This window comes from Passer domesticus, chromosome 6, assembly GCF_036417665.1.
Source record: "Passer domesticus isolate bPasDom1 chromosome 6, bPasDom1.hap1, whole genome shotgun sequence".
NCBI classification, from domain to species: domain Eukaryota; kingdom Metazoa; phylum Chordata; class Aves; order Passeriformes; family Passeridae; genus Passer; species Passer domesticus.
Genome location: NC_087479.1, coordinates 13,899,611 through 13,971,699, shown reverse-complemented (window position 1 = coordinate 13,971,699; position 72,089 = coordinate 13,899,611). Strand labels below are relative to the sequence as shown.

General features: G+C 38.0%; 1 long non-coding RNA gene across 1 annotated transcript; it reads left to right on the top strand.

Annotated features, from left to right (window-relative positions):
* The first annotated feature begins 43,290 nt into the window (after positions 1–43,290).
* Positions 43,291–71,307, top strand: LOC135302670 (uncharacterized). The gene is made up of 5 exons (XR_010364244.1): positions 43,291–43,582; positions 53,374–58,740; positions 61,391–61,441; positions 67,802–68,110; positions 71,216–71,307. It is a non-coding gene; the product is annotated as an uncharacterized LOC135302670 (long non-coding RNA).
* Positions 71,308–72,089: the final 782 nt, after the last annotated feature.

The window sequence follows — 72,089 nt, the reverse complement described above, 5'->3', positions numbered from 1 at the left end:
AATCAGAGAGTGGATATGCATGATAAAACGGATAAGGGACTTTAATCAAAAAATCCGCTGGTCTGGAAACGTGACGCACTCCGCCAAACACACTTCATCCCACTTTTCTTGTGCCACTGCCAAGATTTTTATTTCATGAATATGCATTGGACATGATATTACATTAAAATGTGACATTGTTGTGTAGTGGTAGGGATTTAGAATTAGAATAAATAAATAAATAAATAGACTTCTGTAAAGTTTTTGTAATTGAACATTAGTATCATGTTGTGATTTTACATATATTTATTCACCTACCCCCACCCTTTTCCTTCTCTCCAAATTTATTTTTGAATTGCATATTGCATTCATTCCTTTCTGCTTAATAAGAAAAACAACAGTAGCAGACGGATGCTTTATTTAACTTTTACCTATAAGCATAATGTATAGAGTTCTCACCAAGGAATTCTATTTTTGCATACAAAATACATGTCTGTGGCTCTGTAGCTGCGGGCATTTTTGCTTCTACAGCCAGAAATGACTTCTTTGCACAAAGCCTACTCCAAAGTCTATTATTCTCTATGCAAAGGCTCCCTCTGAATTTCACAGGGTTTGGATCATATACCTAATAAACTGAGAAATCCTTTGTTTCCCCCTAATTTTACTATGTTACTTTGTTTCCTGGAAATTGGTGAGGATTATAAAACTGATGTATGGAAATTTGCATCATTAAATCTGTGCTAGTCTCAGGTTTAGATTTGTACAGTTTCAAGTACTTGGGCCAATCAGCTTTGAGTCAGAACATGTAAGCTTTTCTACATCTGCCTCTTTGAAAACCCCCACACCACGATTTCTGAGAACAGATCTCTCAGACAATATACTTTGAAACACACACCCTAGCATGTGGTGAAGCATTCATCAGACTAAAGATGAATGTGTTTGCTGTTGTACAGTTTTTCTGCCACAAATACATACAGGATGGCTCTTGAGGAAAGCAAACTCATCTAAATCCAATGGTTTGCATCTGAAAAATACTAAGGACCTGGTCCAAGTGTATACAAAACTGTTAAATTCAGTGAAGCTGTGCAGAATTGCAAAAAGCATTTGCCCTTAAGTAGGTTAATACATGTTACTACCCCCATACTGTTGAATGTCTTTGTGGGATATCTAGGGTGGATAATGGCTCGGTATGAGTCACAGAATGGACTTCCTTTTCCTTCTTGTCCCCTGACCTAGATGGTTGTGGTTAAAGGAGTGATACTGCCCTCCATTCATTAGCAACTAGAAATCTCTAAGTTAAAAAAAGTTGTGCAGTTAGGAAGTTGTTTTTTTCTTAAGCTGGGCATAAGAACGGATGCTCTTTATTAGCTAATCGAGAATTGTTGTGTATCAGTTGTTCAGTGAGGACCTCTTCTTGTAATGGATGCATTCTGAGACTAATTTTAATTAAAACCAAACAAACAAAAATTGTAATTACCTGACTAATGATCTGGAGCACCAATATTTCATAACCTGTGTTATTCAAATGTACAGAGGCTGTATAAAGCTTGTGTGGAGTAGAAGGTTTCTAAGTGATAACCACACTCTGAATGTGGTCTCACTTAGCCATTAGCTGTACTTCAAACTTTTGAAAGAGAGAATAGTGATTGTTGGCTGAGCTGTTGCTGACAAGAGCAAAAAATATTGAAGACAAAATTCAGAGCTCTTTAAACTACTTCTACACTAAAGTTATGGTCATTTCAAATAGAATTTCCTTTATGAGACTTAATTTCACCAGGATTTATACCTGCTATATATATATATATATATATACGTCTTCCACTGGTGAGAGCAGAGAAAACTTGACATTCAGTCCCAGATCCTAATCAGAAAAGGAAATTTGCAATTTCAGAACTTTTCAAAAATTTTATAGGCAATTAGGCTTAGATTTTAGTCTCACCACAGAACTCTCTGAGCTGGCTGGTGGGTACCAGGGAGTTCAACAATGCCCCTTTCTGTAGAGTTCATTTGATAGTGTTGTGAGGACCAAGAAGGAGAGCAAAAGGGGGACCAGTTTGTCCACTTATTATCAGTTTAAGGTGTTTTGTGGAACCATCTGGCCTCAAAGCTCATCCTGATACTTTCCCCACGCTGACCTTGCAAAATGGCCATGGGCAGTAGAGTAGAAATTTTCCCCCAGGATATTACTGTTGTACTTGTGTTGTTCCCTGCCACTGGCAAAAGAATTCTTATGCATCAGCATGAGTTAGTGTTCCTCACACCTTCTTTAGAGTTGGACAGCCACACTCTTTCTGAAGAGCCTTATGCCTTCATGCTATGATTCTTGAGTGCAGGAGGATTTATTAAAATGAAAGGATTTCCATAGTGTTCTTAAAGCCTCAGAGAGCATATTGAGGCCTTACTGACCGTACTTTTCCACTCATACTCAATCCTATAGTTTTCAGTGTCTGTCCTTTTCTCTTTTAAATGATACTTTTCTGAAAACAACTTTTAATTCAATGCACAGCTTTGTATGGTTGTAGCCATTGACAGACAAACTCTGCTCATGGGCAGGTAGAAACTATGTTTAACACTAGCTCCTGTGATTTCTGAGCTCACACAACATTGTTCTTCATTAAAAGCCTAATTCAAACTCTTCTTACTACTTTTGTCCAGCTCCTAGAATCCACTACACTCTCGGATGGCTAATACAGCATGATTATAGCAAGTCAAACCCCCTGCATCCTTTAGACTGCACACCTCATGTATAGACCATGTAACAAGGCTGCTGGAGTTGTGGATGCAGTCCTATCCCAGCGGAGCAAGAGGAGTACACTTCTGTGTAGATTTCAAAAGGAAAATCACAGTTATGGCATAATCAAATAGTCAAACAGTTAATAGATTAGAAACATCTAGTATAAAGGACAATGACTTCAATGGAACAATATTCATGGTCTTGAATTCCTGTAGATTATGGATATGTACTCATAGAAGAGCTTTTAGTGGCTGATAGAGATATCTGCAAAGACAGACATCAGTCAGAACTGCCTAATGTAGAATGAAACATCCCCAAAGGAAATTACCATTACAAAAACTATTATTTAATATTAAAGGTAATTGTAACACAAGGGCATGACTCATATCTTTGTGTTACAATTAACTTAATATTAAATGATAGTTTTCTGAATGGTAATGAGGGGAAGTTAAACCTGACACTCTGTCCTTAACCCTTGCTACCGTGCCTGACTATTAATATGACTAAGAGCTATCTGTACAGTCTGTCATTTACTCATGTCACCTGTTAGTCATGATGAAGTGTGGAAGGTAGAATTATAATACCAGCTTTTACAATTAATTGGAGAATGCTCATTTTGTGGACTGTTATACAGGATAACTGACCTTTACAGCCATCAGACTGGAGAGCTGATGCATTATATTGATAATGAGCACTTTAGTATGTTAGACCATGACAGACATAAAGATTCGCAGCCTTAGCTTTCTGTACTTCATGCCATCTTCCTAATATTTTTCCTCCAGAGCTTTTTCTGGTTGCTGCACAGTTCCAGCTGGTATCAAAGATGTCTACATAGAAAAGTGAAAGCATGTTTCATGCCATGATCATGTGTAAAACCTCTGAACATCTGCTTTTCTGTTCTGTAGAGCATGTCTTTAGAGCTCCCAAGACAGAATTTGGGTGCTAGTTTAGAGGCAGCCTTAGTATCACTTCAGCATAATATTTATGTTTCTGCATATCTGTATATTGTATTGCTACTGATAGTGCATGGACAGCTCTGATTCCTACACTCCTGCCTCTGATTCCTGAATAGAATTAACAAGTTTAAGGGTAAGGTAGAATGTATGACTTAAGAAAAATAATAAGAAAACCATTATATGCTCAGTCAGAATGAATCATTTTGCATTTGGTTATGCCATGTTAATGGCTGCATCATGTCATTCTTTATCATGTCACAACACATGACATAGCAGAACCACTGCATGCAGTTTATATAAAAAAATAAAAAGTTTAAAATGAAAGATATAGATGCTCTTTTCTTATCTACCTGTAGCTGTTATTTCAGCCAGAGAACTCATGTTATGAATTCATGTTATTAATTAGCCAGCTGGGGTATCTGCAAAAAGCAGATAATTCTGAGATACCAGAACATAGTCCATGAAAACAGATATCTCAGGATGAACTCAGCTCTAATAACTGGGTCTATGTTTGAAAACAAGTTTAAATCAGGAAACAGACCTGGAGAGATATCGTTCTGCTCTGTGATGGACCCCATTTCTAGGGTATAATACTACTGCTCTAATGTTTCCCTTGGGGAAAAGCACATAGTTTTACCTGTAATCATGTTGTAAACTCTCTAACACAAAGCAAAGAGGATTCCACAGGATAGGAGAAAATCTCACCAAGAAGTTAAAATTCCACTTAATATGTAGAGGTGAGAAAATCCATGTGACTCCATTGTCTTTTACAATGAAAAACGTGGTAGGAAAGCTGCGAAGCAATAGGATATCTTTCCCTTTTGCTGTTAATGCTAGCAGATGTATGTGAAACCCCACAAGGGCATTTGTTTCCCCGTTGGGCTGTCAGCAAGATAATTTTAACCTGAAGCTGCACAGTGCAAGAGATCCAGGAGACAAATACTGGTGTGTCAAACCATGATGTGGTGCCAGATCCCCTGGTCTCCCTAAGTGCAATGGTACCAAAAAAGGGTTTATTTTCTCTGGCAGGCATACTCTGCCAATCCAAAGCTGGCATTTTCTAGGAGATGCAGTAGCACTTTCTCCTGAGCAAACACTTCCCTTTCAAGAAGTGGCCTTGTCCTGTTTACAATCCTGCATTGTTTGTAAGGACTGGATTTTCTACACATGGGCACATGGAACAGAAAAATGCAGGAATGCCATCCTCTACCTGCACAACCACTGGAGCAGTGATGAGATATATGGCAACATCTCAGGTCAAAACTTCATTTTTTTAAGTTCTTAAATATATATTCAGAGATAGGAAGCTGTGTGTGTGGCAGTTATCCAAACTCTAAAAACCCCATAAATACATATTTACATGAGTCACTCAGGAGCTCTTGCACAATTTTCAGGTAAGGTTTTTCATAACATGCAATGTACTGCAGAGAAAGGGAATTCCCACCTCAGGCTGGGTTCATTCTTCAAGAAGGTCTGCCTATTTGAGGTCAACAGAGACTCAAGTCTTGCTAGGATCTCTGGTATTTTAGTAACCAGAGCTAAAGAGACAAAGAAACTAACAGAAGACCTTTGAGAGCCAGGTTTTAGGAGACCATTATCTGCCCATATAAATGTTCCTGGAGATTTTGAAACTGATTGTTGTGACATTCATGACTTATTTTACTATCTCTAGGTATGCCAACACTTTCAAGCTGGAAGTAAGAAATTCACCAGCTTCACCAGTAATGCACCTAGATAGAGCTTCTTTTGAGCTAAATCTAAATATTCTTGTGCTGCGTACAGGAACGGTGTTAATGTAACATGAGTGACCCAACAATAGCTCTGCACAGAAATGAATTAACAATCACAAATGAAAATTTGTCCTGTTTTGCTGTTTAAAAACAGAGACTGAAGGAGAATGTTTAGTCGCCTGCTATACAATCAAGCTGTACAACTAACATCTCTATTATATATTGTACAGAATGAGAGAGGAACATCACTTATTTATTTCTTTTAAAATCTTTCCTCAAGACTTCAGTGGTTTAGAGTAGAATTGATGGTATACAGTAGACACCATGGAAAGATGTGTTTCTGAGCTGAGGGAGAAGCCAGGTTTCCTCAATGAATGGGTTAGCAGTTACGGTGTCTACACATCACTAGGGATAATCACACCAGGCCAGCAAAGTACTTCAGGATCTGCTTACCTTTGAGCATGCAGGCAGACTAATTGACTTAACTGAGATTACACACAGGCTTAAAGTTAGTCGTATGCTTTGCTGGATTTGTCATTAATCCCATGGCCTGAAAAATGCAGAAGCTTTATAGCAAACTTGAAGGCCAATGAACCAAGATTCCTTAAAAGGCCTCCTTTGCAAATAGGAAACAGGTTCTTGAGGGTTTGTTGGTTTGTTTGTTTGTTTATTTGTTTTAAATAAAGGTTCCTGCCTAACTGTGTCCTGCACCTTTCCCATCTTGTTCAGAGTATCCACCAGCTAGTCCCAGGCTGCTTCTTGAATTTTATTTGGCATCTAACTTAAAGCACATCTTAGTCAATGAAATTATTGGTTGTGGTTTACTGTGAATGCTATTGTTTCAGAAGCTGAAATATACAACATTGCATTTTGGTACCTGTTAACATTTTAAAAGAGGTATAACTTGCTGTCACTATAAGGTTTGCACTTTTATTGCTGATGCATTATTTCAAATGTCTGGCAATAAATAGAATAGAGAAACACTTCAAAAATAAATATTTTCCTTCTTAGACACCATTGTGCAACTAAAAATTATTATTATTATTATTTAAGATTAAAAGCAGCTTCAGGGATTCCACATGCTCAAGTATAATGCTAATTTTTGTGGCATAATCATCATATCCTATTTATAGGGAAGAAACAAACAACGAAATTATTCCTCCCATGTTACATATTTCTGAGGATTTTTTACATAGAGTTATTTCTTAATTTTTTACACTGCTATCTCATGTTACATTCATGACCTGGAAAATGTCTTGCACTTCACTTTAAAAGTAAGAAAGAAAAATGAATGAAGCAATATCATAGTATTTTTTTTGTAGTTGTGGAAGTTATGATGGCACTTCTCCAGGAAGAAATATATGTTTAGTTTTAACTCAACATTATTTCTGCATCCCTTCACATAGTAGCATTATTCTGATTTTATAGCAATATTCTGATTTTTTCCTGACATGCCAACAGTTTACTATCATTGTATGAAAGCAATGCAGCTTGTGGGATCTACACAAATGCAAGAGGCAGTGAGATATCCAAAGCTTTGGTCATCCAAGGGACCAAAGGACCTCATATGGGGTGGAGATCATAGCTAATTCACAATTAATTTTTGTTTTGCTTTTGCAATTTGAAGTGCATTGCTCCTATTTATGAATGCCATATTTTGTTCCAAAAAATAAGCCTAAAATTTGCCTTTTATTAGAATATGCAGTTGGCTCCAACACTCTGCCTTATCTCACTTTGCTGATTCAGCTGTTACAACTTACAGGGTCTCTCCTCACTCTGTTTTAGAACGAAAAATCTCAAGAATTGAGAAATAAATCTTAAGAAGTGTCCATGGCTTGAAAATCAAACAAACTTTGGTGCACGTGTGCTGTTTGCTTAGGGAAAGTTCTGTGGCAATATAAATGGAACAATGAACGTATCTTCTGTCCCATAGAAATTGTGCTATTTCTTAGGTCCACAGCATTAATGAAATTTCAAATTATCATTTGTTATCTTAGAGTAGGGAAAACTTACCTGGAATGTATTAATTTTGGGGATTGTTTTAAAACAACCATGTTCCTTCCTTTTCCCGTTCTTTATTTTTCTGTTTTCCCTTACTTCTTTTCATGCTAATACAACTTAGTGGTTCATCCAGCTCTGGAGAGCCCTGCAGATAATTTACTCCTAATTGTGAAGGTGTAATTAGACCTATTGCTTGAAGGATGCCTCAAGTGCTAGATGTACTTTGTTATTTTTTTTTTCAAGAGTAGAAAGTAGAGGCCAGTGTATTTTCTGTTTGTTTGGGAGATGTGATAGAAAATCCAGTATGCAAGAAAATGGGGAACTTCTTAATAGATACTACATTGAAAATTATACTGAATAAGCTCAATGTTTTGAGTTTTATATCATGTCTTGCAATATAAATAAAGGATTAAAAATATAGCCCAGCATGTTAAAAAGCCATAGTACTTGGGGGTCTTGTTTTCATTTCTAGTACCTTGACACAGACAAAATCTCAGTGATTTATCTGCAGTCTATCAATGTTCTTCTTGCTGGTATTCCCATTTATTCAAGTTGGTGTTTTTTTGCATTTCAGCTGTTGATGTCCAAGAAATCGAGGTGCCAAAGCAAGCCTTGGTATGTGTGTAGTCTGCTACTTCATTTGTGTTATTCACTGAGCTTTACTAAAAAGAAAATTAAAATACCATCTAACCGCAAACTATGAGTTTCTCTTTATTTTAGAACAATGTTTACCATAGCAATTTGAGAAACCATCAAATAAATTCAAGCCAGTGTGTAAGTCAGTAAGTCAGAGATTTCCCATACAAAATAACAACCCACCACCTCTTCCCCATGTAATCTGCACATCTTGTCAATGAGACAGACAGGTGCTCTTCTTGCCATCTCTTCTGTATGTCTCATGGCATGTTATCTGGGTACTGTTCAGTGAGCAGGATGAGTTGGTTACGCTTTCACCTCCCTGAAAGTTTCATACTGTAAATGCTGGTGTAATTGTAAAATAACTGTGGGTGACCTTTCTGATCCCCAGGAAATTTTGTTTGCAGTTTTTAGTAATTTGTAACAGCACCAGTGCAAATTCAGCATGGAGGGGGAAAAATATATTTAAGTAGATCTTGTCTCTTTGAAGCCCATAGTATCTGTTTGGTTTTGATTTTTCCCTTCTTGTAATTCATAGGAGTGCAACTATTTCACAGAGGAGAGATAGTGATTTTCTCCATCACTGATGGAAAGTCAAGAACATTTCATCAACACCAAGAAGGTCTGATTGAATGAATATTTAAGCATGGGTTTTTATCGGGTTTTATTTGAGAGAAGATAAGGGGAACTATAAATGGTAACCCTAGTGTCACTCTGCCACTAGGTGACATGCTCCTGAGTGTAAATTAATTAGGGCATATAGACATATATTCTGGAGCATGACCCTTAGCAGGATGCCATCCGGTGTGTTTCTAACCCTAACCCTAACCCTAACCCTAACCCTAACCCTAACCCTGACCCTGACCCTGACCCTGACCCTAACCCTAACCCTAACCCTAACCCTCGCACATGAAGCAGGACTCCAGGCTAATCCAGGGCTCCAACAAGGGCAGCCATATCAAGGGTGAAGCCATGGGATCCTCAGGGGTGTTTGCTGAGGGTCTTGATCTGCTCATTACGTTTGTCTGCTCATTCCTCTCACCCGTGTGACAAAGAAATGGGTTGCATTAACTCCTGCAGTGCTGGCAGGTAGAGCAATACATATCTGCTGTTGGGCTTGAGTGAGCAGAAAGATTCCCCATGAAGTCAAATGAGCTTGTGTGATCTTTGATGCCTGCTGGTGTGAACATTTCAAAGACCTTGAAGTTATAGCACCCGCCAGGCAGCAAACAGTATGGAAGAGTTAGTGACCATCACTCTCACAAGGGGCAGGTGGAAGGAATGGTTTGTCCTCCTGTGTTACCACAGAAGGCTTCTCCTCTTAGGCAGCTTGCTCATTTATAGCTGGGGTTGGAAAGTGCAAGCCAAAATGGAATCTGCATTAAAAGAATTTTGTGGGCTGTACAAATCATAAGGGTAACTACTTCACAAAATACTGTCCACTGAGGCATATATTTAAAAGGTTAGATAAAATATCTCCTAGCCATTTTTTCCAGTTCTTTTCTTTTTATAGTCCACTGCAAAACAACAATAGATAAAAAGACTGTATATAATGCGTGTATATTTTCTTGGGTTTTTTTACCTTTCCCAAAGGAGTCTCTGTGCTTCCCACACTAATTGTAGGTTTTTCTGAAAATGCAGCATGAATCATTTATAAATAAAGAGACTTTAAAATCCCTAAAAGACTCCCTGAGGTATTCAGTATTTCAGCATAAAATAACTGTTAAATGGAGTTACTCTGAATTAGCTTTTACTGGAAAGTGGTGAAAATAAAGTTTTCTTTTCACTGTGAATGTGCAATAATTCTTTTACACAGCTACCCAGGGTAATTGACAAGTGATTTTCATAATTCAGGTTTTAGCAAAGAAATCATCTGAAGTGGCTAACATTAAATGAACGGAGCTGCTATTAAAATATAGCTTTCAAGAGAAACTGCGTGAGATGTTGGAACCAGGGGCTCTGTGTTGAGACCTTAAAAAATAATTCAGGCTATAAAGTAAAAACACATACATTCAAGCTACACAATAAATTCATACATACACCCTCCTCACACATGCATACACACACTTAAAATAATAAAGAAGTATTTTTCATCTTTTTCTTAAAATTCTGTGATTATTTTAGTGCACAGATAACCCTAGAAAGTCAAGGCACCCAGGAATGGTAACTGATTTGCATGACTCCTTTGGACTTCATAACCTTGACTGTCCATACCCACTGTACAATCAGAGGTCACATTTGATCTCTACGTGTAAAATTATGCAGAGGGAGCTTCCTCAACACTTTGTAGTTGATTGACAAATTGGTCTGTCACTCAAATGCTCCTTCAACTTATCGTGAACAGTAAAGAAAATTATCTGTTCTGTGCATATGTGAGAAAAAGCCTGTTCATTAACCTCTAGTCTGCTGAAGCTGTGGAACATATAATGCTTAGAGGAATATGTACTATATAAGAAAAGTATGCAAAAATATACAGGTGTGTGCATATATATGTGTATATAACATATAAAAATGTGTCTCTATAATAGAGCAGTCTGTGATACATACATATTTCTTAATATATGTACATATTACACCAGTTTCCGCAGAGAATTTTAGCCACGCTTTTTAATGAATTTTGTACAGTGTGGTAGTTACAAACAGGCAGACAGCTCTGAGATGATTCCTACAAATATTTGATAGAGCAGGCTTCATAATCTAAGATGCCTGTGACTATACCTCAGATATTCTGCCTACACCATTGCTCTCAGATGCTGGGCTATTTACAAACATTGCTGTATCACAGTGCAAGGATTTAAAAGCAGCTGACGGTAAAGGTAGGGCCTAATTCACTTCAAGTGTTAAGCAGAGACAACTCAGACAGATTTAGTGGAGTTATACCTATTTATCTCAGCAGCAAATTTAGTTTTACATACCATGGAATACTCATCTGGCATCCAGTTGCTTCAGCTTAGGGAAATATTTGCAAGTTATATATATGTATGTGTCTTTTTTGCTAACTCCTAGTCAGTGTACTTTTACTTATCTGTCTCATCTAGGTGAGAAAAATTAATTTCTCTAGGAATTTGTCTCTAAATTCTCTGTGTGTAGCTGAACCTCAGCTAACGATATCTAGATAAAAATCTGAAGCTACAGCATGATGACATTTCTGTGCCATGCTGGACAGGATTTTCCCACCATAAGCCCTGTGTACAGGTACCACAGAGCAGTCCTGATGCAAACTCTCCTACTTCAAACTTTGTGAAAGTCCTGGTCACAGCACAGCTGTGACTTGCCAGCTTCTGACTCACCCCTGGCAGTGAGGAAACATGCCAGGTCAAATCTGAAGAGAGTGTCTCTACCTTCTTGACAAGATCAGAGAGGTTTTGAGTAAGGTATTTGCTTCAAATCTAGGTTGTTAAGTGACACAAACTTAAAAAAATTCCACAAACATAAATCTCCACAATTGGTGTTAACATAATTTTTTTTTTCAATAAAAAGTTTTCCTTGTACTATTTAGTAATTTTTCTTTGCCAGTGGCTGACTAGCTTGAAGTCTTTGAAACACTGAGCTTTCTATAAAATCCAAATAATTCTCTGTAAATCAAAGTACTTGGCATGCTTGCTGCAAAGCCTGAAGCTTTTTTTTTTTTTTAAGGTAATCTCTAGAAAGTAGTTTGTACTCATGTTTTCACAGTGATTAAATATGCAAAGTAATTTTCATGATTATCACCCCGTTCTGAACCAAATCAGATGCGGCTATGCTTCTCTTTGTACAAAGCCAGTTATTGGATCAGATTCCAAAACAAATCCCCTGAATTTGGCGGATCATCATTTTAAAAGGGGGCTTGTTAAGGTAATGATTAAATTAAACCACCCCTTTAAGAATATTTAGATCTGGTCCGCCAAGCGGAACGGTCTAATGGTTTTTAAATTAGAAGCTGCGAATGCTAGTGAATTTCTTTTGTGGGTCAAGTGGGTATTAACAAATGCTAAGACTGTTCTCTCTTTTGTCATCACCTTGAAATCTGCAAAGAAAAGTGAAGAGTGGGAAAGACACAAGGAGACAAACACTGTTGGTATTTTAACATCAGTGCTTTTAAACCAAGGGCAGCCTCAGATTTACAAGGTTGGATAGGAGAAGGTATAAGATGATGTTGCTAGTAATCTCTTTATACCTTGCTCTTGAGAAAGAGACTGGAACTCGAATCTTCCAGGAAGTGGAGAACCCAAGCACATTCAATTCTGGCAGTCTTAAGCTATTGCAGAGGTGTAATAGCCTGCTAACCACAGAAGCGTGGATAACAAACCCTACCTGTGGCTTCCAGATTTCTTAACCCTGTCAATTTTAAATGTGCTTTTTAGCCTCAGATGCTGCTGGGAATTTGTGGCTGGGAGAGACAGTTGTTTCCTTGTGTGGAGAGGATGGCTGGATCCTTTCCAAAGCCAGAGACTTCAGTTTCTCTTTTTGATACCCTAGGCAAACTGTTTGTCACTAGTATTTTACATCCCTCAGTACTACCTAATACTGGAGTTCTGTGAATATTGGATTTATGGGGCATAACAATCTCCCTGGTGGGAGGAAATCCACATTAAAATATAAATCTGTCAAGTCAGGTCAAGTCACAGCTAACAAAATACCAATGCTGATATTCTCTGCTTAGTCCCTGCTTCTTTTTAGTCATATGTAGGTTTTCTGAAAATGGCACCACTTGGGCCAAGTCTTTCCTATACTGAAATGGTTTAAAAGAAAAATGTTGGTTAGGGGCAGAGGTGAAATTTGAGTTTCTTTGAGAAAAGTGGGAAGAGAAATAGCTTTCTGTGTATTCACACAAAGTCCTTGTGACTCTTTTCATTATGAATAGCCTTCTAAGCAAGGGTAGTGGTGGAAAGCTGCAGAAAAAAAAGCTGTAACGGGTGAGGTGCACTTCTGCAGGTGAAAAAGTCAGTTTTCAGTTGACTGAATTATGACCCTTTAGAAATTGCATGCTTTGGACAGTTTGTGTAGGGCTTTTTGCTAAGCTTGTAAAACGTGCACTCAAGGAGAGACATGCCTTGTGCTTGTGTATGAGTTGAGGGAGGGAGAGAGGGCAGAATAAGTTTGCTGTGAAATGAATGGTTTTCTGACCTGACAAAGTGGTTATGTAACATGGCTTACTGAGCTGAGTCCTGGGCTTATTCTCTGCAAAGCAAGTAGGCAAAGTGATCAGGCCTAGGCTGATTGGCATGAAGTAGGATTTACAGAGAGAAACACCACTCCAATGAATCCAATACACTGTCTTCATTTTGTTATTTGCATTTTGTTATTTTGTTATTTCCATCTTACCCACCTGGAATACTGCATCCAGATCTGGGACTCTCCACACAAGGAAACCCTGGACCTGTTGGACTGAGTCTCAAGGAAAGCCACTGAGCTGGTCAGAGGGCTGGAGCACCTCTGCTGTGAAAATGGGCTGTGAGAGTTGGGGCTGTTCAGCCTGGAGAGGAGAAGGCTCTGATGAGCCCTTACAGCACCTTCCAGTAACTAAGGCTGCAAGAGGGTGGGAGAGACATTTTTTACAACGGCCTGTAGTGAAAATAGGATAAGGGGAAATGGCCTTAATGTAAAGGAGGGTAGGTTTAGATTCAATACTAGGAAGAAATTCTTTACAGTGAGGGTGAGGAGGCAATTGGGACAGGTTACCCAGAGAGGCTGTGAACTCCTCATCCCTGGAAATGTTCAATGCCAATGAGGCTCTGAGTAACCTGACCTTGTGGAAGGCTTCCTGGCCACAGCAGCAGGATAGGAACTAGGTGATTTTTCAGATGCCTTCCAAACCATTCTATGTTTCTATTCTGTACGAAATTATCTGTCAATGGGAGACCATCATCCTGTGACAACATTTTAATACACTGAAATCTTCTATTCTAAAAATTCCAATAAAATGCTGATAAAAAGTTTGTAACTATGACAAAAATAATTAGAGGAATATTACTGTTTAACACCTGAGAATACAAAAAAAAGCACCCCAAAAACTCACCCACCCTCTCATCCAACCAAAAAAATCAAACAAACATTATTCAGCATTTTTAAACAACTTTAAGTCTGCTCCTTGCATATAGACACAGCAATGCATGCGGTCAATTATAAATAACCTTCTATATCCTATGCAGTCATTTGCATTGAAGCAAATGGAATATTTTAATGCCTATCACACTCAAGGTGCCAGTAAGGCTGATCAGATTCTAATTTGCATGTAAGTTTGTATAATAGATATTAAGCCTTTGGTTCAGGTTGCCACATATAATTGTTTTGTTCAAGAAAACATTGCAGTGCAAAATATTACATGGAAAATAGTGTTAATAATGTTATTAAATTTCACATACATTTTTTTCTTTTTTGAAGCAGAGAACTTATTTCTCTCTCACTAAAAAGCCTTTTGACTTTTCATAAATGTCATTTTGACTCAGGAAGAATATTTCTAACAACAATAGAAAGGTTGTAATCATGCTGTATAGTCTAATCTGACACCACAGTGACCAGGTTGTAATGAACTTCCTTCACAAAAAGGCCTAATACATATTTAATGGAAATTCACCGCAGGATTTTTGCTCTTTCTTTAAAAGCACAGGGCACTGATTATTTCAATATCTGTTTGGACTGTTCCCTTATTCCCAACCGTATTTTCCCTAAAATAAAAGTGTTAACAAAGTTATCTCACAAAGTGTTTGGTGAATAAAACCCTGAAGCAGTTCTGCTTTGTACATCATCAGGGCCCGGTTAGTTTGAGAGAGAACCTGAAGTTCATTTTCAGATAACAGTTTTTCCCAGTCCGTGCCCACCTTGATCCTCTTCTTTGAAACTTTCAGTTTATTGTAGAGACTATCTGTGAGCAATCACCAAGCCTGGACTCTCATTCCTGCCTTCACCAAAGGAAAGGTGCGATTGCATCTTGGATTTTGGTTGGGGCTGACAGTTTAAAATTAACTCATCAGTTGGTCCTATTTTCTAAGGGCAGAGAAGACACTGTATTTCTGGGAAATGGGCTGCATGCTCTGTCAGGCAGAACACAGTATTTCAACAGCACAACTTTAGGCGTGCATGCGAGTATTATCTCTGTTTCCAGCAAAAGAAAATGAGACTGAACAAAGCACATTAGTCTAAAATAACTTCAGCTTCTCTTCAGTGTTCAGGCCTTAAACCTGAGAATCACTCTTTCTTGAAGAGGACACTAAAAAGTGAAGATATGCTTCAGAATGTCTTTTGAAGCCTGTGGTTTTGGATACACTGCTGTTGCTTCAGGACATGGACAAAGGTATCCCACTTGCTCCTAAAACTGCAGACATGGAATGTGCAGCCGCAATTATTTGCAGGCTGAAATTACTAGAGCAAAGACGGAAAACAGGTTGAGAGTCTGTTTTAAATTCCCAAGTGTTATCTCTTAAACATGCTTCCATAATAAAATATAAAATTTCATGCTAGCACAAAGAAGTAAAATTGATACAAACTCCAAGCAAGAATTTTTGGTTTATTCTATGTTTAAAACATTTGTTTGAGGTTTGAATGTGAATATTTTTAGACCACCAGTATCTTAACTGGCATCTAGCTTTCTCTGCTGAGCTATAAGGTCAAAGCTCTGCTTTTGGGTTATCTGCAGAGGGGATCTTGACTGCATATTGTGCCCTTGATCCCTGCATAAACGAGCCATTGACGTCAGTCTGAGTTTCATGTGCAGATTAGAGCTGTGTAAGCTCTTCACAAGAAAATCTGAAGTTATGCAAAAGCCTCTAGTAGTTTGCAGTTTGAATGTGGAAATAAATTCAGAAGAGGTTTATGTAGAATTTGTCTCAGTAGCAAACTTTTGAAGGAAAATTCAAAACTTTTTTCTCTAGACTAAAAGGATTATTATTATTTTTTAATGCTTAATGCCATGGTTATGCCCCCTGGTTTTATATGCTCTCTTGGAAGGCATGTGGATTAAACAAAACAATTGGTGAGAAGCAATATCTATAATTTTGAATGTCACCAGCACATCTGCATGTTTTGAATGCAAAGCTTGAACCCCAGATAACTGGAAGATTAGAAGATGGAGAATGACATGAACCAAATAACTGAGTCATAGATTGCAAACATTCTCCACTCGCAACACAACTGACTGGAATCAGACTTTTTTCCATCCTGGTCAGGCACTATTCAGAGACGAACCTGAGGAGTATAAAGTGCATATATTAGAAATTGCCTGCTCGCCTAAGAACTGAAGCCAGTAGGTGTTGCAGTACTGAGTGAAAGTCATAAACCTGAAGGCACAGATCTTTTGTGGCAGATGAGAAAAGGAGATTCTCCCCTAAATATCTGTGTACACATCCCTTTGTAAAACATTTTTTGTGACTCTTGAGCAGTGTATATTTTGCCTGAAGGGATCAATTCCCAATATCTGTGGGTGAATTCTTTGAACAGGGAAGTCAGAACTACACACTGAGGATTTCTATGAGAAGAGTTGCTCCTTCTCAAATAATGTCACTTAATTAAAAATTGTAAAGATATATTTACCTTCTCATACAGGAATGGATGCCTTTAGAACAGTTCCATTATTCATAAATAATGTACATTTAAAAGTATTTGTAAATATTATTTAATCAAAGCAGTCATTCTGGTGTCTTAGACAATTAATATGCATTGCAGAACTTTCTATTGAAGACTTCTTCCTTTCTTCTTTCTACTTTAAAAAGTGAAGAAGTTAAATGTAAAAAAAGAAAAAAAAATCAACCCACTGAATAAAGATAGGCTTGGGACATAACCCACAAACAACAGGACACTGAAACTTCATTAAAACTTAAGTGTGGAGAATTTGTTCTATGAAGCTGATTTTCTTTTTTCTTCTTCTCTTTGACAGCTAGAATTAAAGGACAAAGTGTCAGCTTAATTTTAAATTTCCTGGCTTTGGTCCATTTGTGTTACAGCCTCAATCAGGAAGACATAGTTCTGCTAAGGGTCATATTATTTTTGGCCCATGGAGGAATGTTCAAGGTGAACTAAAAGGCAAAGCCTTAGGCAGGATGTTACCAGAAATGAGATAGGGACCACATCTGTCCCTTCAGAAACATTACTGCCATAGGGGTGCTGCCACTGCATGGAGCCAGGGCTGTTATAGGAGCTTCTTGGACTCCTCCATCTTTCTATTTGCCACTGGCCAGCTCCCCTCATTTTGGCCCAAAAAACTCTGCCTTGCTTTGATTAGTTGTGAATCACCATTTTCTGAGGCTATGGGTATCTGAAGGTAAGACTTTTTGCTCATAGTGAACCAAAGGAGCTCTGATCCTAAATGGCACTTGCCAGTTACTGCACAAATGCATGTTTAGTGACCATGCTTGTTGATGGAGGTGGTGTTTGAAAGCTTGGAATGTTATTTGGAAGAGATATTTCTCAACTGTTTCACCCAAAGTAGAAATATCTTTGGTTATATTAAAGAAGTGGCAAAAGAGATAAAATAAAAGGAGATTTGGCTTGAGTTCTAAATGCTAGCATACATACTTTTCTGACCTGGATCACATCTGTCCAGTTTATTGAATAAATTATGGCAAGATTTGGAGCAACATAAATTCCATTGCAACCGAATAGAGGTTTATTCAATCTTTAAGGTTCTTAAATGATTTAGTGCTTGATAACAAACTCAGGTTAATAGCTAACAATTCACAAATGTCTTCCTACCACAGTGCATGTTTGAAAGTCCTCTGAAATCAATACACAGGATCCCATTGATTTCAGCAGATTTTGCATCATGCTCTAGCTAAATCATAAGATTCAATCAGAATTTACTCTAGATGGTAAAAAAGAGATGTCTTTTTTATTTCCCTGGGCACAGAACAATAACATAATTTTACTCTGTTATACTACTGAGAGAGTGATACACATGCTGAAAGATGAATTCTGATCTCTTAAAATAACATTAAGCCAGGGTGTCTTTCACATTTTCATACTGATATACGAGGAAGCACTTTCTGCTTCATGTGAAATGCTAGCATGATGGCACTGAAATGTAGAGTAAATATAATTCCTGCTGTACCAAGGCCCTTATGAAAACAAGACTATTTATCTTGTGAGACTGTCCTGGCAAACCAAGTCTTAAATATAAGAAATAAATGCTCTTCAATTTTAAAAGAGCGTTGTGCTTCGGAGCTTTGCATTTTTTCTAAACCCCAGGATGGTGTAAGAAGAACCAGTAATAGGGAGGCAAGCTTCCATAGCTTCCCTATCAGAGAAGAAATGCACACAACTTTGTAATAAAGGGCAAGAACGTTCATTTGACTTGTTGGCTTACTTTATTATAGGAATGCCATTCATGTTGCTATAATTAAACTTATTTCAGTGCCTCCATTATAAACTTTTATTTCCTTGCTGAAGCAAATGCTGTGCTGGTATGTTCCATCTAGAGTGCCTTGCTTTCTTCTTTTCCTCCCTTTCTCTTCCTTCATTTTGGAAAGGTTTAGCCTTAGTTCTGAGAATGAAAGTTGTACAAATTTCATGCCTCTTTCATATCTGTGTCCCTGGAGGTGTCATTGCACATCATTCTTCTCATTTTTGTAATGGAAAATGTGCATTTTAATAGGTCCTGGACTTAGAATTATAAAACTAATCTTATCTTTTTCATTCTGACAGATTGTCTTGCTGTACTTCTGCACTGATGAGCTCAGCAGGTGTTTCTTCAGCAATGTTTTTCTGTGTCTTGACCCTGTGACTGATGAACCCTGGTGGTGCTAGTTGAGGGGACAGAAGTCCCTGATGCCATAGTGGAAAAAGCTGAAGGGTCACTGTGCCTCCTCTGAAAGTACCATAGACCACAGTCCCAGTCTGTGCCCCATAAAACAGAGACAGTGGCTAAAGAATGGTAAAGATGGTAGGCAGGTAGGAACAATAACCTCTGATACTTGCCATAAATCACCAGAGCTTCTCAGGCAGTGCCCTCAGTACACCAGCCTGTAAAATATGGTTTCTTTTTGTCTGTCTTCCCTGCCCAGGTATTTTTTCAGTTCAAGGTAGGAACTACAAGTATGTGCATGTGTGTAAATGAGTAGAGAGGGGTTATCTTTAGTTTCCTTTTATTTCTTACCAAGGTAAAACACAACTGTCAAGTCTGGAGAGGCTCACTCGTCCTATAAGTGGTTTACCTGGTAAAGTTTAGCTTGGAAGTCTGGCCCTAAATCTTTTCAGGCATGTAAATCCAATACTTAACTGCATAAGCACTTTTGAGATGCAAGCATGATCCAAGCTTGAAAATTAGTCCTTGCATCCACCAATATATTTTCTTGGTGTCAGTCCCCTTTTAAGGCTTGGTTCTGTGATGTACAGGTGCAGACAGACACTCCATGTGCATTGGGAAGGATTGCTGCACCATCAGTGAGAATTCAGGCATGTACACATGAGGTCCACATCCAGGAGTCACTTTGTATTGTTACACTAGTGTTCAGTGTTTGCATTTAACATTCTTACAATGAGAGAAGCGCAAGGAACGAGAAATGCAGAGACTAATGCTTCAGCTGTGTGGTTCTCATAGTTTTACCTATTCAAACAGATTTAAAAAAAAGAAGTTTCCTACCTCAGATTCATCCTAATGTGCCTTTTGAGAATCCTTTCGAGATTTTTTTCTTGCATTCAGTGGTTTGGAACAATGACAATATAAAGTATTCCTCTGTAGATAATACTTTGTGGCAAACTAGAATATATATTTCAACCAGAAAAGTCACTGCAGCATTAAAAAAACTCAAACAATAAAATGAACCTTTCATATACCAGTTGTCATGTTTCAAATGTTTTTTGTGTTACTGTGTTTAGATATGATTAAGATTTCAGATTATCCTACTTGTACTGAGTAAACACACAGTTCCATTGTCAATCTAGGTTAGTTTTCTCTCTAAGTTGTTTTTCACTATTTCATTGGATGATTTTTTTATAGATTTCTCTCTTCAATAAAAGTCCTTGCTTTCACTAATATAACATTAATTTGTGATTGATCTGTTCTGAGGTGGAGAAATAAGGTCAAAATATATATTGGCATCCTGATGGCTTGAATTGGTCACTGCCAGCTCCTAATCATCAGCCAACTTTTCAATTAAGAGGTGAGAGTGAGTGATCTGTGCTGGTTTTTCTATTTATCTCATCTCTGAGGAGCGACACACTTTGCCTTTCTGAAAACACCTCTGGAGACTCTGCAGTTCAAGTTAATTTTGATCAGTGGCTGATCTCCACCCCATATCTGAAAAGTTCACAGGGGTTCTCAGCATCATCCAAGTGCTTGGAGGTAAAGGTATGAAACACAGAAAATTATCAGAGGAGTAATGATGATAATATCAGAAGAAGATAGACTGGTGAAGCAGCTAAGATATTATAATCCAAAAAATTGTTATGGATAATTTTCTTCTCATAACCTGAGGACAAAAACTTTATTACTCTTTAAACTCCAATATTGCACCAATTAAATTCCAGCTTAAGAACCAAGGTTTCCAGTCCACTTTTCATTTCAAAATGTGTCTCCTATTCTTGTTCTCAGAAGTCTAATAAGAACAACTTTTTATTCTTCCTTTTTTCATCTTCATATTTTCTATAATTAAGAAGCATGAAGGAATATTATGTTACAGAAACTTTGCCAATGAGCTTTTGGTTTTGCAAAAGCACATTCTTAAAATCATACTATTTTTTTCACACAAGAAATAATATATTTTGAAAAAGAAAGAAAAGAAACTTCAAGGCTTTTTATTTTTCTCTTGCGGCATTTAACTTTTCTACCTCACAGCTCAGATTGCTTTTTTTAATCAAAGCAGTAATGGAAGAACAGTCCTTACACTCAAATGCAATCACATTTAATCATATTTAATATCCTTATTTCTCAGCTGATCAGACTTTAAAAATTTGATTGCTTCAGTTTGATTTAAAACTTAAGGTAGGTCAAACCAAATAAAAAAGGAATATTTTTGCTGTTAGTGTGTTCTAGTTGTGTGGTTTCTTAATGTGCTTGAGCTTTTGGCTGTTGTATTGCTAGAAAAAAGATTTCTGAGCACCCTCTCAGTGGAAACAAGCAGAAAATAAAATGATAACATTTTAGCCAAACATGATACATTTTTTGATAAGAAAAAATAAACTGATTTGATGATACATTAGTCTTTGTCCTACAAGAGAAAGACTTTGATTTAGTCAGAATATATTTTGTTATCCTCTTCTGGTTTCCTCAAACTTGTTTCACAAATAGCTTCACTGGAATATGTTTTTGAGAGTTTTACTCCGTATTAAATCCAAAATAATTCCAATTGACATTGAAATTTCCCATCTCTGTCTGCAATCTTCATTTTCAGTCTGTAGTAGCTGAGGTCATTGCCTTTGTTTCAATTGCCCTATAAGTTCCAGAGCATAACCTAACACACAAAGTACTTGCTTCCTACTTCTATTGAAGTAAACTGTGTACTGAGCATGTCAGACTTTCTTTTAATGTACTGTACCTGGTTTCCTTTGATTTCAAACTGGATTCTTCACTTCATATGTGAGCACACTAGCTGAAAGTTCCAGTTGTGACCACCAACCATGATGCTGAATCATGCCCAATGACTTAATGCTTTAGGAGCAAAACTTGAGGGACCAATTTGACCTGTAAACAAATATTCCCTGGAAATATTCTGAGTGCTTATTGTATGTCAGTCTTTACTACATGAGAATGAATAGAACAATTATGCTTTCATATAGACTGAGATTGCGCAATGTGGTAAAATTTGATCCTCCCAGTCCAGCAACATATAAAAAATTTGTTAAGCCACAGACTAAGTGAATGAATGAAACTAATGAAATGTTCCATTTCTTGTTAATTTGATGCATGTGTTCTGGGTGGGTGAGAAGGAACAGAGCAGGAAGGGGCAGGCTTGTGCAAAGTTCAGGGTCAAGTCACTATGGAGTTTTAGCACAATCTCGGAGATTAATCTCTGGATTTCTGGAGCTGTTAGACCATGATGACTTGTTAGGCATATGTAAACTGTAGGAAAGTTACTTCTGAGATACATTTCAACAGCAATGAGAGGTAATCAGAAAGCATGTATGTTGTCTGTGTTGACATCAGAGATCAGTTTTATATGGAAAGATTATAATTTCATTAATTTATCATCATGGTGAATTTATAAAATGATGGACACAATGCTTGCAAGTCTGATATACCTCAGAATAAAGCTTTCTAGTTTCAAGGTCACATTAACATTGTTTTATTCTTACCTTCTTCAGTGATGACCTGTTATCTGGAAAGCAGATATTACCTGCTGTGAAAATCATTATGTGCTAAATAAATTTAAAAAAAGGCAAAACCAAAAAGAGACACTGCAGCTCCCACTTGGCAAGGAATACCAGTTATATAACCTATTCCTGGTTATTGCTGGTGTGTCTGTACCCAGCTCTGCCACAGCACCTGTGAGACAAAGTGGAAAGTGTAAAATGCAAGGCAGGGGAATGCATTTGTGAGCCTGCAACGTGGCTCTTCTGTGCTGATTTTCATTATGTCCCTTGTGTTCACAACTTGTCCAGTTGTAGAGCATTACAAATAATATAATTTAAAAAAAATACTGGTATGCAATGTTCTGTTTGGCTAGCAGTACTCTGCCTTACACTGTTCAGTGTGAGCTTTCACTCTGTGTCCGAGTTCATTTTAATACCCAAAAATATTGTGTGAGACTGCTGCATAGATACAATATACTTCTCAGGGTAGATGAGTTTTGAAGGTAATGTGAAATGATTCTATCATAATTTGCAATGTACTCTGGGAAGGGAGGCATTGCATTGATAAAAGATGATGATTTAAGTTTTGGCAGACACTGAGTAACAGTTACCATGCATTTTGCCTCCAAATTCTCCTAATTCAACTTAATAGGCAAATCATGTTTTCTCTCTGCTTTCCTGATCATCCTCCATTAACCTGCAGTCTTTGATAAATATGCATTGCCTCATAATGTTGCATAAACATTTTTTAGAAGGCAAATAGAGAGTAAACAAAACCCAAGTTAAAATGATATTAAAGACTTTGATGGCTTATTAATCATTTATACAAAGCTTATTAATCAAATGGATACTTTAAAACAAAATGCTTTCTCCCAAAATCAGAGAACAGAGGCAATGCTGGTCTTTTCTCTGTTATGAGGTGAAGGCTGGCAGGAGGCAGTTCTCCATCATCTGTGACTCACTTTTCAAAGTTCAGGCTCCAGGGACATCTCTATACTATTTCACTGTCCCTGTCTGCATGTGAATCTGATTAAAGGGCTTTGTGTGCTCTTGGTGAGAAAGTCACCATATACAAAAGCCTGCCTGTCTCCACCATCACAGTTTTCTTCCTCTTTTCTTGGTCTTCCATTTACTGCTAATTTTTTTCTATATCTCCATCAAATCTCTGGTGCAAAAATGAACAGTGTTACCTTTGCTTTGTGTGCCCAAGAACTAATTGATTTCAAAAATACAAAGAACCTCACTTCCCCCAATCAGCTTTCCTCTGCTAGAAGTTTCAGCACCCCAAGTGAGAGAGAGCATAGCTCTACAAGTCACTGTTTCAGTCCTCTGACAGTTGAGTTAACACTGGGACATGGAAATGGACACTGGAGGCTGGGGAGAAACCTCTGGCAGCAGAACTACCCATGATGAAGAAGAGGACTTGTGTCCCAGCTGAATGGAAATCTTTGGAGAAAAGTGGATATTGGCAGCCAGGAGTGTAAGGACAGTAAAACTGGTAGAGGTTCTGCAATGAATCTGAAAAGATAAACTGGCTGTTATTTGTAAAACTATACTTGATGGGCGGGTTACTCTTTTAATTTGAACTTCTACAGAAAGAAGCTGTGGTTCAGTATCACTGTGCAGCTGGGCCACAATGGCAAAGGAGTTGGGTCCCTAAAGATACGGAATCACAGTGTAACCCTTAGCTCCTGTGTCAGATCTGTAGTAAGTAGGTGCTCTTACTCAAGTAATTCTGATTAATGTATTCTTAAAATTACATGGGAAGTTCTGGGTAATTTGAAATCAATAGCAATCTTATGTTGACTTTGTAAGGGCCAAGATTTTACCTGTAATTTAAACAAGGGAGATGATATTTTGGCATGTGTCAACCTTGTCATGTTGATGCATAATTTCTTCCTAAGTGTTTAACTTGACTGGCTGTACACGAGTTAAGGATACACAGCCTGGTTCACACTTAAACATGTTAGCTGGACCACGTTAAAATTCATTCTTTAATTCCTAGTCTAGACAAAGTCACACTCTACAGGAGAAGGAAGAAACTGTCTACAATCTGGGTGATTAATGGGCTGAGAGCAGATGTGAGATATAAAAGAGTTTGTAAGCCTCCTTTACTACCTGGAGGTAAAGTTTGGCTGTCACAGGCAAGAGAAAACGGATAAATTTCAAAGAAGGCTGAAACTGCAGCCAAAATGCATTAAATGATTACACGGCCAAGACTTACTTTGATCACACCTCAAAAGTAAAACAAACACCAGCATGAAGAAGAAAGGTTCTTTTCCCCCCAAAATAGCTCAAAAGGATGAATTCATTAAAGAAAAACAAGCACTCTAGGGCAACGGTACCAAACATGTTGTGGTGTTCTAAATCCCTCAGCCCCACATGAAGGGTGAATGTGACTCCACTCAGGGCACTGGCCTAACCCTGCAGTTTCCCTTGATCCCAGGGAGAGATGGGGGTGGCTGTGAGCCTTTGGATACCTGTGAGCTCCTGGGAAGAGAGCACAGCCTTGCTAGCACACTCTGTGCAGGCTGGCACACATGTAACCTGACACAGAAGCCATCAAACAAGCTGGAAATCAGAGCCAAAGGAAAAAAAAGAACCAAGGCATCAAGAAAGAAAATGGAATAATACCAACTTACATGGACAAACATCTGTGAGTCGCAGAGTTGCATAACCTGGTGTCATCATTTCCATTTGAAATACAGCAAATGAGAAAAGGGAGATGTGAAATAGTTTATTCAGGTCATCCAGATGGTGAAAGGTAAAAGTCTCTGTTTCAATCTGTTGCTGTCTTATAAATATCTACTAAAGAAGAAAGAGGGAAATTATATTCATATATATTCTGGTTTGGAATATTGAGCTCTCAAAGGAGCAGGCAGCGTAATGAACAAAGTATATTCTTTCCTCGTGGCTGGAGTTTAGTCAAGATAATTTGGCAATTAGGAAGGCAAGGTAGCTTGCCTTCTTGTTTAGGTAGTTTAATCCCTTAGACTGGATAATGAACTGTCTGGAAAAAAAAAAAATCAGATTTTAACATCAGTTTTATAGTCTTGCTCTGTAGGATTTGTTATAGGAAGCACTCAAGCTCCTTGGGTATATATAGTTTATTGCAGATATTTTTGTTCAAGACCACATCTGATAGTGTTTGGCACTTTACACTTTTCAACCTCTCCAGATTTTAAGTAACTTTATAATTGTGAGATATGCAAAAGACTACAATCTCATTTCTCAGCCCCATTTTTCCTGATTATGTCAGAAAAATTCCATGTGAAGCTCAAAGAAAGGCAGCATCCCTGTGTTGTCTGATAGCTTGCATTCAAGAGACTGAGCAGATGAATTTGCAGAGTCTTGTGTCTTGTGTAGTTTTACCCATCTGTAGACTGAAGAAAATTCTACCAAGGGACAAAGTGAAATCTCTAGATTATCTCATTCTTTTCTGTGCAGTCTCTATATTATTTTATACACCACACACAATCTCAGACCCTCAGCTTACCTATACTCAGAAAGGTGGGGTGACATATTGACTCTTCCTAAAATTATTTCAGGGTTAAGGCTCCAAAGTTTGTTTTAAAATACCCAGTATTACTTAGGGCTGATTTGTAATTTATAGTAGATATCCTCATATGTTTTGGGGTGGGGGGGACAGAAATCCTCAAAAATCTTAGAGAGAAAACATATAAGCAAGTCCAGCTTATGCACATGATTTCTTACAAAGTGAGGCTGGCTGAGATTATTTATTTATTTTTAATATTGCTAGCAAAAACTCTAACAAAATAAAAATGTAGAAGCAAAAATTTCCTTCTATCTGGATATTCAACTGTGCACATATTAGGAGCTTTATTTCTGGCATGTTAGGACCACAAAAACTTTTCAGACACAGGCTGGGTCTACAAACACATTTTAGGTAATTCCAGCAGATGTAACTGTATCTAATTTGAAAAATATTTTTCTGATAATGTGTCAACAAATAAACATAAATCATACTGAACCTGGAAAAAAAAACCCCAAACACTTTCTTCTTTTTAATTTTGTTACATAAAAGAAAAATTCTGGTATCAGAAGTAACAATAAAGAATGGTTTCAATAAGCAATACAAGCATTGATATTTTTTAAAATTTATTTTTGTGTTTCAAGTCTTATTTTGCACATTTTGTTTTTAAAAAGGAAAAATACCGTATAATTATTGTCACACCTTTTCTAGCACCTCTTTCAACTTTTATGATAATAAGTAATGACAGCCCCAGTTCCTCTGTCAAGGGAAAGGGTGAATTCTTCATTTACTTCTAGTGCAATAGATTAAACTGGAGAATCCATTTTAGTCAGGGAAGAGTGGATGTTGGTGAAGTTATGAGCTTACTGCACCTTTTAAAATGAAATATTTAAACAAGTGGAACCTTACGTGGTTGATGCATTAAGCTGACATAGGATGTAAATCAAACAACACCTAAATGTCCTTTAACAAAGTCAATTATATTATATAAGCATAGCAGAGTTGGAACTCCTTTATCCTGTGCATCTGTCAGTTTCTCCTCCTAAGATAAAAAACATTTCCACAGATGCAGAATTTCATTTGTAACTGCTCAGGATTGTGCTATAAAATTAAAAGAAAATTAAACAAAAATGTGTTCTTTATTAATGTTATTGTGAAAATGTGTTCCATAATCAAAACATCTACTCAGTTCCTGAAATCATCTCTATTAGATTATGTAGATACCATCTAAGAAAATACTTCTAAACTTAATCTGTCAAGACTTCAAAGGGTCTATAAGCAAATACTTAGATTTGCATTAGATTTTTGACTTTGAAATCCATTATTGTAAGTTCCTTGCTGACTTTGATGTGCTGCCTTTACACCTCCTTTCTGAGAAGGGAAGTGTAAAGGCAGCACATTAGTTTATAGATGTTCACAGACTGTTTTTCGGATAAGGCCATTTAAATCTCTTTTGAAGGTCAATCCCAGCTCTTATCATTCAAGAAGTAATAATAACAGAGAGAGTCTGCCTAGACTAAGGACTGCTTTAAAACACAAAATAGCAGGGGTGGAATGAACTTACTTAACTCTTGACCTAGCACAATATCAGCATTCTAGTGTTTTGCTGTGACAATGCCCTGCTAAGGCATAGTGTGAAATTTCAATATAGGTGTATGGAATTAAATGATTAAGCAGAACAAGAGGTTGCAGGTGTTTACAGCTGGCATATTTTTTACTTTCCTTTCTTTGATTTCTTTGTGGTAGTTTGTTGCGATTAAGAATGTATTGTGGAACCATTAAAACACTGTTTGAAACACACAGGGATATACCCCATGTTCAAGCACAGGACAAGTTTCCCTTATGCACATGCCAATGCTTTCAAACTTGGCTGGCTAAATTTAGACCCAAAAATAATAAGCACCTTTCTTGTTTTTCCCAGGCCTGATTTTTCTCTTCACTAGACCACTTTATTTGCCATGGAACTAGGCCTTTTTTGGACCTTTTCTGCTCTACTCTTATGGATGTCATTTTTCTGTAACTCATAAGAAAATTTTTGAACCATTTAGGAATATTATTATTTTGCCTATTTCATTATTTTCCTTGATCAGTAAAAATTAAAAAGATTTTCCCCCCTTCTTTTAGGAAACATTCTGTATGCAAAGTCTCTTTCTAGTCACTTTGTCTAGCTCCATTTTGATCTCAGTGATGGTTTCTCATTATGTACCAGTCTTATAAGGACAAAAGATTTTGGAAGCTATTGCTTCCATACGAGGGACTTCAATCTCAGAGGATGGAGCCTTACTTTTGAATGCAAAATTTGGCCAAGAAAGCAGTAAAAACCACAGCCAAGCCTAAAATTATTAAACACAGTATTGAAAAATATTCAGCAGCTTTTTTCCCCTTCTTTTGTAGGTTTTGGGTGAAGTAGGGTAGGTAGTGATCTTGGTGTTATATGTTTTGCTAGTTGAGTGCTGACAACACTAACTTTGCAATAACTAGATTATTTACTTATAATTTATGAATAGAATGAGTTTTTGAAACTGACCTTGTCCAGACCCAGTTTTGTGTGATTTCAGTAGTGTTTTTTGTACTGCCAATGAACTACTTGAGGTGCTTCAAAATGTCAAAGCAGCACAGTCATTATATAGGCAGCTTTGTCCCTGCTGTTCTAATGAGACAGAAAAGTTGTGCTCTGAACAAAGCAGTGCTGTCATAATCCCATCCAATAGGTTATAGAAGTGACCAATATTGAAGAAATCTGCAGCAGAATGTACAAATCTGCAGGAGTTCAAATCACCCCTGTAAAAACAGCAGGGCCAAACTGATTCCAGAAATGTTATGCTGGCATGTTTGCAGTTGTGTTTTATATGCCATGCCTTCTTCTGTGTTAGCTTTCATGTGATCAGGAAAACACAAGAGCGCTATGTTTTTTGAGAAAATAACATTAGAATAGGCTGTTTTATTTGCAAAGGGATTTTCTTACCCAAATTATTTGTAAAATATGTGAAGGTTGATAATAAAACTAGCCATTTTAAAGCTCATATTTAAATCATGGATAACAGTGAGAAAAGTCAGATATGTCGTTCTTCAACCCACTCAAATGCAAGTAGCACCTAAAATGCTGTTTCAGCATATTACTTCTGTGCTACAATCCCTCAAGTGTTTTCTCACTTAAACAGTTTCAGACCCCAGCTTTGCTTCTGTTGATTTTAGGTGCTTATCAAGTCCACATTTTGAATGATTCTTGTACTTCTCCCCCCGTCAGCAGAGGCTTGGAAGATTTGTCATGCACTTTTCTTCTGATAGGAAGAGATGCATAGAGATGAAAAGACTTAGTGTTCGCAGACACTCTGTCAGGCAAGTGCTTGAGATCACCAGTCCAAAGGTGTAGGTGAGTATGGACCATTTCAGTGGCCTTTCTTTCTAGATCTAGAGCTAGCTTCATGGCTTTTGCAGCAGGAGAAGGAAAATTCACATGTATGAGCAACTCTTCAGCAAGGAGTTGTAAGCTCTGCAGGACAACTTAACACCAATTACGGATTGTGTTGGAAGAGGTAATGCTCTGGTGATTTTTTGTCAGTACAATAAGTGTATGGCTCTGACTGCTATAACTTCACAGGCAGGTTGGAGCATTTGTGCCACAATCTGTACTGTGGAAGGCTGGAGGAAAGCAACAGCTTGTGGGTAGAAAGGCTACTAAGCCCTCTGCACACCAGGAAACAGTTTTTTATGCTGAACTTTTCATTCTGGCCTAGAAATAAAAGCAATCCTAATGTAGGTCAGGAGGAAAAGAAGTAGTTTAGGCCTCTTACCCTAAGCTTACATGCTCTAGTAGGGATCATTCCCGTCACTGATGTCAAACACTAGATTTAGATAGTTAAAACTTTAACTCCTGTAGCAGTGATGAGAAATATCCAGGATCTACTTAGATAAATGTAAGCTTATATTCCTCAAGTGCAAATAAAAAGCAGTATGCCTCAAATTCTTAAGACACTGGCTGAATCTGACTCAGGAACTTGAGTGTACATATTTAGAGGATCAAAGTGAAACTTCTTTTACAAATACTTTTCTAAAGATTCATAATGTTAAGACTCCAACGTTACTTTAAAAGATTTTCATGTATCATATTCTTTGTCCTCATAGTTAAAAACCTCCAAAAAACAAAAAAAGCAAACTTTCTCCTTTCCCCAGTAAACCCCAAAACTGCCCAGCAGTACCATTGCATGGGATCTCAGATTCCACTTCTCTGTGATGAAGTTCTGCTTGAGGTCCAGTTTTCCTCTTTTCCTGCTGACCTGACAACAGTGTATTTTCTGTCTGTCTGAAGATCACTGGAAAAGTGCCAGTCATAATCTTCTCCTTATTGATTCTGGTCAGCAGCTATTGACAGCTTTAAAAAGATTATGTTTTAATTGGGGATCAGATAGATGGCATTTTAAGGTATTTAATTTCACTTTGCAAGTCACTATAGATTATCTGAGTGGTTCCACAACTCAAGGAGGATAAAGATGAATGTGTTGTCCTTTTCTTTAGGTGACCCTGAGTGCAAATGTAGCTCAGGCTAAAGTGACTGAAAATCTTTTTCTATCACTGGGCTGAAAAGGTTGAATGTGAATTCATTAGTATTATCTTTGTTTAAGGCACAATATCTATATCTCACCAAACTCACATCTTCAGTGGTCACACTTATTCTCATGTGGTTTAAGAGAAAAATAGACTGGTGTGGTAAAAAAGAAAAATCAAGACAAAGGGTAAGAATTTGTTTTGTCTCAAAACATGTACATTCACTTACAACTCTGTAAAATGGGTTTGCAGAAACACCATCATAAAGGTTGTATAGAGGTCCCTAATTTGATGGGGATTTCATCTTCTTGAAAAGGAAGTTCAAGGTGGTGCTGAATAAACAGCCTCCTAAAACTCTCTTCTGCATTTTCAAAGAAATGAAATACCCTTGCAATGAAAAGCAGCTCAAGAGACAGGCAATCAAAAAAAATTCTAAATTCTGAGACCTAAAAACTCCCATGTGCCTCAAGCTTAAGAGCCAAAGTCTGACCATTCCAACTTCAGTCTCAAAATTGTCTAGTAAACTGCCTGAAGGTGCCTTTAAGAGATCTAGATCCATCTCACCAGGAGATGTTTGGTAACACAGACTGATGAAGTTCAGAACCTAGTGTCCCATGCATACCAGACACACCAAAGATTACAATTCATATTTACTGGGCTATAAATTGTAAGACAATTTTCCCCAGACATACCTTTTTTGTCTATCTAGGCTTGATTTCAGGAGTCTGAACAGGGGATCAGATTTTCCACCATCCATCTAAGCATTGTAGAGAAATTCATCATGTTGTAAGGGGCAGAGCTGATGTGTCTCAAAGGTGTTACCTTCACTACGCAACGATAATTGTACACATTATTGATGGTTTATGTGAAGTATCCTATCTATGGGTATTGGTTTGCATTGCCCACTGCCTTTTCAGAGCTTTAATACCATATCATCAAAAGTGTGTCCTCCTCCCCTAGCTCCTGAGGGATTGGGAAACACAGTTATCCCTGTAGCACTGCTGGAGACATGGAGCATAGGCTGATAGGCAATGTGTTCAATGTTGTCCAGCAGGACAACAAGGAGCTGAAAGTCAGAGCTGCATCTTGACAGGAACATAATTTATTTTCCTCAGTAGAAAAGGTTTCCTCTAACTAAACAGTAAATGTTAAGGGAAATCAGAACAAGGATGACTTCTGTGGACTTTGCAGAAGAGATGAGTCTTTAGAAGAAATTAAATATAAGGTGTGCTTTACTCTGAGCTCAAGATTTTCCAGTGTTGGCAGAATATTAAGTCCTTGTTTTCCTTCCTGTCTTGAGGAGCTAGCTCAAACATCATGACTTTAGGAGCCTTACAAAAGTATGAAGGAAATAGTTTCAGCCCCATGGCCTCCTGAATGGCCCTTGTTTTATTCTACTTTTTTGAGTACAAAATTCCCCTCTCTTTGTTGGAGCATAAGTCAGTTATCTTTCAAAACCTCTGTAGGCTCTCAGAGCAGAAGCAGAACATGTTATTTTGGCCAAAGATGGAAGACATAAGCCTGGAGGAACAGAATAAAAATATGAAGTAAGATGGATCATTGGGAACTGACCAAGAGAGCTGATCAGAACAGTGAGCTGAAGTGAGACAGGGTGCAGCTCATCTCTTTGGCAGCAGTGCTCAGATGGCCTGCAGGAGGGGGACACAGATATCAGGTAAGTAAAGGGAGAACTGAGGTTGCTGTAATCAAAGGGAGAGATGAATGAACTGCAGAACTTAAACTACCCACCAAGGACAGCCTTTCAGAAATACCAAGAAATCCCGTGTGCAGCAACAGCTTTTGTACAAAGTATTTAATTGAAATAACCTCCAAGCCCATGTTGAGAAGGCCGTGTTAATTGGCTCTGCCAAGCTTAAATGTTGAGCAGCAATTTATATTTCATGCACTAACTCTCATATGGGCCAAGAACCAAAGAAAACAAAGAAAACAGGCTTTCCTGTGGCTAGCAATGAAGACGGTGCTTCTTCTTTTACATCAGATATTACATATCCCAGAACTGTTTCCTTGTATTTGAAAAGGCTTTATTTGTGGCTGAGGTCAGACTGACAGACTCCAGGGAAACAGCATCAAACTGTCCTCATAAATTTTATTCTCAGAAAGTGGGTGTCTCCATTGCAGGATGGTTTGTCTGATGATTTTATTGTCAATCCATAAGAATATTATAAATATAATAATAAAGTAATTGAATTATAGTGATTGCCCACAATTTCTGTTCTCACAAGGGCTCTAATGAGAACTAACTTTGCTCCTTCCTGAGCCACTTCTTTTACGTGGACTGAATTAAGGACAGTCCTTTTAATCTCCACGTGGAAGTCAACTTCTTGGTCTTTCCCAGCCTCAGGCTCAGCCTGGGTTATATTAATTTGCTTTTAGTGGTCAGCAAGCTCAAGGAAAATCTATGCTCAGCTACTCCCTGCTGTTTAATGGGCTGATTCAACATCAGAGGGGAGAAGTCTCATGCATTTTCCTCAATTTTATCCTTCTTGCTCCTGATTCACTCATTCAACTACACTAGTGATGGGAACGGTGGGACTCCACATATATAGATGCAATCCCAGCAGACACTGATATTTGAAGCACTGTGTTCAATAGACCTGCTTTGAGCAAGGTTAGTCAACTCAGTGCTTAAAAAGCTGGCAGCCATCTGGAGACCAGCCTACGCCAGAGTTCAAAATTGTTTCCTTCACTGTTGGTAGCAACAATGAGGAGGGGCGTGGTGGGTTGAAAGCTTTCTTAGAAGCAGAATTGGAGAAGAGGAGAATTCACTGCAGGCTGAAGTCACGAGGTAACCCCAGATCCTAGAGGTTCATGGACACTGTGCTCTGTAGTACAACCTCTGCTTAGAGGCATCATTAAACTCCTGATAATTAGCAAGTCATTAGGTTTTGACTACACTTAAAGGTTAAAAGGAGAAACTTTGGTGATGGATATTTTGTGTTTTTCTTTCTCTTGTGTTATGTATTCTCTTTGTGCTAAGTGATTCTGGTGCCCATCTCTTACCCACAAGCTGAAATCAGCTCCTATTGAAAACCTTTTTTGAAAACAACCCCAAAGTTATGTCAGCTTTTCACAAATTGAGGCCACGTTAAAAAAAAAAGGTGGGTAGGAAAAGTTTAACACCAGTGACTCTTTAATTTTTGATCAGAGCCTTGAGGATGTGCATTTGATATCAAGGTAGAGAGCTGTATTATAGCTCTGCAGTGCAAATCTGCAAGATGACTATCTAAGCCTTGATGAGATAATGTGGGGCATGTCATTTCCTGTAGTCAATATTTCCTGTAATGACTCCTCCAATATGCTCTTGCTTGATTAAATGTTGTTTAAGGACTTCTATCATGTTCATATTTCTATCCACACAGTAGTTAAGGCTGTCTTGCAGGATCTGGAACAAATCTCAAACAGTGCATTTCAGGCCCAAGACAGAAAAAGTGTGTCATCCTTAGTATTTCCAAGGAATTAAGCTAATACTCCTAGGACGTTTTTTGTAACAGCTGAAGTCCTGTAACAGTATACCTACAAATCTAGAAATTATTTGCAACAGATTTTACACTTTGGGGCTAGTATTCTCATATAGTGAACTATGTAAAGCACACACAGAATTTTTAGTCTGCTTATGACTTTGAAAGTGAGGAAAATTCAGGAACAATTGTCCTTCAGAGTGTTGAATGTATTTCAATTCATTGCATGCTTGTAGAACAAATTGAGGGGTAAAAACAAAAATGAAATAATAGTTGAAAAAAGAAAATAAAGGAAACAGTAGTGGCCATGTAGTGGATGGAGGGAGGATTGTGAGGGACAGTCTGTGTGACATCTGGGTTTCTGGGCCTGCCATGTGGACTGAGGGACAAATTACAATTTGTCTATAACAAAGAACTGCCTTTTGAACTGGTTTCCCTGATATAGTCTGCAGACTGTCTGAAAACTTGGGCATTTTTGGAACTCTGGAGCTTTGTATCCCATCCACCTGTCAGCGTGTCACATCTCAGAGGACATCTGAGGGCTACTGAGCATCAGAAGAATACTCTTAGATCCTAAGAATTCTTTGCTTCTGCAATAGTTTGAGGGTGCCAGTGTTGCTCTGGAGAGCTGTGAGAAAGCTTGACCCTGCCCATGGTTACCAGCAGATCCTGGAAGGAAAACATCCTCAGTGGTGTGCCTCCAGCTTATCATATTAGAGAGAAAACATTCCTCTGAGACCCATGTCAGGGATCTGTGTTTTCATTCACCTTGTCTAGATCTGGGATTTTCATATGGAATTGTGTGAAGCTGCATTGAAAACCAGGAGCTAAATGCTTGCCTTCCTTTTCAGCTCTTTACTCAGTAATAGAGAATTTTACCTGCAGATAGCAGCAAACTCCTATGCATTGTATAATAAAATCTTATCCATGGGGAAGTACCTATTAATTTTTAAATGAAATAATAATAATAAAATCACTGCCTAATTGATAAATCATGGCACATTCACCTTTTTAGGAGGTTTTATAGATCATATATCCCACAACCTGACACAGTAGCATGCACTTGCTGCAGCTTCTTCTACTTTTATATGTACAGGTGAAAATAGGTAGGGAGAAAGGATGTAAGTGCTATGATTCAGACTTTAACCAAAACTGAGATAAGAGTCTACAAAAAAGCAGTTTCCATTTCTTAAGGGAATATAAATGGACATCTTAAATGGATAAGAAATAAAAATATTTTGCAATGGGTGTCATCTAAAGGCTTTGCCCCTTACGTATCAATAGAGAGCAGCATCTGCAATCCAAGGTGTTATTGTAGCAATAAGCTATAGGGAAGGCTGGGATGACAAAAAGCTTTGTGTGTTACAGTAACCCCTACCTCCCCTCCATGTACAGACATCCTTTGCTTTTCCTGCTGCCTTGTTGCTTTTAATCACTTTTAATTTTTTTTTTACATTCTTAATTTCATTTTTCTGACAGAAATTACATTGTTAATATTATACAAAGTGGACCTGTTCATGCATATTATGCGTTTACTTTGATCTGGCTTACTTGATACTGAAAGACTTTTCTGAACCATGGAAGAAATTGAATGGAAAATGAGGGTGCAGGAACAGACAGAAAATATGTAGTCATGCAATATTTTGGTCCATGAGGCCTGGAATCACCAATATGATACATTTATGGTACAGAATTTTGCCCTCTGTTTTCTGACCTTCTGTTACTGAATAACAGCAGACAGTCCTGGTGAACACTGTTATATGGCACAGAATAGTATTCTCGTTCTTATCAGCTGCCAATATTTAGATTACAGTCACTCCAGAAAATATGTAAGCAGGTGCCACGCAAAGACATTCCTTCACTCTCTGATGTGAGCTTGAATTTGGAAAAGCTGTGTGATCACAAAAATCCCTTTATCTTCTCTGGTGACAGCTCTTTTTAGCATCAGTGGCACAGGGTAGAGTGGTACATTTTTGGAGGGCAGTTCACAGGCACACTCTGGAGATTGGGCGTCTGGTTTTAACCTTCTTACATGAAAAGGATGTTTTGAAAGCTGAGGGTGGGCAGGGCTCTGAGCTTAAAATTGTGCTGCAAGTCTTGAGTGTTTAAGGGCTCAGGCAGGCAGAAAGTCAAGGAAAGTTGCAGCACAGCTGTGCCCTTAAAGGAGGTTGCTTTTCAGCTGCTATTCTGCTCGCTTTTAATACTGCAGGTACACTTAATATATGAGTCAAAAATGAGAGTTCAGCTTGAAGCAGAATATTATGAGTTTATACTTTTCTACTGCTTCCTCTTTCTGCTTTTTGGAGCTGTGTATATTAGAAAACCCTGTATGTGAGAAAACTGACTGAGTAAAAGGTATTTCATGTTTGTGTTTCCTATGTCCTGCTTTTTATAAAATTAAGAGCTTGCCATTGCATTAAGAAACTATTGTGGGGGCACAGATCTTCTGCTGGTAAATTGTCAGCACTCCAGTGAAGTCAGTGAGGCCGAGGACCTGCCTGACTTTGCAATCAAGCCACCAAGTAAGTATTTCCTGTTGTGGATAATCTATTCAGTAAATATGGAGGGTTTCACCTTACCAGAAATATTTTCATCCTTGCTCTTTGAATTTTTCTACTTAATACTATCTGGTCAATCAATAAATAACTGGAGCAGCTGCCCACCCACACAGACATGTCCTTAAGGCCTTCTGTAATCTTACAACAACCCCTTGGCACCAGTTGTGGAAGTTCTGGGAACCATCTTAACTGAAAGGACGGAAAACACTGCTTTAATGAGAAATGCACTACTTCTAAGTGAAGCGAATTTGGACCAGTGCACATTGTCAGGTCATGCTTTAAAATCTAGCATTGACAAGGGTGCCTCTTTGGCAAATTCTCTAATTCCATCAATTTTGAATGTTTGAAGCCTTCTTTCAGAGCTGCTGGTCTTGGTGTTTAGGAATTCTTACTTGAAAATGCTTTTTAATTTGTTTTAACATCCATTATTACATTCATTCTTAATCAGTAGGCAGTTTGGACTTGTAGTCAGAGCATGGCTTGAAGAGATGTTTATTACTTTGATATGTTGAAAGATTGTATCCCCTGACAAAATAATTTTTGATTTTTCTATCTGCTTCCCCCTTTTTCTTTTTACCTCAGACATTTTCTTACATATTTTTTAATATTACATTCATTTCCATGTCTGAAAATATGAAGCCTAATATAAGCCTCTCTTATGCTCTCCCTCAGTCTTTTGCAGATTTTTGGTAATCTGTCTGTTACTATCATTTTCCTGAAGACCAAACCCTACTGTGAAAAGCTGTTTCATTTATTCACTCATGAAACCACACAAAATTTCTGAAAGAAATCCCCCCATGGCAAGCAACTAACAAGAAAAAAAATCAGATTTTGAAATATTTTTCTGAATAGAAGGTGTCCCTTTTCATATATTTTAAAGAACTTCCCTGGCCTATTTATTTGTTACTTCATCTATGCTGCTGCTAGCTATTTAGGCTTGGTTCCTTTATACACATCTTTCATTTTCAGGGCCATGCACAGCTTCTCTCCAGTCCATACCTACTCCTTTCCCTGTTCCCTGAGCCCTGCTAAACTGCCCTGGTACTCACTCGGGCTCTGAGCAAGCAGACAGTTGACACAGTGTCTCTGCTTGCTGTGAGAGCCCAACAACTTCATTGTTGGATCAAGCTTATTGCCTGGTCCACCACTGAGCCTAAACTGTAAACAGCTGTGGATCTTTGTAGTCATTAACAGACTCCTCTGAGTGCTGCATAAGCCTGAATTCACCAGGGAAATAGACTTGGACATGTGCCTAATGGTGATACTTGCAAGTTTTAGAATGGGGGACCTGAAAATGGGCCAGCAACCCTGTAAAGCTTAATTTCATTATTTATTTTCCTCTTAATGCTGTGTATTCTCTGTCTCAGTGAGTGCTGCTGGAAAACTGAGGAATTTCAGGTTGTACATACCAGGATCTGCAATCTGTGATGGGGGTGTGGGCGGGCTCTCAGCCACAGCAGCCCTACCTGAGCAAGGTGTTTTCCTGCTGTTAAGTCCTCAAGGTCAATGGCAGTGGGATTCAGAGTGGTGAATATCTTCTTACAGTGATTCTCCTCTGGCCAGGGTTGAACGAAAGAATGATAATTATTTTGTTTTTACACTGTTAGCAGAAATAAGGTAGAAATGGCTTTTGCTTCATGTGGGATATTAAGAAGTCAGTAGCATGAACTCAAGACCACACACAATTTTCACAATAAAGAGAGATGTGATGGCCAGGTGGTGAAGTAAAAGGTGACTCGGTAATCTGGAATCAAGCAGGCCCAAATGAGACCTTGCAGAGACAAGAGCATGGGTCTCTTTTGTTACATTGCAAAGCATCCCGACTGCTGACCTCTGTTATTCTAGATGTTCTAGTTCTCTTTTCTTTTTGCCTGAAATACCAGCTTTGCCACACCATGCCCAGTCAAAACACATCAACTGACATTTCCTGTAACTGCTTTTGTCAGAAAATTCCCATTAAGCCTGAGAGTTTGTGGGTGTGGATCTGACCCAGGAATGCTTAAAGGGCATGTATGGGATTTAATTCTCTGGAATTTAGATGGGGAATTTATCAATTAGATGACTCAGTTTATAACTTTACCCTGCAGTATTAATGGTCACAATGGATTTGGGTTTTGGCTGCCCCTGAAGTCCCTGCTGTGGGGATAAGTACACCCACTTTAGCTGCTGAACAGTGTCACTCTTATCAGAAAGGAGTTTACATCATTGCCCAGAATACATAACAAGCTATATGATTAAAATATTTATTTTAAAACCTCAAACAACATAAACTCTGGTCTCTATTTTCTTTCCTTGTTTTTCATTCTTCCTAGTTCTGAACTTTGCTACACAATGAAAAAACAACCATGAAAATATTGATACATTGTGTTTCAAAATGTCTTGATATGTCTATTAGCACCCTCTCATGAAGTCAAGTTATTGAACCAATAGATAATAATATGGTAGCTGCAATATTGTTTAATGTCATGCTAGCTGATGTTATAGGGTATCTGTTTCCTCCATCATATATATTACTATATATGTCTCCACCTGAGCTGTTTACATATTGAATTCTAGCATTCCTTGCATCTGCCTTAAATAATTGTGTTCAAAGAGCAAAAGAGTATTTCAATAAAATGCACTGAAACTGGCTGACCTGCCCTAGAGCACTTACAGGTACAGTGCAATGATTCTATGTTGTTTACATAATATTTTCTCCCCTTTTAATTTATTTAAAAAGGAGGTGGGAATTTTCAAAGGTTTTCCAAAAGATGTTATTTTTGAAAATAATGTTGACAATTTGGGCAAGCTTTGTGCATTCTGTAAAAGGACTATTAAATAATTAGGGAAAGTTAAAAGTAGTTTTTTGCATGTTTTTAATTTTTGGAGGTGCTCCAAATAGATTAATATTAAGTATTTTATTTTATTTTTTTTTTAAAACAAGTGAGGTGATCTTCAAGTGTGTTGGTTATCAGGTGAAGATAGTTTAGAGGCAGACGGAGATGACATGTGGATTTAAGTGGTTCTCAGACAATCAAAGGGACATGAGATTAGTTCTGAGTCTCTGATTTGCTGAAATGTACTGTAGTTGCATTCTAGGCTCAGTAGGACCTGCTTTGAGTTGTCCTTTTCCAAGGGTACAGCTGTCTTTTCCTGTTCTTCCCTTCTGCTCTTTCTAAAAGTCCTTTATTTTTGAGGCTTTTGAATCTTTGGTTTCCCACATCAAGAAGTTTTAGAGGGCGATGCTTGTGCATTTCCAAAGCAGCTGCCTGTGGAGCAAGGAATTGCAGCAGGGGATGCCCCTCTGCTTCTTTTAGCTACTGAAGAAGAAAGAGTTGAGGGTCCTCCAGAGCAGTTTTAGCCATGTGTGCTGGGCAGTGACCCACCCTGCAGGGTGGGGCAGGCGGAGCACATGGGAGTAGATCATGAGATCATTATCAGCCAACAGACCTTTTCTTCCTGAAACCGAGGTGAGCCCAGTTTGATTCTTTCCAGCCGTGGCAGAAGAACCCAGTGGTTTCAATGTTACAGCAATCACCCCCTGGAGAGTGTTATTTCAAACACAACGCCTGTGGCATTGCATTAGTGTTGGAGGTTTTTATTGTAGTAATATCAGGAACTATGTGTAAGGAACAGAGGCATTGTCTGAACTTCAGCAGTCTGAGGCACTGGCCTTGACTTTTCTTGCTCAAGGAAACTTCTGAGGGTGGATTTTTGGCTTGCTCTCTTTCCAGCATAAAGCACCTCTGTATTTCCCAAAAGTGAGTTTGGGACAGATCTGCTTGCACAGGGAAATAAAATAGTTTTCCCTGCACTATTTTCTTGGGAGTATGCAAAAATCCCAAGTGCATTTTTTTTATGAACTGGACCCTTCTCTTTTATAGCAGGTAGTATTCATGCTTATTACAATGCCACATTATGGCCTTAGACACTTTTTATGTCCCTCTAACACAGCACCCTAGAGAAAGATGCTTCACTAAGCAAGAACCAGTAAACTTGCTACAGAATCAGCGGAATACTTTTTACAAAAGTGCATAAACTTCTGTTCTTAAACATTGTCATCCTTCACCTTAACAAGCACAGAGAAAGGTTCCACTGGTTTCTATGCCTTGTTAGGTCTATCATCTTTTTAATTAATAGTGTTTTTACGAAGCCGTCTGAACTGTGTCATTTCCATTATCAGAAAACCATTGCCATTAATGAATAATTTTCATTTCTGATCCTTGATATCATGCTAGTTGATCTCCTGTTTCCATGCCGCCGAATGATAGCATCGTTTTCTGCCCACGATCAAATTTAATTTGGACTCTGATTATATTATGCTGTTGCGACTGAAGTGTCAATTTTTGTCAGGCAATTAGGAGCTATAACCTGTGAAGTTAAGTTTGATAGGCATTGTAATTGGATTGTTACAGTAATAGCTTGGAACATTCCCTTTTTTTCTTGCTTCTTTGATTCTTGATGCATACTTTAGTTGTGAGAACAAAGGCATTTTGTTATTATGCAACCATAGGATGTTCAAGAAAACAAGATGGAATTCAGGTTTTTCTACTTTCCCCAGATGGACTTAATTTGGATTTAGTTTTGACCACAAATTATTCCAGTATTTTAAAAGAACTTGGGGGTGGTGTGTGTGGGGGTGTGGTGGTGTGTCAAGGAAACACTGAAAAAGAGAGCTGTAGGACCAGAGCTGTTAGGATTATAATAGGGAGGTAGGCTTTACATTAAAAGGTTCAAAGGCATATAAAAATCCTCAGACTGGAAATGTGTCAGATTACCCAGGTGAGTCTTGCTGCTTTTAGTGGCCTTAGCAGTTTACATACTTTGCAAGTGTTTAGGAATATAATTTAAGATGTCACTATGGCCCAAATTTGCCATTAGTGCAGGTGAGGGCAGTTGCATTCTGATGAAAAAGTAGACAAATTGCCCCCATGGAAAATAATCACAACATAACACCTAATGGAGAACACTTCTCTTTTCTTTTAAGAGTCCTTGCTGTCAGACTGTAAGTTATCTGCTTTTACATTTTGGTTGTGTTTTTTTTTTTTTCTTTGCAGACACAGTAGCTCAAAGCCTGGCAATTTGTCAAATGAATTTTGTTCTGAATGTCTTTAGGGTGTGCTCAGCCCCTCCCCTACCTTCAACTCTTGATCATCTCTAATGAAAGGCACAATGAAGAGACCTTTTAAAAAGGACAATGGAGAGAAGATAGTTTTTCCAGTGCTTATTTGATTGGACACTTTTCATAAGTGCTGGTGTGTGACAAGCAAAAAGTGGAGGTAAACAAAGAAATTCCAGCTGCTGTGGAACATAAGAGAAAAACTCGCGACAAAATTTATCTGGAGCAAATTAAAATCAGTACTAAAGCTGTTAGGTAAATGGTAGAGAGAAATTAAACCTTTAAAATTGACTGCAGGAAGTTTTGAAAAGTTTCATAAGCCAGGTAGGGCATGGTTTTATCCTCTCAGTTGGCAAATATTACTGACCAGGATTCCACCTTTCTGTCCTGTCAGGCATGATACCCACCTTCTTCCCACAATGCTGTGTCAGCCCTGCCTCACTATCACATCCTTAGAGACAGACTTCTTTTTCCTGATAAATCTATGATATCCAGTAATTTCTTGATGCGTCTGACTGGGTATGCTCTTTCCTATTTCAGACATATGTTCAATTTTCTCTTTGGCATCTTGATTGTCAGGTCTGCGCTTGGTCAAGGAGGAATTTTGTAAGTTTGTATCATTCCTCATTAACAGCCATTTGTTCCTCTTGGAACTGTCCCCTGCTCACCTTCCAACAGAACTCTTCCTCCTTCTGCCTCTTCCCAACCTATACCAGAGATTTTCTGTCAAGTCTACTGGATTGAGTATTCACATCCTATTGCTTCAATCATGTGCTCCCTCAGCAGCTCTGTTCCATCCTGTAGTTGCACTTCTCTGCTGTGTAAACTCACTAAGTTCATTTACCATTTATACTCCTGTAGTATTCTGCTAAATTTCACCATATACTGCTGCACTTGCTCAGCCTCTGCTGGGCTCAGGCACACTGTGGGTTCTTGTGGCTGGCCTCTCCTCTGGGTCCACTTGGGACACCAGGGTATGGGGGTAGCAGAAAAGTGTGGAAAGCAGCAGTTACCAGACTCTATCAGCCAGTGGGGCCCTACTCATCCAGTGGGACCATTTTATTTCGTTCATACTTTGTACTTATGCTAACATTTGCATAGATGCTAAAATCGGTTTTATTTTTTTAATAATTCTTTTCCTTTTACATTTTTTTTGTTCTTTTTGTCTTGTTCTATGAAAACTACTTCCAATGACTATTTCCACTTATGCCATATATTCTCACGCATTTTATTTATTTGAATATACAGAGTCTAAACACAGGGGCTAAACTTCCTGGCATTGCCCCTTTTAGTCTCATGGTACTGAAAACAAACACTGAGAACCTAAAAGGATGCATCGGGACTTCTACTGAGGGGATGGATTGCTGATGTGACAGAAACTGCTGCATATGAAAGGGTGATATATGGAATGGAAAGTAAGTCAGATGAATTTGAAGGTATTTGTAATCTATTCTCCAGCTACATCAGAAGAGATGTCCTGAAATATGATAGAAGATAGTGGAGAGAGGTTGAAGGGTGAATGAAAGCTTTTGTTTCAAAAGGCAATAATAATAACAACTTATCTCCCTGCTTTTCTATTGCTGTATTTTCCTTTATTTTTCTTTCTTCCTGGGAGATAAGGATGGGCTACAGTTATACATGAAAAATAAGTGAAAGTCACGTAAATTTTTCAGTACATGTGTTCTGTTTGCAAAAAAGACAGCCTAAGAATCTGATGAAAAAAGAGCAATAGGAAGACATGTAAGCATGTAAAAATCCATTCCAGGCAGTAGATGTATGCAACTTTCTGGAATCTCTTGGTGGAGCATGTATTAAACTTCTCCTTTTCAGTTGATCAGACACAGGTGTAGCGACGACCACAGGCCGATGTCATTAATTGTAACGTTCTGTAGGAGTAATCAATGAACTCTGTTTCCTGCAAACAGTTTCACCTTTGAGCTATTAGTGCAATAATGAGGAGGGCGCAGTATATACTTACATAAAGAACTTAGAATCTATTAGCACCTGTGCTGAGCACTAGAGCTGCTAATACTTTGCATGCAAATTGTAGTCATCATCTGAGAAGAAGCAGAGTTCATAGGTTCAATATTCTCTCACTTTCAATCTCCTATGTCAGCTATGTCTTAACCAGCTGGGGGCAGAATTACATTCTGGAAATTAGTGAGGAAAAAAAGGTAAAAATTGAAAATCTACTGTTTCTGCATCTAGCCTCCCCATTCATATGTTACAAGTCAGCATGAAAAATTCTAGCAAGTATAAATGATATCTGATTTCACATTATATTTTTAAAGTGTCAGTACTCAAGTAGGTTTACATTTGACAGGTGATTTAAATACTTCAGGACGTTTGTATAGCCATAAGACAAAAATCTTTATCAGGATAAAAAAATTGATGAAACGATTAATTTTGTACTTATGCAAGGAACATTACTACTCTTTTTTATGTGCAAATGTATGAGGCATTATATTCATCTTTATAATTTTTCTAAATATTTCATTGCTTGAGGATATTTCAGTGACAGATCATTTATATTGTTTATACTATATTTATCTTCTATACTGATTCTTGAATGCTATGCTCTGAGTATACACCTTCTTGTGATTTGTGCAATCTTACCATAATGCTAAGATAGACATGTCTGTATTTCTGTAAGTTTTCTAATGATTTTACTTTTGGTAAAGAAATGGTGTTTTTTTTCACCTCATGCCAAAATAACATTTTTTGTACCTACAGAAAATATATGGCTCAGCTATCTCACAAGCTTTAATACTATTTCCCTCACCTGTCTCTCAAAATAAACAATTGTGATGGTCTCTATGCTCAGTTTTCGACCGGCATGAAACAGTTCTCTGTTTAATCCTATCTGAAATAATATTAAAATGGGTCTGTTGTAAACACTGCGACTCAGAAAGGAGACAGTAAGATCACAACCATATACCAGCAGAGTAAAACAGTGCACAGAGTTAATGAAACAGTATTGAGAAAAGCACTGCTATGGGCAACAAATATTTTACATGCCTGGCTCTCTTTGAATGTAGGCTTTTGCTTTACACCAGTGAAGACAGGAATGATCCACAGGATTTGTGTTGGCTTCAAAACCTAGGAATTTTCAAATATTTCTGAGAATTTAGGAATTTTTGTTTGGCCTTATATTTTGTTGAAAGCATGTCTCTTGCACATCTGTGAGAAACATAAAAATGAAAAGACTACTTCACAGCTAAAAATAATGGTTGTTTTAAATTATTTTTTTCCCCTTTAGATTTTTCAGTCAAAGACAACAGCACTAGGATTGAACCAGAGGATTTATTAATATCAGAGTAACTTGGCTTGCGTTGAAGAAGGTTGTCCTGTCCAGATGTTACTCTAGGAAATATAAATCATTAACATTCTGGGATCTGATTTGCAAAATAACTCTCAACGCAGACCTGACTCTGCCTCAGTGTACATTGAAGCAGATGATTATGAACACCTCTGATGAGGTGATGATAGTTCATCATATATGAGCTCTTGTCATAGCTTTTAGTTAGCAGAAAAGACAAACAAATATAGAGTGTATCAGTAATCAAAAATGATACACCATTCAACTTTATTTTATTGTGGCCATGTTTCCTAAAGGACTATGTTTTGAGCCTGGAGTAAGGGCAGAGTGACCTGCACTGGCCCAAGAGAATACAAGCATCTGCTGGCCTCTGTTAGGCCAGAAAATGGCTCATTTATTTCTCTGTACAAGGAAATTGAGCACATGAAATCTAAAGCAGTCAACCTGTTTGGCAGCTCAGGCATTACAAATAGTAATCTCACATAAAGTTTTAACTTCTCTGCTTCTTTCAGAGAAAACTAGGGCTGTGATTTAGGTCTTTCTCTCTTATCTCATCAGCTGTCTCCATAAAAACAGTAGGAATACCATTTTGGAGCCCTCAAGTTCAAACTGCCTAATGGTTCAGCCTTTTGTTGAGGGAAAGTAAAGGGGGGAGGGGGGAAGAAAGATGGAGAGACAGACAAAACTGTTACATAAAACTTATTTCCATAGGAAGCCAAGTTAAACTGTCTTTATCTATAGGAATGGTAACAGTTATGTAATTCTGCAGCTTACTTGAAGAGGTGATTAGCTGTTCCTAATTAAACATTCAGCTACAGCCCCATTGTAAGACATTTCCCCTTCTCCAACAACTCAGTCATAAATTAAAAAAAAATAAAATGTTAAAACCCCCCACCAACATGTCCATAAAAATCCCTCTGCATTCACATTTTTAGGGTTAAGACTTACTGACAAGTTGAGTACTTTATGAAGATTGTGATTAAATTGAGTAAGTACTTTTTAAGATTAAAGTACTTGAAGCAGCTTATTTTTAAAATATTTGCAACACCTATTGTTCCTTTGTATCCATCTCTGTGTCCAACAAAATCACATAATACCACAGAGTTTGAAACATAAGTAGATTTCAATACTGACTGTGCAAAAGTCAGTTTTAGGGACAAGAACAGGAAAATGTTTAAGAAATATCTCTATTTGAAAAAAAAAAACCCATGAGTGATTTATCTACCTATGAAGATGGCAAGGAAGGAAAAAAAGCCCAGAAAACAAAATACTTCCATCACCAGGCTCTGAATTGCACTTGGGTGTTTCTGAAATATTTTTAAAGCTCCCATTTCTCTTTAAAGCTCCCTGCAGAAAGCCATTTTTCCAGGCAGATACCAGAGGAATAAGAAGGATTTCCTGACGAGGTGGCAGAGCTGGGGAGGGAACCCAGATCTGTGTGTCCTTCTCACTTGGCTGCTTTTGTTGGCAGCAGCTAAGGAAGCTGAACTAGCCGTGTGATTCTCTGCAGACTGCATGCACTGTGATAGCCAAAACTCATGAATGTTCTTACTTTGCAGTGTTCTGTTGTGCCTGGTAAAGGCTGTGGTGAGCAGGTACCTCATTAATAGTAAGGGATCTTGGGGTTTGTTTTGCAGAGTCATCAGCTGTGACTTCTGTCTAGGTAAGATGCTGATTTCCATGTGGTGCTGTGATTTATTAAATTTCACCCAACTGGCAAAATTAAGCCCTTACGTGTTGTCATGTGATATCCCGTTCACATTATACTTTTTGCATTATTTCAGTTTAATTTACTTTGACTTATATTAAAGGTTTTCTTCCAAAAGCCCTTTCTTATAGACCAAACCAATAAATTCAATGTAAGGAAGGCTAGGCATCAGCTTTCCACTCAGAGGAATAGAGCACAAAAGAGGAAGCCTTTAAGATGCTACTATCCATCCTTTTACCTGAGCAGTATATAAAGAACATAGAGTAAGGACTAAAGAGTTAATGTCTTACATTAATCTCCCCTGTTATATTATGTTAAGCAATATCTTCCTCAAATGACTGTACAATGCAGTACTAATAGTAAAATAAGTTTCATGTCAGGATTTAATAAGAATTGTAGCTGTTGAATAATTTTCTTTATTTAAATCCATGACAAAAAGTGCATCCCAAATAATATAAATACATCTGCTTTGAAACTTGCTGAGACTGGTGGGATTGGTGGAAATTTACAGCCAGATCACTCAACAAAAAGATTCCTCAGTTTTCTCTCATCATGCACAATTATGAGTTTTTGACTTCAAATACTTATAATTACAGTATTCTGAAATGATGTCCTAAATATATATGTTTCACAGCATGACTGTGACTTCCAGCAAATTCTCTTGTCTGAGGTGCTTGGTAAAGTAAAGCTGAATTAGTGAGAGTACAATAAGCAAGTTACAGTGTTTAGATACAATAACCAAAAATAAAGTCAATTTAATCTTCCAAAGTAGGACAGCTTTTCAGTGCATTTGTGACTATGGAGATTTAGCAGTAGATTCCAACTTGCATTTTAATAGCAAACTTACATAATTGTGAGTCCTGGTGTGGTACTGCTGAGAGCATTCAGGATGGAATTACTAGCTAGACAGATCCTGCTTAGCCCTGTACTTAAAACATGCTAATAATTTACACATGTGTGTGACAGATGATAATAACCATCTTTATAATCACCTTTGGATATCTCTTTTCTTCCTTGCTCAACACTACCTAAAAAGGAAAATCAGTATTAGTGGTCATGGCTGGGGATTAACAGTCAAGACTCTTGGGGTGTATTTTTTAAAATAATTTAGCTAGTTTTCTCAATGAGGATGTGCAATATCTCTGCAATATATATTTTAAATAAACACATTTTATTTATTTATTAGTTTGCCTATTTATTTGATGCATGTATGTAAAGATATTCACAAGGAAAAAAATATTAGATGTGGTGCTCAGACTTGGTAAAGTATGCAGGACATTTTTTGTTCTCACTAAAAATTTATTTGATTTTGGCAATATTTGTTGCACATGCTGTCTTCATTCCTGCATGATTGAATGTAACCAGTGCTAGTCATTACATAACTTGAGGTAAATGTTTTGCTTTAAATGTTCTATGGCTTAGATTCTCCAATTAACGAATGGTTGAGAAAAAATAATCTACTTCTCAGGGTGTTGGGAGGCTTAATTAAGTATTTATAAGGCACTTTAAGACTTTTGCATGGACAGCATTATGGACATGTAATGTAATATTATTATTAATGTATATTGAAATTATTTTTTATCTCTGGCAATTTCCCATTACTTTAGAAAATTAGTCTAATCTAAAATATGGGCCAAATAGACAGACTTACTGCAATTGCTTCAGTAAAAGTTCAATGATGGACTCATGTTGACTTTTATCTTCAACAATCTTCCCTTAGAGTCTCCCAGAAACACAGAACTGGAGCCATGCTTCTAATTGTTGGCTTCAGGCTAAAACTTTTGATCACTTTCTTTCTCTGCTTCCTGTTAAACTCATTGACTGAAAAGGCTTGATAAGATTTTATACTGTCTAATTCTTTATTTTGGGGAATATGAAAGACGAATTTGACCTTCTGAATTTTCAGTCTAAACTTTGGTAACAGGGAGCATTCTCATTCTTGTTTTCATTCATATTAATGCTGCATCTATCTCTTTTGCCCTGTAAAAAGCCATTAATATTGTTCTATTAACCTCTTTCTAAGTAATAATGACCTTTCCCCTGAAAATGTAATTATTGGACTTTTTTTTCCCACAATAAATCTCATTTATTAGAAAGTTTGGCCTTATGCACTTTGTTCTCTGACATTTCCTTAAAAAAAATCATGCTTTATTTTCAAATAAGTACATTATTTTTATGCAGAAGTGTATTCTGTAGTGTGTGCACTTGTTCATAATTGGAGAGGAGGTGATGCTCAGTTTGACTATTTCTCTGCCTTTAAAAAGAAAAAGGCTGTAGTGACCATGCTCTACATTCCTCCATTTCTCACCAGTGGCCTGGCTGTTTGTAACTGCAGATTTTTGAAGAGAATTTCTGGCCAGGTCAGTTTGGCTCCTGCTGGTGTCCAGCTCAAACTGCCTTTGCTTTCACAGGCTGAGCTCCTATGCCCTTTCTGCAGGAAACAGTGATTTTTTCAGGTAGGTGTTACCTACAAAACACCTTAGCTCCTGAGAGGAGGAAGGAGGAGAAATGTGACACATCTCCTGATGTGAGTGGCAATGCACACTTTTGGGGGTACTGGAGGAGAGGCAGGGAAAGAGCTCTTATTGCACTCCTGGTCTTCAAGCTGTTGCTTTTGCCAGGGGAGGTGATGAGAAAACTTTCCTGTATTCTAAAGAATTCAACAGTAATAAAAGCATCTATAAACTCTCCACATCCTTGGCGAAGGAGTGGCTGTAGCAGAGGGAATTTTCTTCAATCCAGTGCAACAATGCTAAGAAGCAGTGTAAAGAGCAGTATTATTGTCCTGGTTCCTCTCCCCATTCTACTCTTGGTGGAGGAGTTGGTAGCTGCTTGAGGTCAGAGAAAGGAGGAAGGTTGTGGCAACTCCTTTTCTCTGGCCTTTTTCTTCCTAATTATGAAGAATCCCATAAGAAGAGATGTGAAAATCCATATAGTTTTCCCTTCCTATGCAGGTAAGGAAAACATCTATAATCACATAGAATCACATAGGGGAAGAATATTTTTGTGGCGATGGCTCTAGGATGGAAAAGGGAAAAGGCTAATTCAAAGTCTGGAGGTAGTGGGTTTTTTTTAACAAAAAAAAAAAAGTGTTTGTTTTTTTAATTGGACCTACCAATTAGAATACAAGTTTCTTAAAACATGAGCTAAAATAAAGGCAGAAGTTACAGACTGCATATTAGGATACAGAAAGTGAGGCTCAGTTTTAGGAGGATTCTCCAAGAATGTGAGAAACTGGATGTTAACTGTGTACCATGGACAGAGAAAATGTCCATCCATGTATTCTCCCCACCCGTCTTCCAGATTATTCAGACATGTTGTAATGAATGTTAACACAGAAGAAGGACTTTGTACCATGCAGGTAGGTAGACATGAACTATACCTTATACACAATTTTAATACAAGCAATTTTTTTACAACTATATTTTTCTAACATTTGTTTGAACTTCACCCTTCAGAAAACTGCATTTTCTTCATATTTCCTGGCTCTGTGACTCATCAAAATGAGCTGTGCTAGTCACATCAAATGATGTGTTTCATAGAATTAGACAGGAAAAGCAGCACACTGAGTCATTGTCACAGGGAGGGTGACTGCCAAACCACTATTAGACAACATAGGGAAAAGCAAACATATTAAATGACTGGGGCACAGAAACAGATTAGTGGCAGGAAATCACTTACAATCAGGTGAACAGGAGTCTCTTCATCTTTTAGTCTGTTTTTTAAGGAAGTGAGACATGTGCTATCATGATGTTTACCTGCCTGCTCCTGCCCTCACTAACTGTGAAAGCTGTTGGCCACTCTCCATAAAATTTTTTGAGGTAGTAGAAGTCTCAGAAACGCAAAGTTCTTAAGTAATTTCCTAAAAGTTGATGTTTGTACCATGCTGGGATATATCTTTTGCACCTTCCTGGGAAAAGGGCTGTAATTCTCATGCAGCCATCAGCTGCTCTATGTGCCATGCTGTGCTGGCCACTGTCCCACCTGCACTGGCTGGCCTGGCTGGGCTCTCAGCTCAGCTCAGCCTGCCCCTTGCCCTGCAGTCACAGGAGCATCTGGGGGTGTTATACACCTGGGTCATCCTCAGGGACTTGACAGAGAAATGGAGGAATGAGACGGCAGTGGAGACTTTATGTGATGTTACACTAGGCATGGTGATGATACACAGTGAGAGCAAGAGGTGTGGAAAAAATGGAATTGCAATATAAAGCTACTGCAAACCAAACTTTTCCTGTGAAAATCTTTCACTTCTGTCTAGGTTAAACAAATTGCTTTATTTTAATTTATAACCTTACTCTGAGTACTCAGGTTATGCCCCTTCCAAAGGCACTCAAGCTTCTGTTTCAGCTCCCTTAGGAATGAAGGTTTGTGCAACAATAATGTTAGTCTCCTGTGAGCAAAGTCAGTCAAAAACAAGGCCCAGATTTGACAAACTTGATTGAGGAATGGAAGTCCCTATTTAAATTCCTGTAAGTTTAATGAAAATGAGTAAGTGGCTAGAAAAAATAGTTTATGCTAATTATCCCTCAGCAAGCCAAAATCAGCTGGCTAGACAAACAGCCTTCGCCTGGACTAACTATAGCGAGAATTATCTTTTCCTTGCTGGGGCACTGTTCTGACAGGGAAGATGAAGGATATAGGATAAACATTTGTATGACATTGGAGTTTCATTTTTCTTCTGCTGAAATAATATGACTGCTTTGACAAAATTGTTCATTTTTTAAATATGTAGGTGGGAAGAATAACTACAAAAACTATCACACCATATAATTCTTTCCTTTTTTTTCTCCCATTGATTCATCTTTGAAATTTGATAACTGTCCATAATATCTGGGATTTTTAAAGGCTGTTGATTTTTACAAGTATCCTGCTTATTATTAGGAAAGCAACATGTATACTTCACCTGCTTTACTTTAATTATTATTATATTTTAACAGACTCAGGAACAGAAAGCAAAAATCTGTCAATTCCATTATAATAGCATGTTGAGGTGGATTTGATTTGCTTTTTATCACTGTAAATTTGCTCATGTCTTCAACAGGCTTAAGGAGAAACAAAGACACACAAGCACACACATACTGCGACAATCTGGACTCAGTAATTATAGAAATATAAATTGCTATCCTGAAATCCCAATATTGGCATTTGAGCCCATTACCAAATCAAACCAATATTCCAAATTTTTTCCCCAGTAACTAATTCTTATCTCTAAATTATCTGGTAGGATTTTTCCTGTGTTTTACTTTACTTTTCATATTGTTGCTGACACAAACAGGAATTGTCATCTGTAGAGTGTGCCATGTCCACTTACACCAGCATATTGTTTCTTTTGCTTAATGCCATGTGTTATTGTAATCTGTCAGAATATAGTATTCCATTCGTTACACAGCTCAGATCTTGAAATATTACCTGTGACAAAAAATTGCTAAATTTCTTCCTTAATATTGGAATTTGGGGGGATGTTTTTACTGGGGTTTTACTCTTCCGTGTTCATAGGGAAATACCCACAATTTCATATTATTGAGGTTACTGCTTATAAATGTGAGCACATTTGTCTTTCATTCTCATATCACAGAGGACATAAGGGATAGGAGTTATATTCCAAATGTACGTAGGAGATGGGAAAGGCTTTGTTGCATCTGCAAATTCAGTTAGCAGGCACTGTCTGTAACTAATTTATATTCTAGGATGTACAGAATAGGAGCCAGTAGCAGCTTCTGCATCCCTGCACAGAGGTCTGATATTTAGAACTACTAGGACAGAAGGTCTGTGACTGTTCTACTTCTTTGCAGACTGACTTATCTTAACAGAAGGGTGAAACTTGGAGATATTGATGAGAAAACATAGCTCTCACAACCTCTGATGAATGTAAGAGGGAATATTGGGACAACCCTTAAAATTTCTATACAAGGGGAAAAAGTCATGAGCATTGAGGCGCACAGTCCTGAAGGAGGGACCTCCCCATGTTGCTTTTGTTAGTGAGCTCAAAGAAAGATTGCAAGGGCTCTGGCTATCTGAGAGTGAAGGTGTTGAGAAGGCAGCACTGGTGCCTGTGGTATACTTCACTTTGAGCATGGTTCAGTGGTGCTTCTCTACCTTAACTGAAAAACCCTGTCAAGTAACCTGAAGTCATTGAGGTGATGATGGGGAGCACCCTTTTTCTGATACTAATATGCATCTATAATAATTTATTTATTTTTAAAAAATTATTGCAACTATAAAACAAAGAAGAAAAAACACAAAAATCCTGTGATTCTCAGTCAGGCTTGTTATTTTTATTTTTATTTTATGGTAATGGCAAAGAAAAAGAGACTATTGATTAATTCTTTTTGAATGTGGAATCAACAAAACTGTGATTGGGTTCTTGCTTTTTCTGCAGATAGTGCTCTGTGTTGGTGGGCTTAGCCAGGCAGCATTAGCAACAGTGGTGTTCTCTGAAACACTTTCAGTTTCTGCAGCTGGCTGCTTTTTCTCCTGGACCAAATCTCATTTGAGCTTTTGGTTGTGTTTGATTTTGGAAGGTCAGTCTGTGAGTCTAGGAGAGATGTGCTTTTGAGCAGATTTCAAGCAAACAGGTTTAATCAGGTTTGATACTGCCCCATTCAGATGCACATATATGTGCACACACATCTGCATCATTGATTTCAAAATGCTTCCCAAACCACTCACTGTGTCTGCAGACCCTGCTCATGGTATCCTGGTATTTTGGTGTCAAATTCATAGGAAAAGAAGTTTCAATGACACTCAGTTTTCCCTGACAAGCTTCATTTTGTTTTTTTTGTGAGTATGTGCAGTTGCTGCAGTAATATCATTTGATAACTACTTTGGAAGGTAACATCCTCCACCCCACAAATTTTGCCTTTAACATGCTACTGACCAAGTCCACACAAAACTCTCTGTGATAATTCATCTTAAATATGTTTTCTGATTTTCAGCAGAAGAGGACTGCAAACTTTCTTTCACACAGTACATGCTGGCTCACTTCCTGCCCTTGGAAAAGATTGCTTCAATACCTGTGAACATGTGCATTACAAGAGACATACTTAGACTTGCTCCTTCCTGTGTTGAAAACTGAGCTCTGAATATTTCTCTGGGAACCTCAAGCATGGAGAATTAGCACATTGGACAGAGAATGCCTTCCTATCCCTGAAAGAAAAAGAAGTTGACTGAGGCAGCACCACTGTTACAGGCTGAGGACCAGCTCCACATGACTCAGAAGTGAAAGAGAGAAATGAAACCAAAGCCTCCTACAGAAAATTTCATCCTACAGCTCTCCTCCCTTGCCCGCACCAAACTGTATTGTCTTAATCTGGGAACGTGATTTATTTGTGAAATATCTAGTGGGTGGCAGAGGTGGGGAGCAAAGCTGCACAAAGCTCCCCAGAGCTGCTGACCGAGGTAAATAGTGTGTCATAACACATTTATCAAATAATAATGGAAACCGTATAGAACACACAGGAGAGGGAGGGGGAAACACCATTCCCCACTGGGAAGTTACTGAATATTTCAGCCAGTTTATAAAAGTATGTGTACATGTGTTTGGAAGGGGGGAGGTTTTTCTAGCTTCACCTCTGCAAATAAATCATTGGCGTGGGATGTCTGAGCAGACAAGTGAAATGGATGAGCACATTATGGATCAAGGAGGTGGGATTCCTGCCTTGGTTAGTTTGAGACAGACCACCCAAGCACTGTGGGTCTTAGATGAGACTGAAGTAATGCTTGTAGAGTTCTGAAAGGCCGAGGCTGTAGCCTCTGGCATGGTATGAAGTTGGGGAATAAAATAAAATGGTGGTATTTGCTGTATAGCAGGCATGACTTACCTGAACTGATGTTGTTCCTAATATTTTTTTTTCTCCTGGGCTGGATTAGCCCTGTAGATAGAATGAAAAAGAGAAAATATGACAAAGGTGTAATAATTATGGCTGTCTTGAAAATAAATTAAAGTTTAGGTAAAATAAAAAAAAAAAAAATTAATGGTGATGTATTTGTATGTTATTTTTGCCACGAGTATTGTACTAGTACTATTTGTACTGTTTGCCACTAGTCACTTTCAGAATACAGAAGCTATAGTTGGATACTCCCATTAAAATTAAGAAGCTTGCATCATAACTGGTCTATTGAAGTCAACAAGAATTACTTATGGAAAAAGACACCCACTCCATGTGAATAGGGCTTACAGAACATGAATGAGTATTACCAAAAAACACCCAAGTTAAAAGGAGCCAGCAAAGTCAGTATCCTTATAAATATTTGTATAGTTAACACTCTGGAATTTTTGCAAGGAGGACATAGTTATGAGGTTCAGAATGATCATCTTTAACAGGGAAACCTCTTGCAGTGCAATGGATCACCTTTTTATATTTATACATGGCAATCATGATTAAAGGCTGATCAGTCTACATATAGTAATGAATTAGATTAATTGTACATTGTAAGGAAGCAAAATAGGAAACATAGAAAATTTTCCATAGAAAATTATCCTCTTTTTATTTTTCTAAGAAGAAAAAGTGGTCTTGATGTTTTTCTACTATAATGTAAAATTTTATCATGCTTAAAATTTTGAGGGACTATTGGAAGTTTGTACCAGCATTAATCTTATACCAGAAAATCTTAAATAGTTTTAAAATTATTTAAAAACTGTTGCTAAACAAAATTCAAACATGTTTTCTTAAAAAAATGCTGTTTTCTACCCATGGAGTACCTTTCCTCCTGGTTTGATCACATCTGATAGCAATCCCCATTAGCATTTGCAGCTACATGCAGCCTCCCACCCTGCCAGGTCAGACACTGGCTTTGCTTGGTGACTGGGCCAGAGGCTGTAAGGTGGTGAAGTCTTGGGACACCTTTAACACCTGCCAGAGGATGCCCTCGCCACAGAGGGGAGGTGCTGGTGGTTTGTGGCCACTCTGCCTCCCATAACCATTGCGCCAGTGGGTGTCAGCTGTGCTCCTGGCAGTGGTGTGACGTGGGAGGCTGAGATGCTTAACAGCTAAGTTCTGTATCACATTTCTCAGGAATGGAGATGTTAACTCCCCGTGTTCAGGCTGGATTTCAGCTTCAGCATTCATAGTGTTGTCTACCTAAATCTGCCCTGAAGTTTTGATTTGATACAGTACCATTCATTTGGTGCTTTTAATTGTGCAATGCAACTTTTTCTCCCCACACTCTTGAACATCTGCTCTGCTTCAAAAGTAGCTGAGTTTTGCCTGCAAGAGAAGAATTTTTTACCCCCCTCAAGTTTTAAGGGGATCTCCCTGTTCCTGGGCAGGGGATGAACAGTTGGTGTTTGTGCTGGAGAACAAGGCTGCAAGAGACTGGAAAGAATCCTACTCTGCCCAAGGGCTTTAGGCACCCAAGAAACTGATCTACAGCCAGTGCTACAAACCATGGGCTATGGTTGTAGCTGTGATCTCTGCAAGAGATTTACAGCCCCTGGATTTGCCCTGCTGTGCTCCCAGCCTGACTAAAGAAATTTGCGATGTCCCCAGCATGTCCTTGCAGAACATGTTGCACATCAGATTGGGGGATGTCTGGAGGGTGCTCCACAGCCCCATCAGTTCATGTAGTCCATTTGCAGCCTGGCCACTGGTGGGACAGTTCTTTGCCTCAATAAAAATGTGGACTTGTCTCAATTCCATTCTTGGCACTAAACGTGATGTTATCTAGGTGCCCAGCTGCAGTAGTGACTACTTCTCTAGATACTATTAAAAAAGTTACAAAAAAAAAAAGCTTGATAATGCTGAAGTAAAAGAAAAAATCCTTTTAAAAAAGTTTATTCAGGGGCATATTACAACTGAAACTATGTGGATATTACCCTATTTCTCTACTGCTGATGTCTGTGCACTAAAGCTAATTGCACCCATTCAGAAGTTTAGCAGTTAAGCAACTGCACAGTGAGAGAGAGGACAGAAAAGAGAGCTGCCCTGAGTGGCAGAGAGGCAGCAAGGCACAAAGGGAAGATCTGTGATCCTGTGAATCCTCTTGCCTTCTCTGTTCCCTCATCTAGAGGTTTCTCCATCAAGAGGTCCTTTGTAAAGGAGCCTTCTTGCTGTATCTTCTGTGCACCTCCTTAGCACTTTCTCAGCTTGCCACATTGTAAAGCAACCTCAGAGTGTGAAACCCACGGTTGATAACTCTGCAGCTAAATTAATATGTAAGAAATGCAGTATTAAAAAGGGCCAGAAAAGACTGATTTGTTGTTGAAAGCGTTGTCTAATGCATATTGTTGAAAGGATTCTTGTACGCAAAGAAGACAGGTTTCCTTGACATAAAGAATAGGCCTTGATCCCATAATTATTTTGGCAGGTGCTTAATTCCCAAAGTGTGAATTATCCTATGAAATTCAATGCACATAGTGAAACAAAGGAGTGGGAAGGGAGGAGGAAGGGATTACATATGCTGAGAGAAAGGCAAGAGGGGCTCTCTGAACAAATGGGGCTGAAAGGAGGATTGAAGGAGGAGAGGAAAGGTGGTTGGCGGACGGGAACAGGAAAGCAATTCAGACTTGAAGTTGAATCAGCAGTTGCTGACATGAATGTGACACTAATGGAAAGAATTTGGGAAAAGAAGAGATATAAGGTAATAGATTTGTTCTCTTCAAAACATTCTGTGTTCAGGTAATAACACGTAGAGTTTGTTTATAATAACATAAAGTGACATCTTTTGGTTTCAAAGTGAATTCATGGTCAGAAACAAGGAATGCCACCCTTACCTGTTTTTCTTTCTCTTTCCTTCTTTCTTGAAATTTATTTCTGGAAGTCATTAAAATTCAGATCCCATCACTTGTAACAAATGATGTGAAGTGTTAGGTACAGTACTTGGAATATATGTTTGTTAAAATGAAGGAAGAGACTCTTCCAACACTTTGGGATTTTATGAATGATTTACATCTGGTGCTAAAGTTCATAAATGAAACGTGGGAGAACCAGATGCTTCATTTCTTGACTGCATCGTGTCTGCACATACTGATGGTGAATTGAAAACAGGAATGTCTCATAAATCAAGAAAATCTATTTTTGTACTCTTGATTTCTATTCTGAACATCCATATAATACCCAAACAAAAGTGGTAAAATTGGTTCCTTGAGAAACTCTTTATGTTTAGTAACAGTGTGGACATGTTAATAAAAAAGTAGGGGGAGAAAAAGAGGAACCCATTTTCAGAATAAAAAGTGTTCACTCAGAATGAGCAACCATTCTTTGACATCAACATTGAAGGCACTTCATTTAGCAAGAGAAAGACTGAATGGAACTTCTGGGCAAACTCAGCCAGCCATACAAAGAGCTGTGGTGTATAATAAGGTGACATTTCACAGCTTTTGGCATTGGGTGGAAATTTACTGACATGATAAATGAAGGAAGAATCTGACCCACCTACTGAATAGGAAGGTTGGAGCTCACAAGGACACATTTGGAGAAAAATGAGTGAAATTTAGGGGTTTAATTTTTCCATTAGTGTTTTGGAATGGTGCTCTTAGCCTACCCTCTTTTCCTGTTGACATCTTCTACTGGCCTCAGAGCTGTAAACAATACATCTCATGATGTTTAGTTAGTTTAGTTACTAAAAATTTTGTAAATGGGCTTTTAAAAGACAATTTATTAAGTTATAATGAAAGAATAAGCATATGTGTGTCTAAAGGGTTTTTAAAATAGAACTTACGGGTTCCCACTTCCTTGATTTCATGGTACGTGTTTATACACACATTTTAAATTATTACATTACAATTCCAAAACTACCTGTGAAAAATGGCAGGGTAACAATAATGAGTTTGGATGAACAAGTTGTACCAAAGGGCTACCAAGTGCCAGCTGATGCGTGGTAGTGCCCACCTGTGTCCTCTTAGGCTCCAACAAATGCATGGTAATTGGAGTGGGCTCAGCCTACTGTGCAGGTGTGTGAGGCTGACTTGACTCACCTTGCAATGCTGTGGGGGGAACAGTGTGCATCCAGGCAATTCTTGCAGCTCAACAGAAACTTGTTACCTTGTGGGATCTTGTTTGTGTGTCTACGCCCTGGATGTGCATACCTTGCTATTTCTGTTAACAATTGAAAACAAATATTTATTTAAATTTATTTGCACATCCTACACACAGATTGAGTGTAGGTGTGCTGACAGAAGGGAGATTTTAGGAAGGATTTCATAAAGGTGAAGGAAATGGCTTAGCAGCCAGGTTTCAAGGAGGCACCCCAAATGCAAGGAGCAGCCCCAGACCGTGGAGGGCCTCGTGATGGTATCAAGGTGTGCCCTGCTGGCAGAGGAGGCAGAGCTTGTGAGCTGGGAGAGCTGACCTTGCTTTCAAAGACAGGTAGGCAGATTGTATAAACACACCATTAACTTATGTATCTGCTACTCCAATATTTCTCTTCTGGAAGCCAGTGGAAGTTTTGCCTTTTATTTCAATGAGAAGAAGATCAAGCTCTTCTAGGGGGAATATTCCATTTTATGCTGGGCATTGTACCCTCTTTCAGGCTGAGGTGGAGTCACTAGAAGTGACAGAAGTGCCCTGTATTCCTCTTAGCTACTTTGCTGCTCAAAATCTGTCCCTAACTAGTACAATTTGCTATATGTCATAAAACACAAAGGAAAGCACTTTTCACACCAAATATCAGAAAAGCGCTCTCTTTTCTCAACAGCAGAAGTAACAGAAATGATGTGTTCATTTTAAATTCTATTCATGTAGGCCCTAATAAAAGCTATTATAAAATACAATTGTGTGGAGACAAAAAGAGAGATAATATCACTATAGCTCAATATAAAATTTAAGTAATTAAGACATGAAAACTATTACACAATTTACTATGAATGCAATGTGAATAATAAAAGGTTTAACCATTTCAATTCTGTTTTGGTGTTTTGTTTTTTCTTTTTTTTTAATAGCGTCTTTTGAAAATGTTTGAGGTTAAAATATTGAAATATAAAGATCTAAATTCCATTTTATTTCAGAAGTTGAGCAGGGCTGAAAAGTAAGTATTTCCAAAGAAGTCTTGTACATATTTTTAGGTATTGGTGTAAACATGGCACTCTGCCACATAATGGATTCTACATGAAAAATGTCAGCTTCAGGTGATTTTGATGGTGGTTGTAAATAAAACAGGACACACTGAGTGAACTGAGGAAGTATTTCAGCAGTGCAAGCTAAGCAGCTGCATAATAGATATGAAATTGTGTAGATAGACAGATGGGTCCCAAGATTAAAACAAAAGCATCCATAAGAGTACTGGAAAGAAAAGTATTTTTAAACAGGAGGTCCTTAAGCTCTGCATTTTACTTTCAAATGTTTAACTACTATGTCCTCCCCTCTGATGGGCTCCAGCAGCCCTGTTGGTAAATGGTTGAGAGGAAAGCTCACTCAAGCCTTGCTCTAACTAAGCGACTATCAAAATTCAGTGTAATTAATAGAACATTTAAATAGAAATTTAAATATATATTTATGTACATATAAAAATAGACATTAATAGACATTTAAAAGACATTATTTTCTTGTGCACTGCCACATGCATGACAGCGCCTGCTAACACTCAGCAACATCTGCTCAATAGCCCAGCCCTATCTTTTTACTTCTTTCCGGAGGGATGATGTGTGCTTGCTTTCCGGCTCAAATGTGTGGCCAGCTCTTAGGTTCAGCCGTGTCCGGGCTCTCTCTATGGAGCAGCATTCCCTGGAGCCGCGGGAGCTGCGAGCTCAGGCAGGTGGTTCAGTAGGTGGCACTCTTCCCCTTGGATCAGCCCGAGCCTTGGTCCCAGGTGCCGCACGGGACTTGGAGCAGGAGATCTCAGAGGTTACACGGCAGAGCCTTGCACTGCTGGGGTGCCAGGGACCAGCGTTTGCCACGTGTCCAGGTTGGAGTACATCCTACACTGGATCAGTCTGGGTGTTTTTTGAGCCATCCCGGGCTTCTTTGCCACAGCAGAAACCTCCACACCTGTCCTGTGCAGAGGAGAGAAACAGGGACCATCTTTAGCATCTGGGCAACATTTAGCCTCAATATCCAGATCTCTCCAAAAACCTATATGGGGAATGAAAACAAGGTTTAGGGATCAGTAAGATGCAGCTCCAAGGTCCACTGAGCTGTTTAGGATGGGATTTTCAAAAAAAGCTCATGGGTCTCACTTGGTAAATTTGAGGACAGTGCTTGGTCTTCAGAAGCTGATGATCTGCAGTTCCATTTATCATAATTTTGTAGTACTCAAACCTTCATTTGCCCCAACTAGAGGCCTTCATTTATAAAATCCTAGTCTTTAATGTGCATTAATTTCTTGGCTATAAAATGGAACTTCTAGTACTTACATATTGTGGCTTCCAGGTGTGTAGTAAGGGATGAAAATGTTCATGATGTGCTAGGAAACAAAAGGTAAAAAAAAAATTAATTGAGCATTCTGCTTATATTTGTTTTTTATGATGAAGAATCTAATTGTGAAATTCATCTCCTGAACCTTTGTCTTCTCACTCTTTTCCTATTGTCATGGCTTGTTTCAAACTGGGATAAATCCTCCCACATATCACAATGTGTAAGCAAAATAATGATAAAAGGCAGTAATGATAAATTTGGCCCATGAGATTTAATTTTTTAAAATTGGTTCATTTTGTAAATCACCATTGCTTTTTAAAACTGCAGAATACTTTTATCCAATAAAGTTATATAAATGACTCAGATATTTCTATACTTTAGGATCAATCATTAAAAAAATAAATAGTGCAAGTTACACAGGTCAAGTCGTAGGATAGGCTTTATAGGAAGGAAGAGTTGCAGGTTTGTGGTTTTGTAGTCTCGCCAGTAACTCATCCTATACATAGTTTAATATTTGAGATATAAATTATTCATGAACAGTTTTTAGTAATCAGTGAATTAGCCACTTGCAATTAAAAAAAATTGACCTCCTCTTCTTGCATTTAATCTGAGTAGAGTCAGTGTCATTGCTGTGTGATTGGGTCTCATCTATTTTTATCTGTTGCAGCAGCTGTTTTGATCCAAAATTGATAAAACCACCCTAGAAACCTTAAAAAAGGTAAGTCACATATATGTATATATACGTATGACCCTTTACTCCACACAGAAAGACAATGCAAGCCATCCAAAAGCAGAGCAAGCCTTTAGCCCTGTGTATTGGGCCTGGCTGAGGTGCAGTTATTTTTCCTTGTAGCAGTGCTCAGTGCTGTGCTTTGCACTGGTAGCTCAAAATGTGGTAACACAGCAGTGTTTTGGCTACTGCTGAGGGGTGCTACAGCAGCATCAGTGCTGTCCCTCCAGAATTACAACCCCAGAGCCCCTCTGCCAGCGGTGTAAGAGTGGGAAAGATCTCGGGAGGTGACAGTCTGGACAGCTGAACCAAAGTGATCAAAGGGATACTCGATACAAAATGGTGTCTGCTCAGCAATAAAGGCTAATAAGGAGGAGGAGAAGAGGGGGGCATTTGTTATTTATGACATTTGTGTTCTGGAGCAAGCACCACATGTACTGAAGACCTGCTTCACAGGAAGTTGATGGACATTTCTGGAAGTAGGTTAAATTTTTTTGTTTTCTTTTGCATTCTCTGTATTCTCAACCTTTTCTCTTTCTTGGTTAAACTTGGTTAAACCAGCATTCTTATTTTTCCCTGCCTCTCCCACCAAGAAGGGGAATGATAGAGAAGCTTGGTGGGCAACTGGCATCCAGCCTAGGTCAACCCACCACACAGCCCCAGAAATATCTAGAATGCCAGATCATATACACCAAATATTTTGACACTTCTGCATGGAAAAGTAATGACATTTCAGAGTAGATGACTCTTCTGTTCCTTTAACAAATACAGCCTGAAAGAAATCTGACTTTAGAATGTGAATTCTAAGAATTATAAAATTTCAAAGAATTAAAAAATATTCTTTGAAGATGTTTATGAGACAGTAACATGGATGATGCCATATCTCACATTCTCCATTTTGCCAAGACTGCTTTGTTCCAGTGCCTCCCTTTTTCATCAGACACAAACTGCTGACAGAATGTCAGTGTAATAGGAAAAGACATCATTTGGAACAGTTATTAATATAAAAACCAACCATGTCAGAAAAGGGTTAGCCATCCAAATGGACAATTTCAACAAGACACAATTAAAGTTGCATTATTTCCCTCCCTGGAGCTTAGAAAGAGGATAAATTTGCCTTGCGTTTACCTTTTTCTCTTTGTCATTGAAATAGTTAACATTTTAATTTTTATTTTTTAAAGCAGTTATATAATTTTGTCTATCATACCTTTGATTTCTTCTCATCTTCATAGTTACTACACTGTAAATATTTGTTTGTTCATTTAGATTACATTGTAGAAAAAATAGTAACAAAAGGCCCTATGTTACCTTCTGTATTAGATAGATGTGGGAGGTAGTGGAGAGAGCTGAGGAGTGTGCACTGAGACATTGAAAACGTTGTTTAGAGAGATAGAAGAACAAAAAGACAATTTAAAATAAAAAAAAAACCAAAACACCAAAACAAAACAAAGTGAAACCAACTTACGAAGACAGGATTTTATAGAGAAAGGATGTCAGGTTATATGAAAACCTGTTGAGATGTCACAGGGAAATGTAAAAAGATTCAGACCCTGGAATTTGACTAGAAGAAAAGAACTACCTTTAAGAGAAGTTTCAGTTAAGTTTCAGTGGAGTACAGACTAAAAATCTGATTTAATAGGTTCAAGAAGTAGGCTACAAGAGATTAGTTCAGCAGGAAATTGTAGATGATGTAGACAGATAGAAATTCAATAAGCTTGGCAGGAGCGGGAAAAGCAGTCTGGATCCTAATGGCAGGAGGATATGTGGAGAAGCATGGACATACAAAGGGTAAAAGAGACTTCTGCCCATATATTTCATCACAATTACCATAAAACAGTGCAAGAGATTCTAGTAAGAACTGATTATACACTCCTGCCAAAATTTTCATTCTAGAACACATTTATGCCCTGGGCTCTCCCTTAAAATTTGTCTTCTGGAAATTCTAAAAAAAAAATTATTCTAATTTTCTATTAAGTTTATTAATTAAGACAATAAATTTGGGTAATTTTTTTTCCATCTATAGTAATTCTTGAAATATTTCAGGAAAATATTTTGCAAATTATTATTATTTTTTACTAAAGCTATAAAGGCAAAACTTTTCTCCCTAGTGATCATTTTAAAGTGGTAAGTAAGAATTTAGTGTATTTAAAGGAGAGACCATTTCTATTAATATACTTGTAACCACACATGGTCTAACCTGGCCCTGAGCTGGAATGGGAATATATATGATGGTTCTCAGTGGATGATTTTGAGAACTTTCTTAGGGAGAAAAAAATATAATTTTGGCCAGCAACAGTCAAGGTAGCTCCACGTGGACAACATGTTCATCACTTTCAAACCTGACAAAGTTCCATATTGTTTTCTATGTCCAGCCAGCTTAAAACTAGAATCTGGGAGCTTATGCCCTAAGACAGTGAGCCAGCATCCAAGATAAGAATTCACATTGTGCATACCACAATGCGCTGTGTCAGTGCTAAAGGTCCTGAGCTGGTGCATCCTTTAATAATTTTGATTTATGCAAAATTTAGTCACAGGAGTGAAATTTGTGCAGACAACCCCCTCCCCACTTTGCTCAATCTTATTATAAAGGACACTATCAGCTTTTCTTCCAGAGGTTTTCCAGAACTCTGGTGTTTCTTTTTGGTCTGCCTCTCTTTGTTATTTTTTTCTTTAATTGACATATTCAAAGCAGAACCTCAGAATGCAAAGATTATCCACTTCCAAAATCTTCTCTCCATGGACAGATCCATAGAACATCTACTGATGAAAGACAGCTTACTGTTCATTCTAATTATAGTAAAATGTAAATTTACTGACTGTGAGTAGGAAACTGGGAGCCTGTTTCCCTATAAACTTTCTCAAGTGTCTTCTGGAGGCACAATGTCTCCCCAGCCACCATGCTTCACTAGCAATCTCTGAAAATGCAAAACAAAAAAAATAATCCTAATACATGTGGCAGATAAGTGGCAGAAGGTAGATGTTTTAATGTAAATTAAACTAAAAGTTCTCAGGCTCAACTGCCTGAAGTGTTCAGGAGTTAGCTGATGGTGTATAATAGCTGCTCAGCCTTTTTCTTGCTTCTTGGTGGAGGCAGCATTGATTGGCTGTGCTGATTATAGCCCTGCACATCAAAAAGGTGCAAGTTGTTCTTAACAGCAGAAAATCGGCTCTTGCATGCACAGGCTTAATGCATGATAAGCTATATGATGTAGACATGAATTTCGTGTGCTTGAAATTGAAGTGAACTTTGCTTGTATCCATGTAGATATGGCCACTAGCTGTTAGAGTCTGTTGCAGCTCATATTTATTGCTTGTAGTTAAAGTAAAAATCAGTGCCATGTGATTTTATTCAACTCAGGGAAAAAAACTAATTGTCCTTCTGCCAAAGTTTAAGTGCTACATTTTTTCATTAGAATTTAACAAATGTTCATCTTAAAATAGACTGACAATGGGTCAAACTGTTCCACTTTATCTGTTATGAACTTAAAATTTATCAAAGCTAGTACTTGCTCTTTCTAAAGCAATTTGTATTTTCAGTCCTGTATTTAACTATCAAATTCTCCTTTGAAACTGCTGTTTAATAGCCACAACATCCTAAAATACTTGAAAAAGATAACTGCAACAGCCTTCTTCTTTCACCTGCCTCACCCAAAGGGTTATTTAGATGTTTTAGGGCATTAGTACTGCTTATAAGTATTTAATGCAGAAATGCAGTATTTTAGGGAATATTCTTGAAGAAGATAGCTGCTACCTTATCCAAGTTTTGCTATCTCTCTTTATCTTAGCCAGTCATGACCACTCCACAAATGGCTGTGATTCAAATCCGGTTTGGAGTGTAAGCTAAATCTTCCTTCTCCCTTTAGATTTGTATTCTACTTCATCACTTGCAGACCCTCATCTTGAGCAGGGACTTTTCTTGCTGTCGTAATATAACTAATGGTAATCTTGAGGAGGTAGGTGTGATCCACTATGAGAAAGGGTATCTTAATCTTGCCCTCTCTTAGTAAAGTACATTAAATCCAGGATTTAAAAAGTAGACTAAGCATTGATGGGATTAAATGTATTACATATCTTTATAGAAGACACATTTATTCTTCCATGTTCACTACTAAGTCCCATGTTGAACTAAATCCAAAAATGAGATGTAGATTCTGGCATATCTTAAAATGTCGAACCAGATCTCTTGGTTCTTGCTTTGATGTGGCAATATTCTTTTAGTGCCTGAACAACATCTTGGGTAGAGGTGAAAATGTAACACAGAGCCTTTTAATTTCATTGTGTTATTTATAACAATTATCAAAATCAAATTAGAAGTAAATGGCTACTAATCTTTGTCTGTATGTGTATTCGTGCCCAACAATTCCTAACTGCCACTAGGAAATGAGAGTAATTTTGATATTAAAATGATTACTACCATTTTTTAATAAACTGATGCGACTTTAGAAGTCTGTCCCTGATATCTTTCATGATTTAGACATCACACAAGCTGTAATTGTGCTATTAAAGGAAAGAGAGCTAATCTTTTTGCATTTGAAGTAAGCCCTCATCATCAGACCCGACAAAGCCAGACAGATCAAAAAAGAGTAAAAAAGAGCATTTAAGGAAATTAGTACAAGTGTCAGTTAAAAGGTAAAAATTAATGCACTTATTATTGAAATACAGTTGAAACCTGCGTTCTTTTCATTTCTTTGATATTGCTAAAGCATAAAACATTCAATTAACTTTCCATTGTGTTTGCGGGGTAGCAGGGAAAGGCAAACCATTGTCAGTGAAGTGTTAGGTGTGTAGGTGGTGTGTGCAAGGCAAAAATGATTAGATACGAGAGGAGGGAAGAGCAAAGGCTTTTAGTTTGCAGTTGACAAAGACAGTGAACTCCTTTACTGTCTTCCAGAACAATGTTCTTGCATGCATACTTCTTTTCCCAAAGATACAGTGCTGAACCTCTGAGAAGGTAGCTTGCATTCCTTTCATCCTCACTGGGGAGCATTTCTTTTCCTGATTATTATTATCTACATCATTAAAACCTGCATGGTTTTGCACCTCTTTCCTAATAAAAAGTGCATACAGATAAATTGATACTATTTTGGACCATTGAATAATAGTACTTTGCAATATAAGTGAAATAGATACATTTAATTCATACTTACCCTCAGCCATAAATATGAATTCTCATGGCTGTATTCTTTTATTCTTTGAAAGCTGTTACTAAGAGTGTTGATTTGTAAAAACTGATTTAGGAAATTTCAAAATAGATCCTTGATTTACAGCTGTTATATGTTGGCAACACTGAAGCTGCAAGTAATTTGTAGTAAGGCAGTAGTTTTTCCTATCCTTTGTGCTGTTTAAAGTGAAAGCAGCTTTTTTTTCCTTTATTTTTATTATTTTTTTAATGAGAGCACTGGAATGATATAAATATATATAGGTAAAATTATAAAAATTATATAAAACAGGAATCCCCTGAACCCATTCAGCTGGCTTATTAACAAAACCTTCCTAATATATTGATAGAGATGTTTTCTCTCTCCTTCCACTATCCCTATATTTTATACGGATTTTAGTAATATTAAGACTATGCTGTAATGTTCAATATGATTTAATTAAAAGAAGTATTTGCTAATTGGCATAAAATATATGTGTGATTATTTTTCCATGTATTTATGATTTTTCAGTAAGAGAACAGTTGCTAAATATTTCCTTACATGCTGATTCCACTTAATCAGCATTCTTCTTAATGTAAGCAAGAAAAGTTAGGAATTGTGTTTTACAAATATGTTCCATGAAAACATCAGCATGATGACAAAGTCATGCCCTTTGGGGTGCAAATGAGCAGATTTACCACAAAACATTTCTATATAGATACGAGATAAATCTTACTTTAAAAATCCCTTGCAATATTGAGCACCTTCCAAGCCAAATGTGTACTAGCACTTAAAGAAAATATTACCAGTTTTAACACCCAAACTCTCTCGATGTTTTGATTACTATTCCTATTAATATGCACATGATAGAAGTTAATGCCACACTGACAGATTTAATGCTTTGTAAATGTGCTGAATTAAACTAGAAAGGTAAAAGCAGCCATTACCCTAAGACCTAAAAGAGAGACACTAATCAGCTGTCTTTTTCCTCCTATCCTTTTTACAGATGACTGGGAATACAGGTTTTATTTAAAATGCAAGGCTGGAAAAAGCTTAGCCACAGGAAAAAGAAAAGGTCCTGACCCTTAGATATTGATCCCATTCTATTGATTACAAGAGATGGGGGTGGTGGGACTTTTAAAAAGTGTAATCCCAAAAAAGGCACAAAGCAGATTTGGGTAAAAATCAGACTGAGCTTTGTTATTTACAGGACTAAAGAGTTCCAGAATAAAAGATAATGTGGGTGGAGATCAGGACACATATGGACTCCAGAGCTGATCAGACCTCATAGACTCAGAAGCCAAAAGTTCTTGCCTTCCCTGGCAGGAGAATTCTGTCACTAGACTATCCTGTCTATGGAAGCTGGGATATCTGGCAAGGCTGGGATCCACATTTGCTGATCAATTCCCTACTACAGGCAAAGGGGCACTTTGCAAAAGTGTGCTTCCTCTGCAACCATGCTGAACAAGAGATCAAGAAGAAATAGAGCCCCCAGCCTGTGACCTTTTCAGGAGAAAAGGTAAGAAACAAGGTTAAAACCTTCTGTCTTCTACTGAACTTTGGGAGTCAAGTGGAAAACTGGAAGTTTCAGGGGCAAACAGAAAGGAAGACTATATGGCATGTTATTATCCAAAAGAGGCTTTTAAAAGGCTCTCAAAATTCTAGGACAAGTAAGCCTATGTAGTACAACTTCCCTGAGAAGCATTAAATCTACATGAATCCTGAAGTGCCTGATTTACTTGAGCAAAAGGCTCCATAATTCTTATTGTCAAAGAACTGAAGCATTTCTGTAGATTAGTGGGAGGAAGAACTGCTCCCTTATAATGTGCCAGGGCCACAAAGAATACACTGTAGATACGCTGACAAATGGAAACACAAAATAAACATAGAAAAACGTGTAATCCCAGGCAGTAATATATATTTTAACCTAAACTACTGCTCTACTTTCAGAATGTCTACTTAGCTTTTCCACATTGCATAGCTCAGGCTGCTGAGAGGAGTTTCTCTTTTTGCTAAGAGAGCACAAAGTGTGCTAGATAGTTTCTTTGCATAAGTTTCTTATAGACCTGTGGAATTCTGCAGGTAGACACTCTTAAAAATATTTAAACTATACAATATTTGTTGAAGAACTCCTAATCAACAAATTCTGACCTGCTAATTTTTGCTAAATTAGGCAGATTTTCTAGGACCCATCTGGCAACATACTGCTCTCCCCTCCTTCATATAATGCTCCCATTACCTTTTGGAATTCTCTGCAGGTATGCTCTCCTCTCTGCACAAACAAGTTTCTGCCACCAACATTGCTTCTATGTGCCATTTGATCTGTCCAGAGAGGAGGTCACAGAGTGTATATAGTTGGTAAAACAAGGGTCAAAACTCTTTTCAGGTGAGATAGGGCTAAAAATGATGCATAGAAAATATGTTTCAGTTTTAGCAATCTGTAACAACATTTAGCAGCAATCATGAATCTGGGCAGCCAGCATTTGAGGTGGCAACCACACAGGAGCTGGGCAGGTGTGACCTGGAACTGCACAATGCTTTGCATGGGGTGGCTGAACACTGCTGAAAAACAGGGCAGCTTGGTCTCAGCAGGTAACACTGTGTAACCTTGCTGTACTGCTGACAGTGAGCCACTGACTCAGATCTCTCTACACACCCTTCACACATTCCAGGTAGAAAAAATACCCTAGACTATCATGCTAAGTAGCCTGTTATAAGAATGTGCCTTCACCACAGCTCTCATTTAGTTTTTATTGCCTAAAGACAGCTCTGAATAACATGTTCTCACATAGGTATATAGTTAAAAGGAGATCCTGAATTTTAAAAGCCAAATCTCTTTCCAAATTATTTTCTTCTAGAGTTTTTATTAGCTGCAGTATCATCTGCTAATTCTTCTATCGCTGACCCACTTCACAGTGAAGTTTTAGTGCTAACAAACAAGCAAAAAAAATGCTATAGAATCAAAGATGAAATCAAATTACTTAAAGATTATTTTTTTTAATCAGCATTTACTTTTGCCTGGTTTCTTCCTCATCAAAAGAAATCTATGAAATTTTAAAAGACTCAGAATTTCCTTTATATAACAGATTAAAAATAGGACTTTTTTTCTGTGTGCTCCTATTAAAGTAGAACACTCAAGACAGCTGATTTCATCAATAATAAACTCCCTTTGCAGCAGTTAGTGACAAAAAGTGTTTCTCAAGGGAAGTAAATATTTACTTACATATTTATAAACTTTCTCAGTGCTCTTTATGAAACTCAGCAACTCATACAAACTAAAGTGGCAAATTAGACAATGCACAGCATAATCACAGATATTAATATTTTTCTTTTACCTGTCTTTTTATGATCTTAGATGAGAAAAGTGGAAAAATCTTAATGTGAACTCAGGAGTTACATAATTGGTTTGGGCTTTACTTGCTTGTTGAGTTTTGGCTGCCTTGTCTTACCCGTGTGCAGCCTGGTCTCTGCAGCACAGCTGGGAAACACATTTGCCTCAGGTGCAAAGCACACCAGCCCAAAGCTGTGAGAAACCCTCCTGCTCTGAAGCCTGGCTGGCTGGGCTGAGGGGCTGGGAAGGAGCAGCTCAGGCAGCTCTCACCTGTCTGGAACGAGATCATTCCCTCGCTTCAGAAAGGCATCAGAAATATACAATCCATGAAAGACAGAAAGGTGCTTAGACATTACACCTATCCTTGGAGAGAAAAAGGGAGTGTGAAGCAGGGAAATGAAAGGCTGCTGTGACAGCAGCACAGGCTCACAAGTATTGTTGTAACACCAATGGCTGGGAATTACAGGGGGCCCTCCAGCCCAGCTGTATATCAAAAACAGGAGAGGAGTTTTTCAGGCAACCATTCAATCTTCAGAGACAATTTATGGGCCTTCTGCTGCCAGGGCCTCAGCCACCCTTTTCCCATCATCTCCCCTGAAGCCTGGCCCTGGCCATGGGTGTGTCCTTGCCCCTGTGAGCACTGGCTGTGGATGGCAGAGGCAGGGAGCCCCTCCACCCTGTCAGCACTCAAGGTCACTTGTGTCCTCCCTCAATTTTTTAATTAATTAATTTTTTAGTCACTTGAGGCTGAGGTCTGGATAAATACAAGTTTTCAGACCTCTGCCTCAGCAAAGTTCCAGTGAAGAAACCTGGGCTTCTGTGACTGAGCCCTGGAAGATAGAATCTGCATTTAAAATCAGTAAATTAATGCTTGCAAAGATGCTGTATAAATCTGTACCTAATAAGTACAGTAGAAAGCTATTAGTTTAAGCCTAGCCTCCCTTTTTGCTCTGCCACCCTTATGATAATAATGATGAGTAGAATGGCAAAAGAAATTGAGCCTTTTGCCTACTGAAATGCACTGAAGGAGCTGATACTTCTGTAGGAATGGAAAGAAAGAAGGTAACTTTTTCCAGTAAAAAGAAATGGGCTGGGAGTGAAACTCACATTTACTATATGAATATATTATTCTAGTGAGGTTCATTATTTTCTGTTTCTCTAGGCAGGAAAAGAAGTTCTGTTTGGGGGGAGTGCCAGTTAATTGGATATATTTTTCACCTGCAAAAAATGTAGGGCAAAAGAAATATAAATTCACTATAAAGTTAATATTAGGCAATTTATTATTTTTTTAAGTGATGGAAATGAAGACAGAGAAACAAAGGAGATACTGAAGAAGAACTCATGTTTGGAGAGTTAACGCACAGAAAAGACAAAATGATATGCATGGAAGATAAGTTCTGCAAAAGGACCAGGTGTTTCTGAGCCTTGCTCCTCTCCAACTGCATTCAGTACTACACACCAGAAGTATAAAGACCAAAAGAAGAGGTACATAATGCTCTATTATTTTATTAGATAGTTCTCTTTTACAAAAAAACCCCAAAAAACAAGTAGAGGTAACACCAGTATTACAGGGACAAGAGGATTGATTCTGTTATTGATTGAAAATACTAGCCTAAGATTCTGTGTCACAACCTCGGGCCTCTCATGCCACTTACCTGTGAGGGCTGGAAATTCAGGTTCCAGATATCCAGGTATTTACAGGTGTGCAGGTGGATCTGTGCAAAGGCAGACACTTGTATGCAACATATTGTGAAATCATTGTGGTCTACCCATGTCCAAGAGTTGTAGATTTGTTACAGGATTTCAGAATGTATATTTTCAATATTTAAGTGTCACCCAGGGGCTGCTCTATGTTTTCTGTTCACCCATCCTGCCCAGCCTTACAGACACACTAATTTATGTCCTGATCCATGCTCTGGGAATTAGTGTCATGGCACTGAATAAGATTGTAAAGAATTTTTTTTTTAACCTCTGCATGTTCAAGGTACTTATCTTGTTGCATGAATATGGATGATGGTTTCCTATGAATATGGAAAAGACTAGGGAGGGATGGGTCAGTGTTTAACTGCTCTTAACCTTTCCACCAAGCTGACCTTACCAGAATATGATGCATAGAAGGGGTCAGTCATAGCTGATTTTCTTTTTGAATGCTATTAGTAATTTTTTG